Below are 72,089 nucleotides of genomic sequence, written 5' to 3' on the forward strand. Positions count from 1 at the left end.
TCATTTGCCTTTTTGTTATTCAAGGTTCGCCAATTATTTAGACATTCAACCAATTTCAGATACACACAACACATCTTATATTGAAAATTTATAGTGCCATATTTTGGTGAAAGAATTTTTTTCGTGATGAAATGACGGAATGATGTGATTGTTGAGGCTAAATATGCAACTTTTTAGTTGGGACAAATTGGATTTTTAATAAAAGTTTAACGATTATTTACGGTGTTAAGTGTTAACTGTTAACTGATGAAGAGTTAAAGATCACGGGACCATCATAAAACTCATAAATAAATGACCAACAGAAAGTTTGAATTGTAAAGAGGGCCCTGCTCTGAATACACGGCTGAGATTTGCTCTCTGTGATCACTTTATTGGTGGTGGAGCTAACCAACAGTTCTATACTTATTTTAGTCATATTTGCATGGATTATGGTGGAGCTGGGCATAATTATTTATAGAAATAATTCTTCATATTTAAATAATTAAATAATTATAAATAACAATGAAGAAGTGATGGTCATGCGTAGGTATGTGACGGATCGGGTATCCGTACAATTTTAAGATATCCGGATCACAATTTTTATCCGGCGGATCCATAATTTTACTATCCTTATCCGGATTTGGGGTTCGCGGATATCTTTCTAAAAATTATAATATCCGGCGGATATCCGGATCCGGATTTGGATCCTTAAAATAAATAAAAAATAATATTACTATATATAAAATATTAACAATAATTTAAAAATAAAAATATATATAATATTTTTAATTATTTCTATGTATAATATTACAAAATTTACATAAAATTTATATATATTATTATAAAAATGAAAATATATTAAATAAAATTAGTTTTTATATATAGATATTACTATTTTTGTTATAGTTATTAATAAAATTTACGGATCCGGATATCCGGACTAAAAAATCAAGATATTCGGATCTGAATTCGGCTTTGACGGATCCAACATTTTACTATCCGGATCCGAATTCGACCTCTCCGGATATCCGGATTTTCGGATCGGATCCGGATCGGATTACGGATCGAATCCGGATCTCGGATAAAAATTCCAGGCCTAGTCATGCATCTATTTTTCCTTACTATTAAATCAAATGAAAATATGAAAAATAACAAAATTGAAATAAAACAGAAAATCGTTCCACCTCAAAATTAAAATTAAGTAATAGAATAATTTTTTAATGTAAAAAAAAACAGAAAAGACCAGGTAGAATTTTTTTTTTTTACAAATATCTTAGGAAGGTTCTCCACGTGTATCCTACGCTGCACCTATGACGATTGACGAGTCACAACACATATGCTGACGCCATTATGACGCAACTAAAGTGACATGATTCATGAATTCCGACGTTATAAAGAAATATACAAATATGTTTCTTTCATGTTCTAATTAAATACTTCTTCCGTTTCATAGTAGTTGATGTTTTAAAAGATTATTATTTCAAAATAGATGAAGTTATAATATATTTATATTATTTTTAACTTTACTAAAAACTGTGTAACTAATTAAATTTTGAAATCATTTTTTAATTGGTTGAATGAATTTTAAATTATATTTGTAAAGTTATTTTTTCTTGAACTGTGAAACAGAGGGAGTATCTAACAGATCGATACCTTGTCGAGTAGCCGTTTGTTTATTCTCTCTCTCCTTTTTCTGGTTAAATAATTGAATGTCGTAAGATTATAAGAGACATAGTGCGAGTGCATAACTAATACATTCGATTATTGTCTTTGCTAAAAATTCAAGATTCAATGTATCTAAGTATCTTGATGTAACATATTGTATATTGGCTGTAATTCTACTCAGATCCTTCCATTCTCTGGCATTGCAATGTAAACCGACGACAAACCAGTGTAAACATACAGTTGAAAAAGACAAAAGACAGTCATTTTTCTTCTAGGTTTTAGTCTTTGCAATATTATTTTTTATTATTGTACAGAGGAAAACAGGCTGTAGTAACCTTTATTCTTTTGTTGGTATCGATGGTACTTGGTTTGGCAAATCATAATATAATAATAACACAAAGAAATTGTTGATTAAGAAATCATGCGTGCCGACCGCTAAATATAAGCTCATTTTGTCAAAGTCCACATGTTATCAGATTGATAATGATAAGAAGACACTATATGATAACATATAATGTGGGTTATAAGTCACCTGCATATGTGTCTCCACGCATCTCAATTCATAAATTTACATTCGAGTATATATCGTGTATGTTCCAACATTTTTTGTTTCTTTTCGTTATGAGATCTTGCATTGCATGAACCGACTACTAAAATACGCGAATAATGTTGCAAGTTGTAACAGAATCTAAGAAAACTAATCCATCATAAATCATTTGGTAAATATGCTAGTAAAAATGATACATTCTTGTTATTGTACTTAAAGAATGGCTACGACTTACATGTGTAATGGCAATTTCATGGTAACTTCCTTAAGAATTATGCATATCTACCATAACGTATGCATTCCTGTGTATATATTCCTAATAGTTTTTCTTTTTCAAGTATGTTTATGGCGTTTTTATCCACCATAGTTAAGATACTCAGAAACCACTTCATTATAACAAACTAATTCGATTGGTGGATCAGGAACTTTACCAAAATATCTTATATCCACCAATTATGATCCACTAACGATAGAAACAATTCATATAGCACATGCTACATGACCTTTTTATTGAGTTTTTTATTTCTTCAAATGGTCAACAGTCATAGAAAAAGGATTAGTATTAGGCCATCGAATACATAATATTATTTCATGTGAACAACATTTCTAATATTATATTGGAGCTGAACAAAGATAAATGACCAATGATCATAATTTATATTACACATGCGCAACATACTAGCTAACAAGTGGAAGCATATTGCTCGTTAAAGAAATGGGAAGAAATAAGCACTAGTAGGTTAACTTTTCTGGCTTTATCTATGGATCCTCTTGTTATACTTATTGAATTGTAAATAGTCATTTAATTCAAAAATTATGTTTCCAAATTTCATAATCCAAATTGATAATTAATTAGAGTCTTTGGATACAAATTACGAGAATCTATAATCTTCCTTGAATTTTTTGTTCAACAAATCTTGGAGAATAAGTCGAGTATCTTGTAATATATGACCAGTTTAGGCCAGGCCATATGTATATTATTAGTAAATGCATGAGCATCTGATTATTATAAAACGGTTGAAATCTCTTAATCACTCTATGTATAATATATAACACCCAATTAAATAAGTCCCTCGTTTATTTTTAGGGAGGTTACTTAGTTGGTCGACGCCTACCCGATGTTGTCGAATCTTATGTTTATTAAAATACATACATAGTCGTTGAAGATTTTGAGCTGCCTTAATTTTTAGCTTTGGAAACCGTGTAGACGTCAAATTAGTTCATAATAATCAAGCTGTTTCAGTGAGTTATTAAAATATACAAAGCAATAGACCTAACTTTAGTAATTTTTATTTGTACGACACGTTTATAAGATGATTATTCAAATCAACTTCCAGGTTCAAGCTATGATGTTTAACGCTTACATTATTACTTTCTAATGTTTTAAAAATTCTCTTACGCTGGCGGGCCTAAATATGTTTCTAACCAATTGGACATAAACAGTGAGATGAAATTCTATCAGAGTTCTAGGTTTACGGGCTTGGTAATGTTTCTCGGCTAAAGTTATTTATGGGCCCACTGATCGGCAGCCGCAGTTAGAGGCAAAATCTTTTTTTTTTTTTAAACAATGATAGTTCTATTAAAACATGTAACAGATTACAATAGCCCGGCGATGAGCAATCCCGGGAATGAACGTCAACATCCATAACTAGTACAACCTAAAAACAGATCAAATGAAATCCAGAAACATCAAAGAAATAAACATGCAAGAGACATCAACAAAACACCTTTGAACGAAGACAAATCGTAGAAGCAATTTAAGAACAAAGCTTCAAACACCAGCAAGACATAATCACTTCATAATCGGAAGTCTTCAACCGGAGACGGCTATGACGGTAAGAAAAGCGACTTGAGAAACCAGAAGGAAGCTTGAATAGAGGAAGATCTCGATCAGATCCATTGATTAATGACAAGGAGCGAAACAGAACATCTCCAGATTCAAACAGTCTCGAAGGACCGAGAAAGAAGAAGATCGATACTGAGATGAACCAAAGGGCTTTGGAATCAATCATGCATGTTCTTCAATCAGTTACTGGATTCGAAACAAAAGCGGATCTGAGTGAAGAGAAAGTGAAAGCAAGGTTGACTAGTTAATGCATGCATCAGATGCTCAACAAACTCTCTTATTCTCTCCGGAAATGACAAAACACTAGATTGAGATCTAGAAGGAAGTCAAACCCGTTGAGAGAAATAAGATCCAAAAAGAGAGCATGGAAGACAAAGAGAGACAGATTCCGACTCCGGCTCTAAGTGAGCAGCCGGAGTCGGCTAAACGGAGAAGCGACGAAAGCAACCAGAAGAACTAGAGAGAAGGCAGGTTTTAGAGGTAAAATCTATAAAATCGAATTTGAACCAAAACTAACATACAACATTCATTAAAAATAGACTCCACAGTTCACACTCTTTTGAGTATCAATCAAAAGTAGCGATAAGAAGAAACGGAACTTAGAGATTTTTAATTTTTGTCATTTGGAGATGCTTCCTACTTAAACAAGTAACACTCCATGTCTCTATAAAGTGATGAAAACCATATATAATCTGTTCTAATCACACCATTTACACCCTTGACCGTATGATAACCGGCTCTGAACGTGATTGTGTTTACTTATAAATATAAGATTCTCAGAACATATGAACAAATCAAGTGCCAGGAAAGGATATAGAAAGTCGTTGAGACTCGGTTGTGTACCAAAACAATATAACTACATGATATAATCAAACTATTAGATTTAAGACTATATGATAATGTACTTTTGAGGAGTCAAAGTACATACAAAAAAGGAAAGCTAGATAATAGTACTAGTCAATTCAAGAAAATAAATTAAACCTTGTTTTTTGCCGGCGCTAGATAACCGTCATGGCTTACACTGTTAAAGTTCCATCAGCGGCTGCCGTTCCGTTGCAATAGCTGCCCATATGACTATTACTCTTTCTAGTGGTTATGAGCGCTCCTCAATGGATAGAAGCGAAAAAACAAAAAACGATAGAAAAGGTGGATCCAGTGAGCGATTCCTGAAATCTTCAAACATTGCTATGCATGGATTAGTTTAGTGCCATCAGAAGAATGCTGCAAGGATCTCAAAACGGCGAACAAGACGAAAGTGACTTGTCTCTGCTAAATGTTCATTGCAAATCCTTCTAACGGAAACTTAACTCTAGGCATGGGCACGGGTCAAGTACCCGACATTCTTTAGGTACTTGTTACCCAACTTGGTTTGTTCAAGTAGTTGTATTTGTTACTTGTATTTGACTTGTTCCGAACGAGTATTCGCTGTATCAAGTACTTGCAAATTTTTTTAATACTTGTAAATTACTTGATTTGGTTTATTACTTGATTTTATCTTTTACTTGACTTGGTTTGATACTTGATCTTTTCAATTACTTAACCTATTTTCCTTGACTATTTGAAGTTAAAACACAAAGTTTTACCTTTACAGCTCTGTAAATAAATGTCAGATTTCCGTTGGGCTAAATCAGTTAGTACTAACCCAATAGTTTAGCAATGTTGGGTATTGATATTTAAAGGGTTTTCTGCAAAAAAAAACCTCAATGTAGTTTTGTTTTGCAAATTAATCCGTGAATTCAAAAACCTACAGGTCAACCCTCCAAGTGTCAGTCAAACCACAATATAACCCTCGGCCGTATATATGTGTATTTGACTGTGTATAATTTTAATTTTTTTCAATACTACGTCGTTTTGACACTAATTTTTTAATGAAAAAAAAATTGTTGAACACAGGGTTCGAACCTTGAACCATATAACCATCTCAGCCAACAGATATATTTGTTTACTTAACAAACGCAATTATATAGATTTCTAAATTCATTCTGAAATGACCTTGTTTCTTCTTCTTCTTCCCTTGGACATGGGAGCTTGCGTAATGAAGGTGGGGTGATCCTTTTGATACTCAAGCATTTATTTTTTCGATTTTCTTTACTTATAGGGATTATCTCACATGTTTTGAACAACAATCGGAATGAGATTCGCGTTTCCGCCTCATCTCCGCATTCTTCTTCGAGTGTTATCGTGGCCAGAGCAAAGAACAAAGATATGATTCGCTCCCATGACGATAGAAAAAAAGAAATATATGCTGCGATTTTATGGATCACCCCACATTCATTACGCAAGCTCTCATATCCAAGGGAAGAAGAAGAAGAAGAAACAAGGTCATTTCGGAATGAATTTAGAAATCTATATAATTGCGTTTGTTAAGTAAACAAATATATATGTTGGCCTAGATGGTTATATAGCATGCATATAGTGTTTATAGTTCAAGGTTCGAACCCTGTGTTTAACAATTTTTTTTTTCATTAAAAAATTAGTGCCAAAACGACGTAGTATTGAAAAATGTTAAAATCATACACAGTCAAATACACATATATACGGCTGAGGGTTATATTGCGGTTTGACTGGCACTTGAAGAGTTGACTCGTGGGTTTTTGAGTTTGTGGATTAATTTGCAAAAAAAAACACATTGAGGATTTTTTTGCAGAAAACCGATATTTAAACACACAATTCTTTTAGTTTTGATAGACATATAATACATCAAATTTTAATTAACTAATAAACTAGATACCAAATATTTAATACACTAAATAATATATAACAAGTAAATGAACAAGTAGAGGATACTAAGTAACAAGTCAAGTAACAAGCCAAGTAGCTAAAAATAAAAATATACTTGTTACTTGACTTGTACTTATGACTAATAGAATTCGTTTAATTGTTACTCGACTTGATTGTAGCAAGTATTTGTTTTTTCAAATTGAGCCGAGTCAAGTAGCAAGTAATAGTATAAGCCGGATATCAAGTAATAGTGCCCAGGCCTACTTAACTCGACCTCTCTACGACCAAGTCAACAACGCTTGTGGCGTTCTCGACAAATTTGCCTATAATGGTACTTACTTTAACTTTCCCCTTTATTTTGTTGTTGTGGTTACATGAACTTTATAGTTTTCATCTTATTGGGACAAAATTGATGGGTTCAAGCGTTTACAAGGCAATATTTATTTGGGAAACATTCCAAAATTCCAAAATTGAGTTAAGGCGTTTTGAGTTGGGGGGTTTTGGAATTTTGTCACCAAAGAACATACAAACATTTATTTAGAAACCCCTATGTTTTGAAGATTCTTAGTGCATTTTGGAACACGAGTTGTAGCGTTTTTTTTTGTTAACTGTTAGTGTTATTTTATGGTAATTAATCAACTTTGGTTATGTGTGGCAAAGGCGGAGACGCCAACGGAGGAGCAAAGAAAAAGATGGCTGCATCAATTTGGTTGTAAGTCTGATTTCCATATTCTATGATATATGGTCCTAATAATGTAATTATTATTATTTGAAGTCGTACAACCTCGAAACTAATTTTAATACATTTTCAATTAGTTGATTTCAAGATTGTTTTAGAGAGTATATAGATTAGACAGATGAGCGTGTAGTAGTATTGCAATTTGCAATCCCTACAAGATAGGAACTAAACTAAGTGATAGACACATTTACACGAAAACTAAGTAATTCTTAGTACACATTCCCGACCAAAAAATACATGTAAAGAACATATTAGATGACAGAGGTAGCTGGTATTCTAGATAAACCAGTATTATACCAATTATCCAGCAATTTAAGTGTTTCTTTGTGTTGAGTCTAGTTTTAGTTTTCCATATTGTAAAAATACTTTATACACATTTTTAAGGGATAAAAATCCTACACATGTGGGTTATGTACTGTTTAAACTCATCTCATATATATTTGAAATCATCTACTGGTAATGTAGTCAATCCATGAAAAACTTTTTAAATTTTATATTTCACTCTCATTGTTGTTTAATTGGTAAAAGAAATATAATCATTTTTTCATCTCCTGAAATCAAGTAATTAAATGGATAGTTCCCCGAAACTATTTAATTATTAGGAATCTGATCATACCAACAGTAATTGATGAATGATGTATAAATACAACTAGTTTTGTGTTGGTGATATCTTGCATATTTCCATTATCTTATCCATTCGTCCATGTGCATTTTGATCATATAGACTAGGATTTAGCCATGTTTAGGTTACATTTTGCATACATGAGTCTTTATCAGATGTTGGAGTGCCACATGGAGTTCTTGGGGACATTTGGATGCATTTGGAGCTCAAAGGAGGTGAAATAGGTGATCATTGGACGAGCAGAGGATGGGAGCGAGGTTCCGCAGCGACGTCATGAGGTCGCTCCAAAGCACCTCTCAGAGCGACCTAGCTGGAGCGACCCCGTGAAGTCGCTCGCCATATTCATCCCGTTGGAAGCCCAGAGCGACTTGCCCAGAGCGACGCACCGAGGTCGCTCGCATCTCACACCCCTCTCGGAGCGACCTCCCAAAGCGACACCCCGAGGTCGCTCGCGTCTCTATGGCGAGACGACACGAAGCGAAGCCCGGAGCGACCTCTCAGAGCGACCCATTGAGGTCGCTCCCGAAGGCCGGAGCGACTTGTCGGAGCGACATACCGAGGTCGCTCCGTGTCTATTGTTGGGTCGATTTCTATTTTACTTAAGGCCCTTTTGGTCATTTCATTATGCACGTTTTACATTTCTAAAACCTATGTTTTAAACATCTTTGGTAGCCACCAGGCAGAGGATCTTTGGATCTATTGAGAAATACACAAAAACTCTCTTGAGAAGTTCATCTCTTGGATTTTGATTGTTATGTTCTTGTGTTATTGTTGATTTCTTATCTATTTCTCTACATGATTAATCTGAAATCCAATATGGGTTTAAGAGAATCATGGAGATTAGTGAGTAATCACTTTTTGAATTCATGGGTTAGGGAGATTAAGGGTGATTAGGTTAGTTCTAGGATGTTTTAGTGTAGATCATTCTTGTTCCTTACTAGTAGAGTATTCATAATGCATCTTCTGAGTTGGCCACTCAAAAGTTGATCAATAGACATTTCTCACCCAAAAGGTGTTTGATGAAATGCCTGAGACAATTCTCCTAGACTTTTAGTATACTTTGCCAAAGACATTTGTTGTTAAAGGTGCTAACATAGCTAATAGACTTGTTAGTAATGATTGCTTTCATATTATTCAACCAAAGACATTTGATGTTTGAGATATGTTAGCAAATGAGCATTCATCTAGACATAGAGCTTGCTTAGAATTGTGTCTAGGCTTAAGGTTGATAGTTTGATTGATTATTTGTCATCCTTAGTTCGATACTTGATCACCCAAGGTCTAATCCCTATGCCCATGAGTTCTCTTTTCCCTTAGTCAAGAAAATATCATTCTGTTATTGTTTTCTAGTATTAGTAGTAGTTTAAAACTCATCTAAATCATTGGTTGCACTTAGATTAAGTGAGTACTTGCATTCTCGGTGCTTTGATATCCCTCAGAACTGGTTCGACAATCTTTTATACTACAACATTTGACTTAGGAGCCTTGAAAACTCTTAACATCAAATTGGCACCGTTGCCAAATTCTGAGTAGATTTGAACATTGAGATTTAGTCACTTGCTTGAGACTAAGTCATTTTAATTTTGTTTTGTTACTGATTCTTCTTCTTCACCTACCTTTCACTTTCAGGTGTATGAACTTGAGGAGCAGGGGTCCATCAAACCTAGTTCCAATAGTAGCAGACATCAGAGCTTTTGAGAGGGAGTGTGCTAGAGCTAGAAGAGAAGAAGAACAACAAGCCCACTTGCAGAGACTCGATATTGATATGGAAGATCAACCGCAGGGGGCAGAACACCAACCGCGGGCAGCTCGACTCATTGGTACTTATGACCGGCCCAACATTCATGGTCATAGACTGGGAATCCGAGCACCGGCTGTGGCAGCCAACAACTTTGAGGTCAAGTCAGGACTCCTCAACGTGATCGAGAACAACAAGTATCATGGCTTGGCTCTAGAGGACCCATTTGATCACTTGGACAAGTTCGACAGCTACTGTGGGTTGTCAAAAACCAATGGTGTGTCCGATGATGCCTTAAAGCTCAAGCTATTCCCTTTCTCTTTGGAGGATAAGGCACGTCAGTGGGAGAAGTCTCTACCCAGTGACTCTATCACCACTTGGGATGATTGCAAGAGAGCATTCTTGGAGAAGTTCTTCTCTACTTCAAGAACTGCTAAGCTGAGAAATGAGATTTCCAGCTTTCAACAGAAGAACTTGGAAGGCTTCAGCGAAGCGTGGGAGAGATTCAAGGGCTACCAAGCTCAATGCCCACACCATGGTTTCTCTAAGGAAAGCTTGCTGAGCACATTCTACCGAGGTCTCTTCCTAAGTACAGGGCCAGACTGGATACAGCTAGCAATGGGTTCTTCTTGGGGAGAACTGAGGAAGATGCAGAGGAGCTGGTTGACAACATGGTAAAGAGTGATGCAATCTACAGTGGAGACCACGACAGAGGCAGTCGAACAGATGATAAGCAGACGAGGAAAGTTGAAAGCTCTACAGGATAAGATAGACATCCTCCTTGCTGATAAAGCCACACAAGAGCAGCTGCACTTTGTTGGTAACCCAAGCCAAGAGACACCACCTGTTGTCCATGAGGTTGAGGGTTTGGAAGGTCAGGAAGAGCTGTGTTTCATCAACAACAATGGTAGCTGGTACAAAAAAGAGCCCAACTTTCAGTACAACAACTACCAACAGAAATCCTATCCCAACAACCAACAGAGTGGTTATCCGCCTCGAAACAACCAGCAAGGCAGCTATCAACCTCAGCAAAACCCCTCATCTGGTTCCTCTGCTCCTCAAGAGAGCAGCACTGACACCCTGCTGAAACAAATCTTGGAGTCTCAGACTAGAAGTGAGAAGCATGTTGGTTATGAGTTGAAGAACCTTCATTCCAAGATTGATGGGAGCTACAATGAGCTCAACAACAAGTTCTCACATCTTGCTTCTACAGTCAAGAATTTAGAGAATCAGTTTGCTTCCATGAACACTCACCAGACTCGCCAGCAAGGATCTCTACCTGGAAAATCTGACCAAAACCCCAAGGAGGCCAAAGCTATCACCCTTAGGAGTGGTAAGCAGTTACCTCATACAACCCTCACCAGGGATGCTGAGAAACTAGGTGAAGAGGTGGCCATCAACTTAGATGATGAAGTGGTGATTGTTGATGAGAAAATCAATGATGAAATCTTGGAGAAGATTGTGGAAGCCAAGGGTAAAAGAAAGGTTGGGGAAGCGAAGAAAATAGTGAAAGATGGTGAAGTTCTAGCTCCAGCAAGTGAGAATTCTTTTGTTCCTCCTCCCTATGAACCCAAACTACCATTCCCTGGTAGATTCAAGAGGCAGCTGCTAGAGAAGTACAAGGCTTTGTTTGAGAAGCAAATGAGTGAAGCTCAGGTTGCAATGCCCATCATCGATGCTTTCATGTTGATTCCTCAATACAACAAGTTCCTGAAAGATGTTGTAGCTGCAAAGAAGAAGGAAATGGAAAGCATGATGATTCTTACCCATGAGTGCAGTGCCATCATCCAAAGGCTTGATGTTCCAGAGAAGTTAGAGGATCCAGGATGCTTTACACTACCTTGTGCTCTTGGACCTATGGTATTTGAGAAATGTCTCTGCGATTTGGGAGCTAGTGTCAGCGTGATGCCTTTGTCTGTTGCAAAGAAGCTTGGATTCACTCAGTACAAGAAGTGTAAACTCTCTCTGGTGTTAGCTGATCGTTCAGTGAAGTACCCTGTGGGCATCTTAGAGGACCTACCTGTGAAGATTGGAAGGTATGAGATACCTACAGATTTTGTGGTGCTTGAGATGGGTGAGGAGGCTCAGGACCCATTGATTCTTGGAAGGCCATTCTTAGCTACAGCAGGAGCAATTGTTAAGGTGAAAGAGGGCACGATTGATCTCCATTTTGGTAAAGGGCATGTTCTCCACTTTGACATCAAGGAGAAAATGAAGAAACCAACTGTGTTCGGGCAAGCCTTCTACATTGAAGAGATGGGCACTCTTACTGATGAGCACCTTGAAGAGTTACCACCTGAGGACGAGGAGGAGGGAGCATCTCCCTCTACTCATTCTCCATAGAAGGTAACCCACTACTTTTCCTTGTATATACCATTTCGTTTTTGCATATTAGTTTTCTCTTTTTGGGTATCTCTCTCTCCTTGACAACACAGAGACTGTGTCATTTAAGTTTGGGGGAGGTACCAAGTATTTGATCACGTTTGCTTTGATGATTTTGAGTCTCATGCATTGCATTATACATATATATTTGCATAAAAAAAAAATTCATTTAGTTTGCATCATTGACATTTCTAGGAGAGTCTAGAGCATATAGGTTGCATTTACTTGCATTGGGAGCAATGATTTGAAATGTCTTGTAAAGAACATTACTTTGCGCCTGAATAGCTTATGCACCTCTCAAAAACACTTGTATGCTTCGAGCCTTGAAGACTCTTCCTGAAACTTGTTGATTGCTGAAACTCTTGAAGCCAACTACAACCTTATTTGAACTGAACGAACTTAATGCTTCTTGCTCATGGTCCCTTGTGTACTGAGTCATGGCTATACACACTTGAGTTGTCACATCCTTTATGCCAATCTTATTTTGACAAACTCTAGTGGTAGACCACTCCCAAAACCTTTCCCTTCTTTTAAGCTTTCATTGTTTGATGAGTGAGGCCTTCTTCGGAAAGTCTTACATGTGCATAATGTTGAGAGTATCGGGAACGACAATGCTTGATCTTCATTCTTGCTAGATTGGGCACTCTATTGTCTAGCTATAGGTGGGGGGTGAGAGTTGTGATTATGATTTGGGAGCAATGAAAAAGGAAAAGAAATGACTCTTTGTGTTTAAGTGAATTGTCTTATTGGGATAAGTAGAAAAACCTCTAACTCAAGTTATGAAAAGTCTTGGCCCCCATCTAAAAAAAAAAAAAAAAAAAAAAAATATAAAAAAAAAGAAAAAGAAAGAAAAATGGGGTTAGCAAAGTTGTTATGAGCTAAGTAATGTTTTGAGGTTGTGGAAAATCTCTTGTAGATTTCAAAGAGAAGGAGTTAAAGTTCTTAGGATCTTTTGGTGAGAGATGTGAGTTGGGTTTGACATTTGGGAATGATTGTGTAATTGTATGATTGGTAAAAGGGTAGAACAATGGAGATTGAGCATTGTATGCATGAGTTGATCCCTTTCTTAGATATATTATGTGCAATGTCAAGGCTACTTGTTTTGAGAGTAAACCACTTTAAAAGATCATGGATTTTGAACCTCTTGACCCACTTGAATAAAAGCTTTCCCTTACTCAACCAAATGATTTGGACCAATTGACCATTTGCAAGAATTCACTTGATGCTATGCTTAATGAACTTGAGAGTTGGCTGATTTGCATGTGTGAATGCATGATGATGAGTGTAAGGATGAAAAGAGTTGAATAGGCCTAGAGAAGCTAGAGTAAAATAAGAGAGGGTGTACTAATGCTGAATTTAGATGTTGATTTGAGTGCTTTGTGTGTTTCTTTTGGCTATGAGCTCTCACCTTCAAACCTCTCTCCCTATGAGTTCTAGAAAGTTCACTTGTGGACAAGTAAAAGAACAAGTTTGGGAGAGTTGATATCTTGCACATTTCCATTATCTTATCCATTCGTCCATGTGCATTTTGATCATATAGACTAGGATTTAGCCATGTTTAGGTTACATTTTGCATACATGAGTCTTTATCAGGTGTTGGAGTGCCACATGGAGTTCTTGGGGACATTTGGATGCATTTGGAGCTCAAAGGAGGTGAAATAGGTGATCATTGGACGAGCAGAGGATGGGAACGAGGTTCCGCAGCGACGTCATGAGGTCGCTCCAAAGCACCTCTCAGAGCGACCTAGCTGGAGCGACCCCGTGAAGTCGCTCGCCATATTCATCCCGTTGGAAGCCCAGAGCGACTTGCCCAGAGCGACGCACCGAGGTCGCTCGCATCTCACACCCCTCTCGGAGCGACCTCCCAAAGCGACACCCCGAGGTCGCTCGCGTCTCTATGGCGAGACGACACGAAGCGAAGCCCGGAGCGACCTCTCAGAGCGACCCACTGAGGTCGCTCCCGAAGGCCGGAGCGACTTGTCGGAGCGACATGCCGAGGTTGCTTCGCGTCTATTGTTGGGTCGATTTCTATTTTACTTAAGGCCCTTTTGGTCATTTCATTATGCACGTTTTACATTTCTAAAACCTATATTTTAAACATCTTTGGTAGCCACCAGGCAGAGGATCTTTGGATCTATTGAGAAATACACAAAAACTCTCTTAAGAAGTTCATCTCTTGGATTTTGATTGTTATGTTCTTGTGTTATTGTTGATTTCTTATCTATTTCTCTACATGATTAATCTGAAATCCAATATGAGTTTAAGAGGAATCATGGAGATTAGTGAGTAATCACTTTTTGAATTCATTCGTTACGGAGATTAAGGGTGATTAGGTTAGTTCTAGGATGTTTTAGTGTAGATTATTCTTGTTCCTTGCTAGTAGAGTATTCATAATGCATCTTCTGAGTTGGCCACTCAAAAGTTGATCAATAGACATTTCCCACCCAAAAGGTGTTTGATGAAATTCCTGGGACAACTCTCCTAGGCTTTTAGTATACTTTGCCAAAGACATTTGTTGTTAAAGGTGCTAAAATAGTTAATAGACTTGTTAGTAATGATTGTTTTCATATTATTCAACCAAAGACATTTGATGTTTGAGATATGTTAGCAATTGAGCATTCATCTAGACATAGAGATTGCTTAGAATTGTGTCTAGGCTTAAGGTTGATAGTTTGATTGATCATTTGTCATCCTTAGTTCGATACTTGATCACCCAAGGTCTAATCCCTATGCCCATGAGTTCTCTTTTCCCTTAGTCAAGAAAATATCATTCTGTTATTGCTTTCTAGTATTAGTAGTAGTTTAAAACTCATCTAAATCATTGGTTGCACTTAGATTAAGTGAGTACTTGCATTCTCGGTGCTTTGATATCCCTCAGAACTGGTTCGACAATCTTTTATACTACAACATTTGACTTAGGAGCCTTGAAAACTCCCAACATCAGTTGGATTCTAGTGATTGTATAATTCAAGTCAGAAAATGTCAAAAGGATAAGGAACATGATTATAGCAAAACATTGAGATCCGTGATTGGTGGATTAACAACAAGTTAACAAATTTAGAAAATCGCATTATCTTCTTGTCCCCAAACATATCTGACGTTTTACTTGCCTTCTTGCTATTTTGCTGTTCGGATTTTTTGTCTTTCAATAGTTACAGTGTCGATTCTGATATTATGATATTGAAGAGAAAAAAGAAAGGAAGCACTTTCTGTGAACTGAAGCATATTACGCAGATCGCACGGGCCGTGCCGACTGCCGACCAAACCCCCACTCAATGTCTCTCCTACACTACACATGCTTGGCTTTTTTCTTCTTCATTCTCTGCCCTTTTTTTTGTTATTTTAGAATATAATAAATTTGACATGAAGTAGTTAAACATCTCTAAAAGTTTTTTGTTTGATCTCCACTCTGAGATATATCTTTAAACATGGCCGTTTATGTTATTCATTATTATTTTTACATAGATAGATCGAGTTCTCTTATCAAAACCCATATAATCTAAATTGGACTAAGACTTAATTAGTGCATGTACGTAGACTGATAAACACACCCATATGTGCATGTACACTAAACGACATATTGAACATTTAGATGATAAAATAAATGAGTTTGTGATACAGAAAAAAAGAGAAATTTCATATGATAGCCATTTTTAGTTTATTTTCACAAAATAGCCCTCAATGAATAAAATGACTAAAATTTTATTAAAAGGTAAAATTCATTTTTATCCTAAGGTTAACTAATCTAAACTTATGGTTTAGAGTTACAGGATGAGTTTTGGAATCGGGTTTCAATTTTTTTTTTTAAATAATATTAAAATTTTCAAAATAAAAAGGGGTTATTTTAGCCATTTTTTTAGAACTATTTTGTGATAAAAACTTAAAATGGGTTATTTGAAAGAATTGACCAAAAAAAAAGAATATATTAACAATAAACTCAAACGGGTCCTCTAGATGCAATTTACAACGGCATAGTTTTCACTCACTTGCGTAAGCCAGCATAAAAAATTTGACCAACTAGTGTTGTATCATGGTGTTAAAGAACAAGTGAACCTATACGACAGGTTATTTACTTTCGAATTCAAAAATATAGTTTGATATTTCAAATGGGAGAAATACGAAGAAAAACTTGACCTCTCTGATGTCACCATGCTGATGATTGCATCACTGCCACCATGCTGATGTTTGTATAAACATTCTAGACTTTATTATACAACGAACTTGCGACAAAATAATACAGAAACTTCTTGGTCAGCGCCTAAATTGCATATTACCGTTCAATAGTTTAGATTTGACTTTGAAAAGCCTTTGTACATTTTCTAAGACTGACCTTCAATAAGTTAACGGTATGACTTTTCAGCAGTGATAGACACCATACAAAAAGTTCTGGTCGCCAAAAACATAAGCGTAACCTAATTTGTTATGCTACTTGAGTACTAACCAGCACCGGTCTCTAGGAACGGTTCTTAGCCTCTCAATACGTAATGTTTTTGTTTTTGTTTTTGTTTTTACAGTGCCATACAATCGTGATAGCATGTAATTTTTTATTCAACCATTTGACAAATATTCTTGCGCTAAGAGTTTGTTCTTAAATCTAATGTTACTTATATGACATTCGTTACAATGAAGCTTTCAAAAAATGACAATGGCCTAAAATATTCTATAATTTTACTAGAAAAAAATCAAAATAATATCAGTATTTGGTATTAGTGACATGTTAAATTTGGAAAACTATACATCAAATTAATATGTAACACGTGTACACATGCGAGCACGCAGAAATTACAGTACAACGGTCACACCCCAGAGGCTATATAAAGAGGCTCTGTTCCCACAACCTTATACTCGGTCTTCTTCTTCATTTTGAACTGTAACACAATACAGAGAGTGAGAGAGACATATAGCAAACCAAAGTTTCAAACCCATTTCTGAAATCGCAGTTCTAGTAATAATTTCTCCAAAAGGTTTCATTTTTGTTTTTTGGGTCTCAGTTTTCTCAACCATGAAGAGGCTCCAAGGTTTCAAGATCTTTAAATGGATAATCCGAAGTAGAAGAATCCAAACCGGGAAACGCCAATGCCTAACCGGAATTCTCAACCCGGTTTCAAGAATCTGCTCTTTAGCACGGTGTCTACGTCGTGGAGCCAGTAGACTGTGCGGAGGAAAGAAAACGGTTCAGACCCGGTTGGGTAACGACCCGAAGTCGCTGGGTATTCCCAAAGGTCATTTAGTGGTTCACGTAGGAGAATCAGGTGATGATACACGGCGCGTGGTGGTTCCGGTGTTTTACTTTAACCATCCTCTATTCGGAGAGTTGCTGGAACAGGCGGAGCGGGTTTACGGGTTTGACCAACCGGGTCGGATTACGATACCTTGTAGGGTATCGGATTTTGAGCAGGTTCAGATGAAGATCGCTGCATGGGATCATTGCCGACGTAAGTGGAGTTTCAAGATTCTATAGGGTTGACTTACTAAAAATTAAATATTTTTAGTTTTTTTATATTTCCTGAGAATAAAGTCAAATGTCAAACAGAGAGATGGGGAACTTTTCCTTACAAGGGAGTTCGTATGATTAGTCCAAGTGTCCAATAGATATACAGATTTATAATATAATGAGACAGTTTTCTCTTTACTGAACAACATTTATATCACTAAACTAAAGAATACTTTGTACATTGATGACCGAAACTAATATATATTTATGAAGGTCAGAAACCTTTGTTTCTTCGATTTTCTCTGTGGGTCGGACCTACAAGTGTATTATGAAGTTCATTTTTAAATGAGGTTCATCACGTTATATGAAAAAAACAACAATTATAGTTTTTTCATATTGTAAACTGTCTTCGTTTAACATGAGTTAGGGTTCTTTTCATCATTGTCTTAGACAAGTCTGAGTTACAGAGTTGCGCTGTGTGTCTGTTCGTAATCTATTTTTTCACCGGTGAATTCTTCATCTCTCCATCTTAAATCGCTTGATCTTAAATGTTTCTGATTCGTAGCCTTTCTGTAAACCCTATATATATGATTCTCATCTTTGATGAACCCAATTTGCATCTCCACAAAACTTATTGATTCCTCTTAGCTTTAACGATCTTCTAGAAGATATCTCTCTGCCTCTCCAGTTCCTCAAACCGGCGTTCCCGGCATCCGTCACTCAACCTTCGAGTCTCTCAGTGTTGGTCGTAGTAGTCAGAGCATAGCCTCTAACCTCCTCGCTTATGGGATTCCCTGAACTTCAAGAAAGATAGTGAGTTTATGGGAATCACGGTTCTCTTCCTTGATGAAAAGGTAAGTTAATCTTCGATTTATCACACTTATTAATATAATTGTTTTTAATTGATTTCATGATTCTTTGTTAAATAATATTATTTGCAGATTCCGTGATTCATGGGTTTATTCCCGCCGGACGTGCTAATCATTACATGCCATCTTTGAAAGTCGGTTCCATTGTGAATGTCGATCGTATTGAGGTTGCTAGGTGCTCAAGCATGTACAAGATAATTGATCATACATTCCTCATTCGTTTCATCTCACTAACTATTATTTATGAAGTCATCACGGGTGCTCCTGAAATCAATCTCCAATCATAATTAGACTGTTTGACAATTTCCAAGTGATTGTGAACACAAACCTAGAACTCTCAAGTATATTATCATATTGCATCTGGGTTTATAATATGTTTTGATATCATAACTGATATTTAAACTCGCATATGTGGTTGGGCAAATCCAATCTGTCCAAGGCTCTGACCTTAGTAAAGAAACAACTCGAGTCGTTATTTGTCTCCTCATTGATCCGTAAGAAATAATCAACACACAATTCTCTTTATATTATTATTTATATTATGCTAATATCAATAATCAAAAACATTTCCTACCCAAATTCTGTGGTCATCTATTTATCTCCCTCACTTATCAAATTAATTTTACACAAACTTTTATTTTACAGCTTAAAAGAAACCACAACAACCCAAACAATCAAAACACCAAAAATTAGAATTCTAAAAAAGACGAATCATTAATGATCACCTCTTTTTTTTTTGTTTAATCTTAGAAATAAACTTCAAAACAAATATACCAAACCAATCACCTCAACTAAAACTCAACGACACATACATCGAGTCAACTAAATAAATACAAACTACACGGCCAGCTATTTAACAATTTACAAACTTACTTTTGCAACGAAGAAGACGAAGACGACAATCAAGATCAGTGAAATTATCTAAACAAAAAAAACAGAGTAAGTTATGAACTCTGATAAATACAACTAACAATGATTTTTGTTTACATATTACCCATAAAATAAAAGATAAACAAACACAGCCACAACAGGAGATACAAGAGACAATCCCGACATACACAAAGACGGCAACAACAGCTCCACCTGCTCACTCCTCTTGACTTATAAAAATAGCTTACATGCCCAATGTCAACAGGCCAATGTTATTGTCTTCTTATGAGAAATACATAAATTCGTTTAAAACTCATTAAAGTCCAAATACTCGGAACTGTCACTCATTTTATAGTTATTTCTACAAGTCTTCATGTATTTGGTTTAGAGGACCGGTAAGAGCAACAAGTTTAAAAATAAAATAAAAACATATAACAAACATAATAAGGATAATAAAAATTATTACTTAATACACACAACTTACACAACTAAGATGGAGAAAAAATATTCAGAAACAAAATGTACTCTCAACAACTTTAATATAATTTATGTACTCTCAACAGTACAAGAAACAAATTAAAAAGACAAACAAACAATAAGTCTCAGTGACACAACAAACAACAACATGAACTATATCAATCACATTACTAACACAGTTTAGTCCTTCATAAGTGGAGAACAATGCATACACAGTTCATCATCACAATTCTTACCCTATAACAATAAAAAAAATTGAAAAACAACTCAAAACGTAAAATTCACAACTACAATAACCCTAGCAAATATTGAGATGAAACAAGAATTCTGTCCACAACTCCGCGCTTGCGCGGAAGCAATGCCCCTAGTATTAAGAAAAGTGTCGTTCGGATCTGGATTATGTTCCATATTTAGTAGAATGAACAAAGAATAAAATTTCTAAAGTTATTTTATTCAAAAATGGAGAAAACCGATTGTTGCCAAATGGATAAAATGTGATATATTAATTTGAATTTTTTGGCATCTGCTGGAGTAGCTCAGTTGGTTAGAGCGTGTGGCAGTTAACCACAAGGTCGGAGGTTCGATATCTCCCTCTAGCGAAATCTAGTTTTGTTCCTTAACTAACCTTTTTGGCTTTTTTCCCAACATCTAAACCAGAGATAGTATACCCAACAACTACCAAGAATGATTCTGAAACGAACACTCCCTCAAATTGTCACAATCATTTTATTTGTTTTGAACCTGCGCGTTTCTTCAAACGCAAAGAACTTTACTTTTATCTGATCTAGGTTAGTAAATTTTTTTTTTTTGGGTGTGACATTGTCATGGGGAATCAATTTATTGATTACGATTTCAATATAATTAAGACTTTTTATATTTTTCGAGACAATTGTCGAAGAAACGCAAACTTATCAAACAAACTCCAACTTTCAATTAAACAATTAAACTTTAATTTCAGCAATAATTTATTTTAATTTTTCTATTATGTTAATTGGATGCACAAAAATTCAATCGTTTAACTATGTTAATTTTTTTGTGTGTATTCTAAACGGTTTAACCAATAGAAAATGTCAAATGAGAGTAAAATAGAAAAAAAATTCTGATCTATTAATTTAGAATTTTATTTTAGACCTAACGACTTGTTAGCCATATGTGATATTTAATTTTTAGGCCTATTCAAAACAAACATTTCATTGGATTTAGCCTAAATATTTGCTTATGATTGATGTAAACCAATTTGCTATGTGATCAAAATGGTGGAATATTAGTTAACAATATATATGCTATTTTTATTGATGTCAAAAAGTTATGAATGATCGAAAGATCCGGTGACCCATAGAGCAATCCGGTTCCTGTTTGGATCGGGTTAAAATCATTGAGAAATTGTAAAAAAGAACATCAACAAAATAAATATCAGAATCATTTAGGAAGAAAACCGTAACTGTTAAACAATAGAAAAATTGTTGTCCATTAAATTTGTAGAACTTACAAACATTTTAATTTAAAGGGCTAAATGTGGTTGGTAAAAGCCATAATTTGAACGACGATATTTGATCTACAACTATGTGGCCACTGAATATATTTCGAAACAATATGAATTCCAAACTGTGTTTTGGCAAAGTATACCTGCCCCATTGGTCCTTTTACCAAAAACAATTTACAATTTACTGGTGTGACAACTGGTTCAACCCAAGAAAGGATTGTGATGTGGATGCACATTAGGAAACTCCTCCACATCCTTAATTTAATCGATGAAAATCATGTCGTCTTTGAAAATAATAGTTGCTCAGTTTCTTAAAAATTGTTATATTAACATATTTTCTGCTTGTTTGGTAAAAAAAAACATTTTCTATTTATTATACAAAATAAGTATTTTAAAATTTCAATTTAAATTATATTTATTTTCAATTTAAAATTAACTGCAAACGCATTGATCTTATAATTAATTTTATGTATCTTAAATACTACTCTCTCGGTTTTCTTTTATTTTTCGTTTTAGGTTTATGCACACATATTAAGAAAATATTTAATTTTGCATATTTCTAAAATAAAAACATCATTACCTATACACCTAACCATATTTCAACCAATTAAAAATTAAAATGGAGAATATTGTTATTAAATTTTGAATTGAAAATATAAAACGACACTTAAAATGAAATAAATTTTTAACTTTAAAACGATAAATAATATGAAACGGAGGGAGTAATAGTCACATAGATATAATTGATAAAAACATAAATGTATTTCAATCATTTTTAATATGTATCAAAAAATGTCAAAATAACAATTTAAAAAAAAAACAAAAAGAGTATAAAAGATGAAATATATTACATGTGGTTGGAAAACCCAAACTAAAATAGGAGCCACAGCTCTAAGTTAAGATAATTTAACCCTGAAACCCTGATAGCGAATCTTAACTTCGTAATCGTCCAAATTAATTCAGAAGTGACTTGGTTGGGTGTTTTTTTCTCTAACAACATAAATACTATTAAAAGTAAAACGTTTGGGTCTTACAATTTGAGTTAACAATTTTTTTGATCTGGCTAAACTGATTCCAAGATAAAAGTAAATAAAAAAACATCAAAGAAATTTAAACGGATCAAGTACTCTCAACAAATTCAACTCAAGAAGTAAGTCCAGTCCACACATATATTATAGGTTGGGTGTAGAAGAGAGAACTAAGCTGAAATCCTCCCATGGATCCGGTGGGGTCTATAGAACGCTCGAAATATCCTGATCTTTGAGAACAGGGCAGTTTCGGCATCTACTGTATTACATATCGCCTTGTCTGGAGCAAGGGAATGGCAGATGGTTCATGATACTATACCGGTCAAACCGCACACCTCCACTATTACTGGAAACCAACCGATCTTTCCACCTAATCTTACTCTTGTTAACTCTGATGCGTCTTGGTTTCAAGAATCCTCCGCTGCAGGGTTCGGTTGGGGACTAGAAGAATCACAGCGAGGTATACTCATCGAGGGATCTACCCATTCCGACTTTGTCTCCTCCCCCTTTGTGGCTGAATCACTGCAGTACAGCACTCTCCTAACGTCCGAATGCGATCCGACAATCTCGAGCTTATTAAAGCTATCAACTCGAAGTCTTTTCCTATGGAACTTTACGGAATTCTCAAGGATATCAAGTATCTATCTTTATCTTTCGATTTCATCTTTTTTCTCTCATGTTCAGAGATCTTGTAATGTTCTAGCAGACTCGTTGGCGAGAAACGGTCTCCTCTTTGCCACCCCACTCTGTATTAAACTTTATGAATGAAGTGTTTGTTGTCCAAAAAACCAAGAGCATCAGTTTTAATTGAAGATATATTTCAGTGAGTTTTTTTATCAGTAAAAAAAAGTTTTAGCAAAAGGATAGTGGACGAGATGAGATTTTAAATGAAAATTTATATACAAAATTTGAAAGACTCTTGAGACGCTTAACTTTGTATAAAATAATTATATATTTTCATACTGTCAAATTTAACTACATATTAAATTATATTAAATTATTATTGTATTAATTAATTATTCAATGCTCTAAAACCAGCAAGTTATATATTGATACATCGTTGTTTCTGCTTGAGGTTATAACCAAATTGGTTTAAAAAACTAACTTTTCGGGGGAGTAATCTTTTTAAAAAAGCACGCAAAATGATGAATATGATTAATTTTTATTAAATTGTACACTAATATTAGTTCTCTTAAGGTTACAAAGTACGCATACTGAAATCTATACAGTAAAGAGAAGATAAAATTTACAAACATAAGCAGGAGAGGACATAGTGTCTCAAACTCTTGGAAGTTTGATTCTAACCTTAAGTTTGGACCCTAGTAGGAAAAAGTAAAAACGTACATTCATTACGGCTTCTTGGTCTTTGGGGTTGGAAATTATCAAATATGAGAATAATTATACGTTATACAAACCAGATCTAGTTATTTTTTTTTTTGGGTCAAAACAAACCAGATATAGTTTAAATTATATTTTATTGACATTGACAAACCCTATGTACACCCTACCCTACCCTACCCTAATTATAATTATAATACTTGAAACCATGGTGCCCCTTGCTGCTTTACATGAATTTCTTCGCGCTACTATTTGTATACGTGTATATATACGTCTAATGTACATATATTTATATGACTGTTCTCATCCGTAAGAGTTTCAATATGTCATGGTGAAGAGTCAAAACCCAAAATCATGAACACCAAAGTCTTGGCAGTAATCCAGAAACATCAAATCCTTGCCGCCGACTCTTTCCGGTGACCAAATCGGAAAGTCTGCTCCGGCGCCGGGAATATTATCTTCATTATATAATGTTCCACCAACACCATAATAATTACTACAACTCCTCGAAGCATCAGCTTTAGCAGTGTCGTCCGACCATAAGTAACTAAACAATTCTTCATCGTTAGTAATGTTACTAAGTAGTTGATTTTCATTGTTAATGGAACTGTTTTGACCAGTAGCAGTGCTGCTGCTTTCCTCTTCTGTAGTCGTGCTATTAGTCTGTACGTTTTTGCTGCTTCTGCTCTTTGGTTCCATTAAGATATTATCTGAAGTTGAAGAACTACTTTTGGGATTATCAGTGTTATTAGGTTCTTGGTTGAGAGGTTGATGAGTCACAGGGTCGATTCCCATCTTAACAAGTTTTTTCTTGATGTGAGTATTCCAATGATTTTTTATTTCGTTATCTGTTCTTCCGGGTAACCTTGAAGCTATCTTAGACCACCTATAATACACCAATGGTTTAAAATAAATATTAATCACAAGAATCATATATATATATATTAGGAAGTGTTGGTGGAGAGGTCCAAATCTTGGAATATAAAAACAAGAAATTGATGAAATAAGTTAACTATCTTCCGAAGAGAAAGACGTTACTTTGTCTTGAAGTTTATTTCATAGAAATATAAATGCAAATGGAAAATTTAGTTCTCTATATGATTCTACTATTTGGCAATCTTATTTGGAACTGTCTAAATTTTTATTTGGCAAAATATACACAACCCACAACATGTTGGATAATTTAAATATACATGCAAATTTACTTCATAAATTTTCTCTACTATACACTATCCCAACCAATGTTTATCTTAGGTCTCTTGTTTTTGTTTTAAAACATAAGATTTTAAATTTAACACAGATGTAAACCTGTAAAGCTTCGCGTAAGAATTATGTGGAACTAGCATATAATTAGTATTTAGGTTTACTTGTTGCCGAGATGAGCATGAAGATCGATGACAAGTTGTTCCTCATCGTGAGAGAGAAGGCCTCTCTTCAAGTCAGGCCGGAGGTAGTTGGTCCACCGGAGGCGGCAGCTTTTCCCACAGCGGCGGAGACCGGCCAGCTTTGGCAAAGCACGCCAGCAACAATGGCCGTTGGTGAGTATGAAGTTTATGAGCTTCTTGTCTTCCTCCGTTGTCCATGGCCCTTTCTTCACCTCTAACTTGTCACAGCATGGCTGCCTCCCCATTAAATATTATTGCGTATAAATATGTTTGATTGCATATATGTTCGAAGGGATTGTGAAGTAATAGAGAGTAGAGAGAGGGAAGAGAAGTGCGAAGATTAAAGGTATTGAGGATGGAAAATCTCTTGCAAGATATGTCAAAAGCTTACCAAAGCTCACCCACCTATATATAACCTTATAACCACACCTTTTCCGAAAATTGTTAATAAATAAATTAATAACTTTGCATTTGCATATATAAGAGTTTTCATTATAACCCTATTAATTCTAGCACATAACAAAAAATTTAGTGTCATCATGGCAAAAAAACTTTAGAAAATATAAAAGGTGTGGTTAGAAACGTTAAAATGATGGTAAAAATATGGTGCGGTAGCCAGGTTCACATTGGAAGTTTTTGGGGTGCGTGATTTATATACCCTAGCATGCAAAATAACGTATAATTTGTTAAAAAGAATTATACTATGTTAAAACACGTAAAAATGAATGATTTAATTTATTTTTGATTGCATATACAGTATATATACTATGTCGATAGACTATATTTGCAAAGTGATTTTGCCACATGTCCTTTCTACCATCAATTTCACAAAACAAATATGACATGGCTACTGAAATTGATGACATGTCTTATAGTTTAATATGATATGAACAATTTTATTTAATGTTAATTTATATTTTTGGTAAACTTTTTAAAATATGGTAATAACTCATATATTACATTTCATGTCAATTTATATTTTTGGAATTTTTTTTTGTATATGAGAATAACTCATAAATCATCATTAAAATAAATATATTCAAATATAGCATTATAAATTTTGAAATATAATTTAATCATATATTTTAAAATTATATAATTTTATTACTAAAATTTTCAAAAATGTATACATTTTTTTTAGAAATTATAAAAATTTAATCGTAAAATTATTATTTTCTTATATATCTACAAATTTTATAAATATTGTTTAGTTTTCATTTTTGGTAATTATGCAACTTTTAAAAATTTATTTAATATATTTAATTAAAATAAATAGATAGAAAAATCTATCTAAGATTATAATTTCAAATATATACATGCATATTCTTAAATATAATTTTTATGTTTAATTAAATCAAATTTATATTAAAATTTTGATACAAAAAAGAAAATTTACAATATTAATAAAATTTTATTTTAAAATATAATTTATATTTATCTATTAAAAATATTTTAATTTTTTTTTACTGCACATGGTGCTGCAGGAAGACACCTAGTTGATATATATATTAGTGGTTTGAAAATCACACGTGATAGTTGAAAATCAATAAATTAACATATCAATATATATAATATATGCATGTTAAAAATGGAAAATAAGCAAAGTTTTCTTTATACAAGCGACAATATTGTCTTGATATTTCTTTATAGTCACTAAAAAGAACCACCAAAATATTTATTACCGTCTCTTTTTCAGAAAAAAAGAAAGAAAAAGAATTGGAATCTGTCTAGAATTTGTGATGTAACGTATCGTATATATACCGTCCTTCACTTCTTCATAGTTAATAATAGAACAAATAAAGTCTAAATAAGTATCATGCATGTGCTTCGTATGTATATACGACGGTATGCAGTTATTCAAGAAGACTACGAAATCTTTTTTTTTTTTGTAAACTGATTTCTTAATTTAAATAAGAGACCTAAAATGTTTTACAAAAGGCCAAAGACTTTAGTTTACTAACAAGCCCATAGAATCACGATTAGTTAAGCCTTAGTAGTAGAAAGTCCAAAAGGGATGGTGAAGGGACAAAGCGTTGAGACAGAAAGCGGAGTAGTCAATGGCGATCATCCAAGCCGGAACCAACTCTGTATCATGGTTGATGCTCGATTCGGATTGCTCTCCTTGAAGCTTTGCATTTTGTTTCTCAGCTGGCGGTCAATCAGTTTGAAGATCTGGTCCGTTGTTCGGAAAGTATTTGTGTGGAGTCTGCTGTTCCTCTCGTTCCAAATCCAATACACCGTTGCCTGCCAAGCAAGGAGGATTAGTAATCTCTGTGCTGTCGGAGTTGATAGGGTAGTCATCTGCGCTAGTGAGTCCTGCCATGTTCGAATAGGCAAAATCTGAAGGCGCCTCGCCACCATGTTCCACATATCATAACTGAAGGGGCAAGCAAAGAACAGATGATCTCTGCTTTTATGATTCTGGCTGCAAAGCAGACATCGGTCATCTACTTGTAATCCCCATTGAATGAGTCTGTCTCTTGTTGGGATTCTGTTCTGGATCACTAGCCACATGTGGAAGCTATGTCGCCGGATGGCCCTTGAAATCCAGACAGCAGCAAACCAATGGACATCAGGGTGCGGTTGAGCAAGGTAATCATAAAGAATACCTGTTTTGAAAGTAGGATGCACTTGCCCATTTATTTCCCACTCATAGTAGTCTTGATTCTCAGTTAGTTTCACAGTTGTCAGGTAGGAGTAGAGCTCAATTTGCGCTTCAGTTCGAGCTGGGGGAAGGGTCCAGGAGCCATTGGGACACAAAGAGGCAACTGTAGCCTTTTGCGGAATGCCCAATCTTGAGTTTCTACCTGAGAGATGAGTGTATAGGTCCCCAAACGAAGTCCAATTATCCGACCAAAACCGAGCTGTTTCTCCATTTTGGAGCCTGAGCTTTATCAAGGGAAATACCACACTTTTCAGCTTGAGCAGTTTGTTTACTAGCCAGGAGTAGGCTTGCTTGGGGGTTGTTGTCCAGTAGTTATGTACCGAGCCTTTAAGAATCACCTCCTTGAACCAAGTTACCCATACTGACTCAAGTCTGAAGAAGAGCATCCAAACGAGTCTGAACATACACGCCTTATTCCAGGTACACAAGTCTTTAACACCTAAGCCTCCCTGTCTTTTTGTTAGCACAACTGTTTCCCATGAAACTCTTGCCGTGTTATGACCCTCCAAGCTACCTTTCCACAGGAATTGATTACGGAGAGAGTTTATCCTCGCAATGCATGCTTTTGGCAATAGAAAAGCAGAGCACCAGAAAGTATTGATTCCAGCGATCACCATTTTTATAAGCAGCAGTCTTCCCGAGAAGGAGAGTGATTTTACTGACCATGGGGAGAACTTGGTCTTGATTTGGTGAATGAGAGGCTCAGCACTCACAAGAGACAGCTTCTTAGAGTTTAACGGTACCCCCAAGTAGCGGAATGGAAGCGAGCCTAGCACCATACCCGTCGAAGTTTGAATCAGGTCAGTTTCAATTTGCGATAACCCTGAAGCATAGAAGCTAGTTTTTTGCATACTAACTGCCAGACCTGATCGCTGCTCATATTCTTTCAAAACTTGCAGAACTTGCTGAACGGAGCCAATGGAACCATCAATGAAGATCAGTAGATCATCAGCAAAGGAGAGATGGGTAAGTTTGATAGAGGAACATCGTGAATGGTACTGAAAATTTCCTTGCGCCGCCGCTCTGTTTAGCATATAGGATAAGCAGTTCATTGCAATCACAAATAAATAGGGCGAGAGAGGATCCCCTTGTCTTAATCCTCTCTTTCCTTTGAAGAAACCGTGAACTGACCCATTGTAGCCAACCATATAACTTAAAGTACAGACACAAGCCTTTAACTGCCTGATGTAACGTGCAGGAAAGTGAAGTCCCTCAAGGCAGGAGAACATGAACTCCCAAGATAGTGTATCAAACGCCTTCGCAATGTCCACCTTAATGGTAATCCTCTTGGACCCTTTGTTCTTGTGATAGCCATTTACCAGTTCACCTGCTAGGGTAGTATTCTCGACAAGTAGTCTCCCTTTTACAAAAGCTGTTTGACTTGGTAGAATTAAGTTAGATAGAACTTGCTTCAGGCGCTTGAGTAAGAGCCGCGAGATGACTTTATAGATAGTGTTTAGACAAGAAATATGCCGGAACTCTCTTATCTTTGTCGCGCCTGGGAATTTTGGGACTAAAGCAAGAATTGTTGAATTGGCTGTTGCAGGCAGGAAGTTTGTTGCAAAGAAAATCTTGATCGAGGCCAATACTTCAACACCAATGAAATCCCAAGAGGCTTTGAAGAACGCAGAAGTGAGTCCGTCTGGGCACGAAGCCTTGTTAGGGTTCTGTTTGAAGAAAGTAGACTTGATCTCTTCTTCCGTGGGGGTGGTCAACATCAGTTGGAGTATATGTTCAGGGAAAGAGAAGCCTGTGAGATCTGCAAACCAATCAGGGTGAGAGCGAAGCTGAGGCGGTTGATAGTTATGCGGTCCAAGTACTGACCGGAAATGATTTACAGCATGATCACTCATCGCCTGCGGGTCCGTAATCCATGTATCTCCAGTCATAAAAGCTCTGATAGCAGTATAACACGCTCGTGTTTGGCAGATTCTGTGAAAATAAGTAGTGTTCATGTCTCCTTCTCTGAGCCAGTTAATGCGTGACTTTTGCCTGAAGAAGATCTCCTCAATCTCACGCAGGAAGTTCCATTTTTGGTGCAGCTCGCGTTCTACTTGGAAGGTGATTGGTGTTGGATCTTGCAAAGCTTGTACCTGCGTAAGTTGTAACAAACCGTTAGTCTCATTAATTCTCTCTTGAATCTTTGAATAGTTTTCTTTGTTTAGGAGTTTTAAGTCTCGCTTAATGAGTTTGAGCTTCCAGCACAGCTGCACTAGTGTTTGACACTCGTTTCCTGCAAGAATCCATGCGTCTTTTAGTAGCTTAGTGAACCCCGGATGTTTGATAAGGTAGTTTTGGAATTTAAATGGTTTTTTTCCGGCTGTAGGGAGGTTAAAGGCTAGGTCTAGGACACATGGGGCGTGGTCTGAGAAAAGGGGAGGGAGATAGGTGGCTAGGGCGTTCGGAAAGACAGACACAGAGGTACTGTTGACCAACAATCTATAGAGTTTCTTTGAGATTGGGCCATAGGGCTGAGAGTTGGTCCAGGTATGAGTAGCACCAATGTATCGGAGATCAAAGAGACCAAGTTGCATCATACAATCCCGAAGCTGGCACATGAGATAATCAGGCCCATTGATGTTAGGATCAGAATGTTCCGAGGGGTGCATTATCTGATTCAGGTCACCTCCTAAAAACTAGCAGCTACTATCTACGTCGTAGGTTGATTGAAGTTGAAGGAGTTCAGTCCAAAGATCAACCCTTTCCGAGCTTAGATTAGAAGCATAGATAGTAGATTAGTAGACTGGAGGCTTATTGGGAAAGAATAACTTGCAAGTTATGCATTGGCGACTCTGAGCTAGGACTTGAACTCTTAGGGTGTCCCTCCAGATAAGAATGATTCTACCATCCGGATCAGAGGAGTGATTGGAGGTAAAGTTCCAGTTCGGGCAGAGGGAGAAGAGAATAGGGCTAAGGGAAGGCTGTTTAATATGTGATTCTATTATAACTCCAAAAAGAGGCTTGTTAGAACTAAGCCAAGTACAAAAAGATCTATGCTTGGTCGGGTCATTTAGGCCTCGAACATTCTAAAAAAAAGAGTTTGACACTCATCAGGCGGTAGGTTGAGGATCCTACGAGGGAATGGAGGGACCTCGAGAAAAAGAGCTAGAAGAGTTAAGCAAAAGAGTAGAAGGCGAAACAGTCAAGGAAATGGTTTGAGAAGGGTTGGGAGGGTGAAAAAGTGAGGGGTCAGGGAGGGCGATGGACGCAGAGAAGGGGTTTGAGTTTGTGGTTAAGGGAGGAGAGAGGGTTGGTGATGAACGGGATCTTTTTAGAGAAGGTCTTTTGATAGGTTCAGGTGTAAGAAAAAGGTTTGATGGTTTAAGAGGCGGGATGAAAGAGGGGTTTAGAGAGCGAGATGAGGTTTTGTGATGAGATGGGTGAGACAGTGAGAGTTGGTTTTCAGAGGGTGGAGGAAGTGTTGTATTTTCAGGCTCAGAGATAGGTGAAGGAGGGGGAGCGGGAGCAGAAGCTACCACTTCAGAAGAAACCATCTGAAAGGCAGCAGCTGCAGAGTTCTGAGGTACATGGCGATATCTTTTACTCTGCTAAGGAGACACTTTTGCAGGCACTGATTTTTTCTTTGCAGCATCAGATTCATTTGGTGGAGGCGCATAAGAGAGGCAGTTGCGAACTATATGGCCAAGCTCGTGGCAGTGCGAGCAAGTTGGAGGAACCCACAGATAATGAATTGAGACTTCAACAACCTCGCCATCTTCCCTTTCAAATTCAACAACACTAGGAAGCGGCTGCGTAAGATCTACCTCCACTTTGACATGCGATAAGGTTAGACTGATAAGATTTTTGGTAAAATCATCAGTCTCTTTTGGTTCACCAACTAAACCAGCCACTAAGCTCATTCCTTCATCATGTCTTAGGTCTAGAGGTACTCCAGTGAGATGAGCCCAGATCTTTATAACCTTGAGAGGTGGAGTAGATTTTGAGTGAGCCGATGACCATTGCGCCGTGTGGAACATTGAGTCCCCAACATACTAGATACTCTTCTCAAGAATCTTCTCTCTAAGGTAGTCACTTTGAATCCTTACAATTGTTGAGTGATTTACTGGATTGTAATGAATCTCCAAACGCTTTCTTTTACCCCACATGTGGTTAAGGACACTTTGAATCTGGTTGAAAGGAAGAGCTTTCCCATTAAAGTAACAGATTATAAAGTCTTTGTGTAACTCTGCTCCTTTTTGAAAAACAGAGTCAGGGATCAAAATTCGTGGGTGATCATTTGCTCCAATGGTAACTGGAGCAATCCTTCTTAGAGTCTTATCTTTAGACCTCCGGATTCTCTCGACCAGGGTGGGGACGTTTACATCTTTTGGAGGTGGAAATGTGGAGTTACAGTCTAGGGTTTCGTTCTGAGTTATTGGGTTAGGGTTATGATTTCGGAAGGGGAGCAAAGGGTTTGAGGAGGAGGCTTTATTGGTTTGAAGAGGAGAAGTAGTTTTGGGTGGGAGAGTTTTTAAAGTTTGGCTACGGTTGAGCTCAGATTGAAGCTCATGAACAGTGACGTTACCAGATCCATGAGCAGGAGCAGTGGGGGGCATGACTACATCAACTACTTGTGAAGCAGCTTCAATACTCTCAGTTTTAGCTGAGGCCATGACGATATAGCAGTTGGGGGGCTGGCTCCTTTACATACTGTAGAGGAAGTTACAGATCTATAAAAAGTTTTTACAGATTTTTGGACAGTCTTTGCTTCAGAAAGGGAAGGGAAGTTGTTTGGAGAGAGAGGGGAGGAGGGATCAGGAGGGTCAGGGAGGGCGGGCAGAGGGTCAGGGGATTCACCAGCAGCTTCAGACGGAGGATTCCGGCCAGAAACGTGGCCATGGACACGCCATACACTGTGCATCGAAGTTTGTGTCTGAGAGTTTTTGACAATTTTTTTTTTATTAAAACAATTTTTGTCGACTACTACAAAATCTTTGTTATTCGATTTCTTATGGTCTATTGTTATGATGTGTATCGTCAATTTATCTTTTGTTTAGCAATGTTTCAGTCTAGTGGTTTTGATGTATTATCTGTGGAGTTGAACTATTTTAAATTTCTAATGAAAGTTTGGTTAGAAGAAAAAAAAAGGGGGTCTAAATAAGAGTATCATGCATGTGCTTCATATGTACATATAGATAATATTTTAAGGTACACATATATAACATATGTATCATGATGGGGAAAGTTCAACAGTTAGAGAGGAACTTTTGTATCTTATTTTATCTAGCTATGATTTTATATAATATCATACATATGTATGCAATTGTTCATTTAAATTTTATATCGTAGTGTTCATTTTAAAATACACAATTGATCAACTGCTTAATTATCTAAAATGAGTTTCCTATATTAACAAGATTAATCTAGTAAATAATGATTAAGGTAAAGAAATATATTTGGTCTTACTTTGTCAAATCTGTCGCAAAGAGGCTCAGAGAAAGGAGTCCTGGGGATGTTGCGTTTGGTTGGTGAAAATGACTTCTGAACAAATACGAAAGGATAGGGTGCGTGCCTATGTACGCAAACACACGTGCGACTCATACATTTGGACACGAATACTTGTTCAATATCAAATAAATTAAATGTAGTTTGTATTTACCATAAATTTTAATAGCTAAAACTAGTAACCACATTTGTCCAAAAAAAAAACTAGTATCCATGAAGTTTATACTAGTTGACAAAATTATGCATAGTCAAGTGAATTTTTAGTAGCTATTAGTGGCATTTGTAATTTTATATAAGTTTTATTTCTCAAAATTACCATAAGATATTAATAAATTAAAACCAAATTTAATATTTTATGTTTTTATAAAAGTTATGTTTAGTTAAAATATTTGTAGTTGATCATTCGACTATTTATTGTTCCAAAATTCATTTGCAATACCTATTGATCATATAAGAATTTGTCCATGGTTTAGTTTTTAGGATATCATATAATTCGTTTGATCCAGTTTTGATATGGTAAATTAGAACAGATCTAGAGATACGGAAAAATACTGTAAAATATCAGATAATCTTCTACAAAAGGGATATGCTAGTATACAATATTTGGAATACTTTTATAAAATGATGAAACATATGTAGTATCACTAGTATACCAAAATAAGAGTTGTGACCAACTTTTAAATGAATATAACATTTCTAGGTTTCTGGACGTAATACACTGTATTTTAAAAATTAATTTGAGGCATTGAACTGCAATGCCAAAATATTAATTTATTTTCTTAAACCTGAAATGAGTTTTGCAAACAGAGTTTGTTGACTATGCTTCTAATGGATTCATATAACCATTTCCATAATTTCCATAATTTACATTGTTAGTTTATTTAAAACCTGTTTATGTTCATATGGTATAAAACCAGAAGAGTGTATTTTTCTGTTCTTTGTCAAGTTCAATTCAACCAAAAAGTTAGTAATTAATGCTTTACAGTCCTTTTCTTTGGTTCAGATTTTTCTGATTTGTGTTTAGAACTACGGCTCAAAATAATATTTAAATACAATAATTTTCCTAATTAGATTTGTCCACACCAAATACATATATATGTTCATCTTCGTTGCCCTGTGAGTGTGAGTCAGTAAAAACTAGACTCACGAAAGTATAATTCACTAAGTAATGCACATATTAGTGAATTACTGTCGTATCAAATTAATAAAAATAAAATTAAAACGTCGGTTAAAGCATATGTCGAAATTAATATATTTTTTTTCTTCAGGGAAATAAATTCTTGCATATCACAATTGCTTCGTACACCTTGTGTGTCTCTTGCCTTCTTTGTAATCATGGCCCTAGAAAAAATGTAGCATCCTTGTATTTGTTTCCGTGTGATCAAGTCCCAGGTGTTTGTTCCCTGTAATTAAGACTACCCTAATCGTTTTTTTTTCTTAAGAGACTACCCTAATGCATCAAAAAAATACCAAAAAAAACTGAAGTACTTCCTTTTCTGTTAATCTAGAGAAGTAAATTTGTATAAAAAAAAGTAGGGCTGGGCAAAAAACCCGGATCCGAAAAATCGAACCGAACCCGATCCGAAAAAGTAGTATCGAACCCGAACCGAAATTGATTAAATATCCGAATGGATTCAAAATTTTGGTATTTAGAGAACCGAAACCGAATCCGATCCGAACCGAAGTATTTCGGGTACCCGATTATATCCGAAATTGATTTGTATACCTATATATATTAATTATTTTTAGATTTAATATATATTAAGAACATCAAAATATATAAGATACTTTTAACTTATCCAAAATACTTATAAATATATACAAATAGTAAAAAGTAACATGTCTAAAATAGCTAAAGTATACTCAAAACACCAACAATACTTATTGATTCTCAATCCAAATATTCAAACCAAACTAATTTATATGTTAAAAGATTTTGTCACAAAAGAGCATTAAAAAAAGAAAATGACCAAAAGAAGTTTCATTAAAAATGTAAAAGACTATTTTACCTCTTACGGTATAGATGTATAAGTAGTAAGAAAATAAAAAAAATAAAAAGTTGCTTTTATATTTTTTTCAAATTCGAAGATTTTTATAATTTTTCTATTTAAAAAATAATATTTTTTTGAAATTTTTCTTTTTGAAATTCGAAAATGTTTTTGAAACTATTTAAAAAAATATTTTACAATTATTAAGATTTTTAAATGTAATTATTATTATTTATGTTAAAAATATAATATTTTTAAATATAATTATATATTCAAAAATGTAAAAATATATAAATGTAATGAATTATAGTTTTGAACATATAATTTAGATTTAAGGTGCAATAGATATTTGGTAAGAATAATTTTTTTTTTCTAGTAATTTTATCACAAGGATATTTTTGAGTAAAAATGAATAGAATTCATCTCTCAATAACACTAGATTTAGTTAGAATCAGAGAATCAATAATAACTAAACGTTTTGAATAACAAGAGATTTGAATGGATTTTGAAAATTTTTGAACCAATAATAATGGATTCTACTAAGATTTTTGAAATTCAAGAATCAATAACAATAGATTCTTAAAATTCACAGACTCTACACAAGTTGTTTTTATATTTTTTTTCAAATTCAAACATTTTTATAATTTTTCTATTTAAAAAAATAATATTTTTTTTGAAATTTTTCTTTTTGAAATTCGAAAATGTTTTTTGAAACTATTTAAAAAAATATTTTACAATTATTAAGATTTGTAAATGTAATTATTATTATTTATATTAAAAATATAATATTTTTAAAAATAATTTTATATTCAAAAATGTAAAAGTATATAAATGTAATGAATTATAGTTTTGAACATATAATTTAGATTTAAGGTGCAATAGATATTTGGTAAGAATAATTATTTTTTTTCTAGTATTTTTATCACAGATATTTTTGAGTAAAAATGAATAGAATTCATCTCCCAATAACACTAGATTTAGTTAGAATTAGAAAATCAATAATAACTAAACTTTTTGAATAACAAGATTCAATAACAATAAGTTTAGAAATCCAAGATTCAATAACAATAAATTGTTAAAATTCACAGACTCTACACAAATTCATCTCACAATAACCCCTCTCTCCCCCTCCTTAGGTTTTGATGCATTCAAGAAAGCTTGAACATTACCAAACAAAAAAACATTCAAAATAAATCCTTCAACCATTTGATCATCCACCACCATTTTGGTTAAGAAAGGTACAAATATTTAATTTATAATCTCTATCAACAGTATATATATATATACATATAACTGTACGTATATGTTAATATACCATCAACAAAAAGAAAACATATATATTTATATTATATATACGTATCAATTTGATAAAAAAATACATATCAGTATTACTATTTAGTGTAATAACAAAATTAAAGAATAAAAGCAAACCAACTTGATTTTTTCCTTTTCTCGCCAATCATTGTTATTTATAAAACGAATCATTGTTATTTATAAAAAAAATGCTCTGGGATAGTATGTTAATTCTTTTTTTTGGTCAAACAAGTATTAATTCCTTTTTTTTTTTTGATCAAACAAGTATTAATTCCTTTTTAAACTCAATACATCAACACAAAACAAAAAGTGACATTTCAACACCTTAGGTATCGAGACTTCAGAGATAGAAGTTTGGTGCACAAAAAAAAAAGGTATCGAGGCTTCCGCTCCACCACTTTCCTCTATTTTCTCTACAACTCTCATGTCTAATTATTAATTAAAATATAAGACTCTTAATCATCGCTTCTTTCCTTAATCAAAAGTTTTAAGTCACCCTCTTGCTTTACTCCCATTTTCAAGTTACCACTTGCGTAACGTACGAGTAATGCCATCGTCATTCATAATATATTAACTAGATCTTGACGGTGTGTCCACACGGATGTTTGTTTTAATTTGTAAGAATATTATAAATTTATAACTTATTATTAATTGTGAGATTTTAAAAATTATGGTCCCGTTATATATTATTTTTTGACTATTATTGTATTTGTAATACAAATAAAAAAATACTAATACATTCATATATCAATTTTTTTGTTTCATTGTTTATTTGATATTGTAACCCAAATATTATAACTATTTCTAGTATTGTATATCTAATTCTATTTCGGTGGTCTATAAAAAAATTAGGAAAATGTTTACTCAATCTATTAGTTCATTTGTATTGTATTTTTTATATATATTGAAAGCAATTTTATAATCGTTATTGGAAAATACATTAGTAAAAATCAATTTTTGAATACATGTATATTTTTGAATCAATTTTTGTTTTGAATTTTGTTTAATGATTAATTTAGACAAAATATATTTTTAGTTAATTAGATTGGACCAGTTGCACAAAAAAGTAATTAGATTGAGTAATTTCGTATATTTTAAATCTGGTCCAAACAGATAATTTGTAAAAATATAATGGACTTCCAGTTTTTTAATAACATAAGCCTATTATTTTTTTAATATACTGCTATTCATATTTTCAAAAAACATTATATTTCTTTTTAATTATGTTATTCTTGTTTCCAAACATTCCCAAAGGTACTTCTACTTTAATAAAATAGAAGATATAATATTGCAAAAATATGTTGTTATTTATTTTTTCATGTCACTATTAAATATCATATTTGTGTCATCATATAATTAATTGTGTTTTATCCCTACCATCATATAAGTAATCATATAATTAATAGTATTTTATATGTATCATCATATAAATAATCATATATATTATATTTTTAAAACTTAATATGAAATATAAAAATCATAATTTACGTTGGTGTTTGAAATTGCTTTGTATTGTATTTTTTAAATATATTTTAAGAAAATTATAATGGTTATAAAAAAATATTTTAGTAAAATCAATTTTTGAATATATACATACATATATATTTGATATAAATCAATTTTAAATTAATATTTGATTTGAAATATGTATATAATATTTAAATTTTATTTTATGATTATTTTAGACAAAGATGTTTTTAGGTAATTAGATTGAGCCAGCCATTTTCGTATATTTTAAAGCTGACCCATATATATAATTTTCAAAATAAATGAATTTCTAATTTTTCTTGATAACATAAGCCCATTACTTTTTTCTTTAATATATTGCTATCCATGTTTCCAAACAACGCTATATTTTTTTTTAACTGATATCTATGTTACCAAACAAAAGTTTAAAGTACTTCTACTTTAATAAAATAGATACATTATGCATATATATATGTGTAAAATGTTAAATATTGTTGGACCCAATTTTGGTCATATTGTTAATGGGCCACGATCGACCAAATGGGCCGCGAAGATTTGAAGCCTAGTGCGAGTATTCGAGCTCCAAACGAAGACTTCGAAGATCTGGAGATTGCGGAAAGACTGCTGAGATCGCGGAGCGGTTGCGAGCACCGCGAGAGCAGCATGCTATAAAGTAAGAGGAACGGACTCGAAGAATGACACGTTGAAAACCCTAGAGAGAGCGACACCCACATTTCGACCTTGTTTTCATCAACCTTTAGATCTTTTCTTTGCACGATCTGATTGTAACATTCGATCTTATTTTACTCATTGTATTCAATCTCATTCATCAATAAAAGTCCATTTTTGCCTAGCGAAAACTGATTATATCGTTGTGTTCTAAAGATATCGTTGCCTACATCATTTATCTTCTCCTGATTAAACTCCCGATCACTATCAAATTGTTAGTGTAGATCTTAGGATCTACAAATATTATTACCAATTTTTTAATTTTTGGACAGACATTATAGAGAATAATTAGGAGTGGAAAAAATCATCAACAGAACACAAAAACAATTACAGACAACAACAAAAAACCCGAGCATGAGCAGCACAGTGCAAGCATTTAACAAGATTAATAACGGGACGGGCTCGGACCAAGCAACCCGGGAGCTAGATGAGTATTCGAGTGGTTGCCGCCAGCTACCGAGAGAAGGGCGTCCACAAACCCTGAATGCTACAGTTTTTACAGCTTTCAACCGGTACATAGAGCGCTTGGAAGCGAAGAATCCAAACACGAACTTAAAGCACGAGATGTAAAAAAGACCACCAGCGGTACGAGGAGAAGCCGAAAACTGACGATGCCGTTGTTCAGCGATTTACACCAAAGATTACCGTCTCTTTTGCATTCTACCGTGACCGTATACATCCATCTAACCGTGACCCGTATAGAGAAGACGGATCGAACAACCCTCCGGAGGGTACAAAACCATAACCGGAGCTGGCATTTTTTTTAAACGAAAACAACACTTTACATGTTTCAAAGCATTATTAGAACAGAAGCCACTTTGGTAAAACCAGTTATTAAAAAGGGAAGAATTGAGCAAATAATATCCTTTCTCACTGCATAGTTCGCGTGACATATTTGCATACTCGAATTAATATTTCTATCTTTTCACCAATTGTTATTTGGACTAAAAATCACCAAAGACGAAACCTTTTTTTTTTTAACGAAAAAAAAAATACAAAATTGGGTGATATATGGGTTAAATCTTCCGTGGGCTGTTGGATCTTGCACCGCGACGATCAAATATCTGTAAGGCCAAAAATGTTTATGTAGTAAAATTGAGGCCAGGACAGATTTCATTCTCTACAATTAAGCCCAGACCCGTCACTTTGATTGAACGATAAACGTAGCTGCTTCTGTCTCACACTTCAACAACAAACGAACAAAGTATACGACGAATTCGTTGCCGGAGAAGATACGTCGTTCAGTTTTGTTTCTGTCTTATGTTTGTTGGATTGTTTGAGGCTTTGTGTAAGATCTATCTTAAGGTTTTGTTTTCCTAGTCATGTTGATGATAGCATCAGGTAATACAGTGGTTTCGTTAGGAGTTTCTTGGATTGGGCATGTAATGTACTTGTTTGATCTTATTTTTGAATGTAATACGAACTAGCTTTAACCATTACATATTTAGTTTGGACTCTATTTACAAAATACACAGTTATATCGAACTTTTTTTTTTTTGAGAAAGGGCTTAGTTATATCGAACTTGATTGGTTGCATTCTTTGTTTTGACGTTTTCTCTGTATTTTTACATTTAACTTTGTTATCAACAGCTGTTATTTAACTGATTTTTTATATTCAAACGTTGAACGAAAATAGAACATTTTCAATATATACATATATTTTAATGTAAAATATTTAGAAACAATCAGTCTTACATTGAATTTAAAATGGTGATACCATAGCAAATGCTGTTTAAGGTTCTTACAAGACATTGGTCGCATATTAGTTCTTTGAAGAAGTGCACTTAAAAATTGAATGTTTTGGACCTTTGAAAAATTATAAAGGAAGTTACTGATTTGATCTTTTTAATTAATTTATAATAAAAATGTTAGAATTAGCGAAGGTCTTGTACCGTTTTGGATTTAATATAGTTCTTATGTTGAACTAATATTGAGCTAGATGCAGTGGACTAGCCAGTTTAAAAGTATTTCTAACCCGAATCTAATTTTTTCTTAAAAACAGAGTAATTTATTATAAAAAAAATTTTGTTCTAATATTATAATTATATAACGGAATTACTCTATATTGTATAGAAGAATATAGATGGATATTATTTTTTTACTCTATATTTATAGTAAACATATTTATTTTTTATAATAAAGTAATCTTTTAGAAGAAAAAAAATAAAATGGGACTGACGATGATTTAACAAGTAACCGATGCAGAAAATATTGATAAAAATGCTGAAAAAGTAGTTCATAATATTGAAAAGTCTTCTCATTTTCCTTTTAACGCATTTAAATATTAAAAGTAAACAACTAAATCAGCGCACGCACAATAAAATAAGTCAGAGTCAACCTATTACTACTACTATTGATTAATGTATACTTGATAAGGTTTTGGAATATTTCATTCACAAGCGGAGTAATGTGTTGGTACACTATTTTCGCGGCTGCGTATTTGATTCATACCATTAAATTACTTCGTTCTTTTTGTCTCATTCGTCTCTTATCTTAAAATTATTGAACGGGACTTCAACACTGGGGGCGACTGAGTCAAGATTGGCGTTGAGGTTCCTTCTGTAATTTATTTTACAATATTCATAATAATACATCATTATAGTATTATTCATCCTTAACTTAAGTTGTCTTATTTACTGTTGACAAAAAAACTTTTGTTGTATTATTATTGTTGCTATTAATATTCACCATCTCCTTCATACTTCCGAATATAATTTTCAAGAGTTCTTATGAATTTAGTGGTATTACGAGATACTATAATTTTCCAGTTGCTTTTACTAAAATATCTAATTTGTGTAAATAGGATACGTTTCTCTAGTGTGACTTTCGTGAATCTTTTAGATAATATACACCTAATACCAATTCGCCGCCGTCTCAAATCTTCCACTTTTGAGTTTTGAATATGAAGGAACCTAAGAAATTTCATAAAAGTTGATTTTATAATATTATAAATAATAATTTAAATAATACATCATCTCTAAGCCTACAATATAAATCCCCACACTCTCTTCTTCTATTTTCACCACCATACAACACAAAACCTCCAAAACTAAATAATCAAAGTCTCCTCCTCTCTTTTCCTAAAGAAGAAACTAAACACAGAGATTGTGAAGACAAACATGGAAGCTACTTCTTCTAACTTCACACTCTCTACAATCTTCAACAAAGAGGATCCATACAGCTCCCTCATGCTGGCCGCCGCTCTCCTCGTCGCCGTCCTCTGCTACTTCTGGCTTCAAGGAAAATCCAAGTCCAAGAACGGTCAACCACCGTTGCCTCCGGGACCATGGCCACTTCCCATCGTCGGAAACCTCCCGTTCCTAAACTCCGACATCCTCCACACGCAGTTCCAAGCCCTAACTCAAAAACACGGCCCTCTCATGAAAATCCACCTCGGCTCCAAACTCGCTATCGTCATCTCTTCTCCCGACATGGCTCGCGAGGTTCTCAAAACGCACGACGTCACTTTCGCCAACCACGACCTCCCCGAGGTCGGGAAGATCAACACGTACGGTGGGGAAGACATACTCTGGTCTCCTTACGGCACACACTGGAGGAGACTACGTAAGCTTTGCGTCATGAAGATGTTCACCACGCCGACTCTCGAAGCTTCTTACTCCACTCGCAGGGAAGAAACACGACAAACTATCGTTCACATGTCCGAAATGGCACGTGACGGATCGCCCGTGAATCTTGGAGAGCAAATATTTCTTTCAATATTCAACGTCGTGACGAGAATGATGTGGGGAGCGACGGTTGAAGGAGAAGAGAGAACAAGCTTAGGAAACGAGCTCAAAACCCTAATCTCCGATATCTCCGACATAGAAGGGATTCAAAACTACTCAGACTTCTTCCCTTTGTTCGCAAGATTTGATTTCCAGGGACTTGTTAAGAAGATGAAGGTCCACGTTAAGAAGCTAGATATTTTATTCGACCGTGTTATGGAGAGTCATGTCAAAATGGTTGGTAAGAAAAGCGAAGAGGAAGAAGATTTTTTACAATACTTGATTAGGGTTAAAGACGACGATGAGAAAGCTCCTCTCTCGTTGACTCACGTCAAGTCGTTGCTTATGGATATGGTTCTTGGTGGTGTTGACACATCCGTTAACGCATCGGAGTTCGCTATGGCAGAGATCGTAAGCAGACCAGAGGTTTTCAAGAAGATACGTCAAGAACTGGATCAAGTTGTTGGTAAAGACAGCGTCGTTGAAGAATCACATCTACCAAAGCTCACTTACTTGCAAGCGGTTATGAAAGAGACTCTTAGGCTTCACCCTACGCTTCCACTTCTTGTACCTCACAGGAACAGCGAAACCTCGGTGGTTGCGGGATACACTGTGCCTAAAGACTCCAAGATTTTCATCAATGTTTGGGCGATTCATAGAGATCCTAAGCATTGGGACGAGCCTAATGAGTTTAAACCTGAGAGGTTTTTGGAGAACTCGCTAGATTTCAACGGTGGTGATTTCAAGTATTTGCCATTTGGTTCCGGGAGGAGGATTTGCGCGGCGATTAACATGGCTGAGAGGCTTGTTCTGTTCAACATTGCGTCGCTTCTTCACTCTTTTGACTGGAAAGCTCCTAAAGGACACAAGTTTGAGGTTGAAGAGAAGTTTGGGCTTGTTCTTAAGTTGAAGAGTCCACTTGTGGCTATTCCTGTACCGAGGTTGTCTGATCCCAAACTCTACACAGCTTAAGTAACTATGTAAGAAGAAAAGTTTGGTTCGGGGGGAGTTGATTGTAATTTATCCTTTTTTCTTATTTTGTTGTGGGAGTTTTAATATTATAATGTGTCTTATTATGCATCTTTCATTATATATATAATAAAAGATAAATATTATTTTTTCAATGAAAAACTCTGGGCCAATATATCATCATGTCATCTAAATAATAGTAGCCGATCCCACAGATGATAGAGTAGTAGGTAAGAAACGAAAATAAATTTATAGACTGGCAATTGGTAATATATAATGCAATTATGACAATATAATTCATATTCATGGACCTGTAATCATACATGTATCATGTATGTGCTCATATTCAATACTTAAACATCAGTCAAAAGACCAAGTATTAAATAGAAAGTAACTTACATATATACATGACAAATCGGTGATAGTATTATCTCGCCAAAACAGTAAATGATAATAGTTAAATCTCTTGTTGAGAAAAGTAGTCAAATCTCTCTTTTTAGTAAAACCACAATCATATTCAGGAAATTTTAGTTCATTATTTTCTTACTTAAATCATATTTTAAGACATGCCTATAAATTCGAAACGTTTTTGTCATTATAAACCACAATCATATTCAGGAAATTTTAGTTTCTTTTGCATAATCATAATTTTCAATTCTCCAGGTATCATGAATTGATTGATCTGTTTGCAATGTTTTTCTAAAATGCCCTAACTTCTTTCTTTTACCTTTCTCATTTTGATAATAATTTACATTTAAATTTTGTTGTTTCTCAAAACGAATTGTTGCTTTTTAAAAAGATACTTATAAACTATTCAATAATTTGCATTTTTGTATACTTCATTCCAGTCGTTTTACAGGAAAACTCTTTAATTTGTTTGCCTTCATAATTCAATTGTGTAGCTTTAATTATATATTCATATTATTTTTTTCTTATTATGTTAATATATATATATATATATATATAATGTGCATATCTTAATCTTAATTAAATAATTTTTTTTATAATGTCATCTTTAAGAATTAAAAGAAAACCAAAAAAAAAAAAGAAAAATGGATTTGGCAATTTGTGCTGCATGCAAATTCACGACCGGCCCTTGTACACTTGGGAATGGGAATGCATGCATATACACTTATAGCACCATATTTCCCATCGACAGAGCCTGAAAAATTTGATCGTGTTAATAAAGTTTTGGAGTCGTAAATGTCTACAAGATTCTGAGTCGTCTTGAAGAACCTTGGCAACGTGAATATGCTGTGAACGCTCTCTGCTACGAGGCAGAGGCTCGCATACAAGACCACATACATGGTTATCTTGGTCCGCAAATGATTTACAATAATATTCTGAATAATTTAAAGAGGAAAACAGATTCATCAAAAAATGAACTGCCAGTCACCATGGCTAAGGTACCGCAATATTCTAATCTTCCTATACCTAGTGATTTACAGAACCCTCTTTATTTGTCCTTATTAATGAAATGTTGGAATTAAATGAGGAACAAAAGAATCAACTTACGGGACTCTTCGACGTGGATGCACGAAGGAACGTAGATGAAATCGTTGGGATGAGAGAAAAATGATCAAGGTGATGTTCATAGAGCTGATGGTGCATCAACGTCTTCCGGACCATCATCCGGACCTCCAAACCAAAACCAACCATAGTTTTGGTGAAATTAATTAAAGTCTTTCTGTTTTGTGTTTGTCTGCATCTGAATTCCGAGAATAATTTGGTGTCCTTTCTTTTATTTCAGTTCCATCAAAAAGTTTATATAGTTGTTTCTTTTTAATAATGGATACTCATGTTGTTTTATTTATTTGATTTGTACAAACAAAAAAGAAGAATCTCCTCACACATATCTCCCGAAAGGTAAAAATTCAGCTATATATGACCCTTATATTTATGAGTATGATGTTGTCTTCTAGCTAAATATCCAAATTCTATCTCAAATTGAATAATTTAAAGTATCAACATAAATTATATTGATATTTAATCAAAATCTCGTAAATATTTTGAATATCATGTCAAATAGGAGATTGAAAAATTATAGAAGAGATTTAGCATGAGTTTCTTAAACTTTTGAAAATTTCTAACTAAATAATAATAAAATTTGTGAGAGATTCATGTTAATAAACCTTCAATAATGAAATCAATATAATTTATGAGTACTTCAGGTTAAAAATTCTTCGAGAATAAATATTTTGGTCATAGAGATAAGGAACGTTGTTGTTAACTGATTGTGTTTTCATGTGTTCTTTGTTCTTTCTCTCTCGTGTTTCTTCTCACAAACTTCTTTTCATACCCCTGATTAACCTTGTTTTCCAATTTTTCTCGATTTCTCCACATTCTATTGATATCGGTTACATATTCTTGATTGTACTGTGTGGGTACTCAAAAGGATTTTTTTTAATTCATCAGCTTGTTACTGTGGTTAAGTTTCAAAAACAAATTGTATAAAATTTAAAATGAATGAACATCAAAAACGATTAATTAGGTTCCCCACTTCCATTTAGAGTTTAGTTTTTTGGTTATATGTTGTGTATGATTGTCAATCGTGTATTAGTAAATATATTTTGTATTAATAGGAAAGTTAATGAATATCAACAAAGGGTTAGGTTTTGTATTAACAAATGATAAATATTAATTAGGTTCAACATAAATAAAATTAACGAATACTTTGTATTGATAAATGGTAACTTTTAACCATTCAAAAACAAAAACAAGAAAACTGTACAAAAAGTCATCCCTTTTGTCTAACATTTGTGATATAACTGTTCCTAAAAGAAAAAAATTGGGAGAAAAGAATATAGAATTTCCAGACGACATCCTACACTCGAGTTTTTTGACATACATGTAGGCCGTGGATGCCTGAGCGTTTAGCATAATCTTTAGTATTAAAATCTTACTAGGCTAAAACTCAATGGGTATAAAATTTTCAAAAGTTCTTAAAAGACTCTTTAACTTTCGTTGAAAGTTCATTCCTTTACCTCATTTTCAAGGCAAGAAAGAGAGAGAGAAGAAAAACTCTCTTTTAACACCACCATTTTTGTAGCTAATGCCGAGCTGAAAGCTTTAATGGAGCTCAAATGTTGATCAGGTCTTTACTTACATTACAATAGTCTCTATCTGGAGAAATACTAAAGAGATCACAAATCTCAGTGAACTAGGCTTGATCTAAGCTTCAACATTCTTTTAGGAGTACTACCAAAAACCCTAGCCAACATTTCTCAGCTTGACACTCTTGACTTGCGCAACAATTCTCTCTCTGGATTTGTTCCTCCTGGTGAGTAATGATTCATAGAATGTCTTTTGTAAAGCTTCCCTCTCTCTCTCTGTTTTCTAGACTCAATTTTCGTCTACGTTTTTGTTGAAGTTGTGAAAGGTCTCAAGAAGTTGAATGAGAGACTCCACTTTGAGAACAATACTGGTTTATGTGGCCTTGACTTTCCTTGTCTGAGAGCTTGTTCTGCTTTCGATGATGCGAATATCGAAGTCAAGCAGCCTCAGGGTGAAACAAACACCGATAAATCAACTCTTCATAACATGTCTGATTCTGCATATCTCAAACAACATTGCAACAAAGTTGCTTTGATCTCACAAGTTGCTTTGATCTCAAGCATGGCATAGCACACTTCACTAAGCTCTGTGACTCAAGAAATGTCAAGCTTCAAAGAAGATACAGTTACCAAAGTCGTTATAACAAAATGGAGACGTTGAGCTTATCTGTTCAACTCAAACACTCTGTCTAACATATTCCATCTTCTTTCACTCGAGTTAACCATCCACTAATAATATCGGTTAACCAAATGCTGAACCATATGATCTCAGTTTTGAGTCAACATTCTCAAAATAGTATTATCTTGCCAAAACAGTAAATCATAATAGTCAATCTTTTGTAGAACAAGTGGTCAAATATCTGGTTTATAGTACAATAATAAAGTATTATAGTCAACCTTTACGTACATATTTATTAGATTCTTTAATTCCTTACTTGAATCATATTTTAAGATATGCCTATAAATTCGAGATATTTTTTCAATGTAAACCACAATCATTATTCATGAATTTAATTTCTTTTGCAGTTCTAAGTTTCAAGATTCTCCAGGTATAATCATATGAGTTGATTGATATGTTTGTAAGATTCTTCTAAATACCCTAACTTTTAAGTTACTTTTCTTTTACCTTTTTCATAATTGAAGAAAATAATTTAAATTTAATTTTTTTCATCGAAACTGATTCTTGCTTTTTCTTTTCTACGTACGTATAAACCATTCAATATTTTGCAGTTTTGTATACTACCGGTCGTTTATGATGAAACTCTTTTATGGTCTTCCCTCCATAATTCAATTGTGTAGCTTCATTTATATATTAAAATCATATTTTATTAATATATATCGAATGCACATACGTTAATCATAACTATATAAATTTCTTTATAATGTCATCTTAAAAAAATTAAAGGAAAACCAAAAGAGAAGAAAAATGGATTTACCAAATTGTGTTGCATGCAACTTCACGAACAACGGCCCTTGTACACTTGGGAATGGGAATGCATGCGTTATGGCACCATATTTTTCATCCACAGAGCCTGATAAATTTGATCGTGTTCATATAGTTTTTGGAGTCGAAAATGTCTGCAAGATTCTAAGTCGTCTTGAAGAACCTTGGCAACGTGAATATGCTGCGAACGCTCTCTGCTACGAGGCAGAGGTTCGCATACACGACCCCATACATGGTTATCTCGTTCCACAAATGGTTTACAATAATATTCTCAATAATTTAAAGCGGGAAATAGATTCAGCAATAAATGAACTGTCAATCACCATGGCTAATGTACCACAATATTCTAATCTTCCTATACCTAGTGATTTTACAGAACCCTCTTTATTTGCCCTTATTAATGAAATGTTGGAATTAAATGAGGATCAGAAGAATCAACTTAGGGGACTCCCAGATGTGGATGCACGAAGGAACGTGGATGAAATCGTTGGGATGAGAGAAAATGATCAAGGTGATGTTCATGGAGCTGATGGTGCATCAACATCTTCCGGGCCATCATCTGGACCTCCAAACCAAAACCAACCATAGTTTTGGTGAAATTAATTAAAGTCTTTTTTTTGTATTTGTCTGCATCTGAATTCCCATAATAATTTGGTGTCCTTTCTTTTATTTCAATTCTATCAAAAGTTTATGTAGTTGTTTCTTTTTAATAATGGATACTCATGTTGTTTTATTTATTTGATTTGTACAAACAAAAAGGAAAAATCTCCTCACACATATCTCCTGAAAGGTAAAATTTCGCTATGTATGCCCCTTATATTTATGGGTATGATGTTGCCTTCCAGCTAAATATCCAAATTCTATCTCAAATTGAATAATTCAAAGTAACAACATGATTTATATTGATATTTAATCAAAATCTCGTAAATATTTTCAAAATCATGACAAATAAGAGATTGAAAAATTCTTGAAGAGATTTTAGCATGAGTTTCTTAAGCTTTTGAAATTTTATAACTAAATAATAGTAACATTTGTGAGAGATTCATGTTAATAAACCTTTAATAATAAAATCAATGTAATTTGTGAGAGATTCATGTTAAGAACCCCTCGAGAAAAAAAATATTTGGTCATAGACGTTGTTGTTAACTGATTGTGTACTCATTTGTTCTTTGTTCTTTCTCTCTCGTGTTTCTTCCCACAAACTTCTTTTCATTCCCCTGATTAACCTTGTATTTCCACATTCTATTGATATCGGTTACATATTCTTGATTGTACTGTGTGGGTTACTCAAAAGGATCTTTTTTTAACTCATCAGCTTGTTACTTTGGTGAAGTTTCAAAAACAAATTGTATAAAATTTAAAATTAATGAACATCAAAAACGATTAATTAGGTTCACCACTTTTCATTTAGAGTTTAGTTTTTTGGTTATATGTTTCTTATGACTGTCAATCGCGTATTAGTAAATATATTTTGTATTGATAGAAAAGTTAATTAATATCAACAAAGGGTTTAGTTTTTGTATTAACAGATGGAAAAAATTAATAAGGTTGAACATAAACAAAAATTAATGAAAAGATACAGTTATCTAAGTCGTTATAACAGAAAAGAGACGTTGATTTTATCTGTACAACTCAAACACTCTATCGACATAGAGTCTTTCCATCTTCCTCCAGTCAAGTTAACCATCCATCCAATAATATCGGTTAACCAAATGCTTAACCATATGATCTCAGTTTTGAGTCAACATTCTCAAAATAGTATTATCTTGCAAAAACAGTAAATCATAATAGTCAAATCTTTTTTTTTTTAAAGTCAAATCTTTTGCTGAACAAGTGGTCAAATAATAAAGCATAGTAGTCAAACTTTACATATTTATTAGATTCTTTATTTTCTTACTTAAATCATATTTTAAGATATGCCTATAAATTCAAGACATTTTCTCAATATAAACCACAATCATATTCAGGAATTTTTAATTTCTTTTGCTGCTCATAAGTTTCAAGATTCTCCAGGTATAATCATATGAGTTGATTGATATGTTTGTAAATCTTTTCTAAAAACCTTAACTTCTAAGTTACTTTTCTTTTACCTTTTTCATATTTGAAGAAAATAATTTAAAATTAATTTTTTTATCAAAACTGATTCTTGCTTTTTCTTTTCTAAGTACGCATAAACCATTCAATATTTTTCAGTTTTGTATACTACCGATCGTTTCAGATGAAACTCTTTTATGGTCTTCCCTCCATAATTTAATTGTGTAGCTTTATTTGTATATAAAACCTTATTTTATTAATATATATATATATATATAATGTACAAATGTTAATCTTCACTAAATAAATTTCTTTATAATGTCATCTTTAAAAATTAAAGGAAAACCTAAAAAGAAGAAAAATGAATTTTGCAATTTGCGCTGCATGCGAATTCATGACCGGCCCTTGTACACTTGGGAATGGGAATGCATGCGTTATGGCACCATATTTCCCATCGACAGAGCCTGAAAAATTTGATCGTGTTAATAAAGTTTTTGGAGTCGTAAATGTCTACAAGATTCTGAGTCATCTTGAGGAACCTTGGCAACGTCAATATGCTGTGAACGCTCTCTGCTACGAGGCAGAGGCTCGCATACATGATCCCATACATGGTTATCTTGGTCCGCAAATGGTTTACAATAATATTCTTAATAATTTAAAGAGGGAAATAGATTCAGCAAAAAATGAACTGTCAATCACCATGGCTAAGGTACCAAAATATTCTAATCTTCATATACCTAGTGATTTTACAGAACCCACTTTATTTGCCCTTATTAATGAAATGTTGGAATTAAATGAGGATCAGAAGAATCAACTTATGGGACTCCCAGATGTGGATGCACGAAGGAACGTGGATGAAATCGTTGGGATGAGAGAAAATGATCAAGGTGATGTTCATAGAGCTGATGGTGCATCAACATCTTCCGGACCATCATCTGGACCTCCAAACCAAAACCAACCATAGTTTTGGTGAAATTAATTAAAGTCTTTCTGTTTTGTATTTGTCTGCATCTGAATTCCGAGAATAATTTGGTGTTCTTTCTTTTATTTCAATTATATCAAAAGTTTATGTAGTTGTTTCTTTTTAATAATGGATACTTATGTTGTTTTATTTATTTGGTTTGTACAAACAAAACGGAAAAATCTCCTCACACATATCTCCTGAAAGGTAAAATTTAGCTATATATGCCCCTTATATTTATGGGTGTGATGTTGTCTTCCAGCTAAATATCCAAATTCTATCTCAAATTGAATAATTCAAAGTATCAACATGATTTATATTGATATTTAATCAAAATCTCGTAAATGTTTTGAAAATCATGTCAAATAAGAGATTGAAAAATTCTTGAAGAGATTTTAGCATGAATTTCTTAAGCTTTTGAAAATTTCTAACTAAATAATAGTAACATTTGTGAGAGATTCATGTTAATAAACCTTTTATAATAAAATCAGTGTAATTTGTGAGAGATTCATGTTAAGAACCCTCGAGAAAAAAATATTTGGTCATAGACGTTGTTGTTAACTGATTGTGTACTCATTTGTTCTTTGTTCTTTGTTCTTTCTCTCTCGTGTTTCTTTCCACAAACTTCTTTTCATTCCTCTGATTAACCTTGTATTTCGACATTCTATTGAGATCAGTTACATATTCTTGATTGTACTGTGTGGGTATTCAAAAGGATTTTTTTTAATTCATCAGCTTGTTACTTGGTGAAGTTTTCAAAAACAAATTGTATAAAATTTAAAATTAATGAACATCAAAAACGATTAATTAGGTTCACCACTTTTCATTTAGAGTTTAGTTTTTTGGTTATATGTTTCTTATGATTGTCAATCGCGTATTAGTAAATATATTTTTGTATTAATAGGAATGTTAATGAATATCAAAAAAGGGTTTATTTTTTGTATTAACATATGGTAAAGATTAATTAGGTTCAACATAAACAAAAATTAACGAATATTTTTTGCATTGATAAATGGTAACTCTTAACCATTCAAAAACAAAAACAAGAAAATGGTACAAAAAGTCATCCCTTTTGTCTAACATTTGTGATATAACTGTTCGTAAAAGAAAAAAATTGGGAGAAAAGAATATAAAATTTCCAGATGACATCCTACACTCGAGTATTTTTACATACAAGTAGGCTGTGGATGCCAGAGCGTTTAGCATAGCCTTTAGTATTAAAATCTTACTAGGCTAAAACTCCACGGGTATAAAATTTTCAAAAGTTCTTAAAAAAACTCTTTAATTTTCGTTGAAAATTTCATTCTTTTACCTCATTTTCAGGTCGAGAGAGAGAGAGAGAGAGAGAGAGAGAGAGAGAGGAAAAATATCTCTTTCAACCCCACCATTTTTGTAGCTAATGCCGAGCTGAAAGCTTTAATGGAGCTCAAATGTTGATCAGGTCTTTACTTACATTACAATAGTCTCTATCTGGAGAAATATTAAATAGATCACAAATCTCATTGAACTAGGCTTGATCTAAGCTTCAACAATCTTTTAGGAGTACTACCAAAAACCCTAGACAACATTTCTCAGCTTGACACTCTTGACTTGCGCAACAATTCTCTCTCTGGCTTTGTTCCTCCTGGTGAGTAATGATTCGTAGAATTGTCTTTTGTAAAGTTTCTCTCTCTCTCTCTCTGTTTTCTTGACTCGATTTTCGTCTATGTTTCTATTGAACTTGTGAAAGGTCTCAAGAAGTTGAATGAGAGATTCCAGTTTGAGAACAATACTGATTTATGGGGCCTTGATTTTCCTTCTCTGAGAGCTTGTTATGCTTTTGATGATATGAATATTGAACTCAAGCAGCCTCGGGGTGAAACAGACACCGATAAATCAACTCTTCATAACATGTCTGATTCTGGATATCTCAAACAGCATTGCAGCCAAGTGGCTTTGACATCAAGCATGGCATAGCACACTTCACTAACCTCTGTGACTCAAGAAATGTCAAGCTTCAAAGAAGATACAGTTACCTAAGTCGTTATAACAGAAAAGAGACATTGAGCTTATCTGTACAACTCAAACACTCTATCTGACATAGAGTCTTTCCATCTTCCTTCACTCAAGAGACGTTGAGCTTATCTGTACAACTCAAACACTCTATCTGACATAGAGTCTTTCCATCTTCCTTCACTCAAGTTAACCATCCATCCAATAATATCGGTTAACCAAATGCTTAACCATATGATCTCAGTTTTGAGTCAACATTCTCAAAATAGTATTATCTTGCCAAAACAGTAAATCATAATAGTCAAATCTTTTTTTTAATAGTCAAATCTTTTGCTGAACAAGTGGTCAAATAATAAAGCATAGTAGTCAAACTTTACGTATTTATTAGATTCTTCATTTTCTTACTTAAATCATATTTTAAGATATGCCTATAAATTCAAGACATTTTCTCAATATAAACCACAATCATATTCAAGAATTTTTAATTTCTTTTGCTGTTCATAAGTTTCAAGATTCTCCAGGTATAATCATATAAGTTGATTAATATGTTTGTAAATCTTTTCTAAAAACCTTAACTTCTAAGTTACTTTTCTTTTACCTTTTCATATTTGAAGAAAATAATTTAAAATAAATTTTTTTTTATCAAAACTGATTCTTGCTTTTTCTTTTCTATGTAAGCATAAACCATTCATTATTTTTCAGTTTTGTATACTACCGATCGTTTCAGATGAAACTCTTTTATGGTCTTCCCTCCATAATTTAATTGTGTACCTTTATTTATATATAAAATCTTATTTTATTAATATATATATAGAATGTGCATATGTTAATCTTCACTAAATAAATTTATTTATAATGTCATCTTTAAAAATTAAAGGAAAACCTAAAAAGAAGAAAAATGGATTTACCAATTTGTGCTGCATGCAACTTCACGAACAACACAACGGCCCTTGTACACTTGGGAGTGGGAATTCATGCGTTATGGCACCATATTTACCATCGAAAGAGCCTGATAAATTTGACCGTGTTCATAAAGTTTTTGGAGTCGAAAATGTCTACAAGATTCTGAGTCGTCTTGAAGAATCTTGGCAAAGTGAATATGCTGTGAACGCTCTCTGCTACGAGGCAGAGGCTCGCATACACGACCCCATACATGGTTATGTTGGTCCGCAAATGATTTACAATAATATTCTCAATAATTTAAAGAGGGAAATAGATTCAGCAATAAATGAACTGGCAATCAGCTAAGGTACCGCAATATTCTAATTTTCCTATACCTTGTGATTTTGCAGAACCCTTTTTATTTGCCCTTACTAATGAAATGTTTGAATTAAATGAGGAACAAAAGAATCAACTTACGGGACTCCCAGATGTGGATGCAAGAAGAAACGTGGATGAAATCCTTGGGATGAGAGAAAATGATCAAGGTGATGTTCATAGAGCTGATGGTGCATCAAAATCTTCCGGACCATCATCCGGACCTCCAAACCAAAACCAACCATAGTTTTGGTGAAATTAATTAAAGTCTTTCTGTTTTGTATTTGTCTGCATCTGAATTCCCAGAATAATTTGGTGTCCTTTCTTTTATTTCAGTTCCATCAAAAGTTTATGTAGTTGTTTCTTTTTAATAATGGATACTCATGTTGTTTTATTTATTTGATTCGTACAAACAAAAAGGAAATATCTCCTCACACACATCTCCCGAAAGATAAAATTCAGCTATATATGCCCCTTATATGTATGGGTGTGATGTTGTCGTCCATATAAATATCTAAATTCTATCTCAATTTGAATAATTCAAAGTGTCAACATAAATTATATTGATATTTAATCAAAATCTCGTAAATGTTTTGAAAATCATGTCAAATAAGAGATTAAACAAAAATTCTTGAAGACATTTATCATGAGTTTCTTAAGCTTTTGAAATGTTATAACTAAATAATAGTAAATTTTGTGAGAGATTCATGTTAATAAACCTTCCATAATGAAATCAATGTAATTTGTGAGAACTTCATCTTAAAAAAATCCTTGGATAATAAATATCTGGTACATAAAAGTACTGAATGTTTGTTGGAATTGAACTTTTGATTAAACACACAAAGAAAATGTGATGAGAATACACAAGTATTGAAATAGAAATATTGAGAATGGAAACATAGGCTGAACAAAACAGTCTTTAAGTGAGAACAAGAGAAAGAGAGGCTGGCCGTAAGTGAGTGGAGGTCAAGCCAAGAAGGAGAAAAAGTTCAATATGGTATCAGAGCTGTACATGGTCGTGAAGAAGAGGTTTATAACGCTCCAACCGCCCACGGCTAATGGGTCACCCACGTCCACTCACTTGGTTTGTGGGCCCCATTCCATTCGTTAATTTTCCAAGGTCCGAAAGTCTTGTTTACTGACCATGCAATCATCATCTGGCCTTTCTTCGTGTTTTAGCCTCACTCGCACGGTGTCGCGAATCATTTCTTGATAGGTCACCATCCTTTCACTACTCTAGCCCAAGCACACTTAACTCTGGAGTTTTAAACGGATGTGTGACGGAAAAGTTAAGTCAACTTTAATGATATAGGTAGCCAAATAAATTTTCTTAAGTCTTTTTACATATACCAGAAACCGAAATGTTACAAGGTCAGTCTAAGAGAGACCGAAGAAGAAAAGAAGAAGGTCGGCGGAGAAGATCCCACGAATACGGCAACGTGACAGTACCTACAATCAAACAAGAAATTGATGTTAGCTGAGTTTGTTGCCGAAGAGAAGAAATAAGAGGCTGAAGCAAAGAACAACAAAGAGTTATTTCCAAGAGGGAGACATGAATGAAGAAGGAAGAAAACCATGGTGGAGATCAAAGAAGATCAAGGAAGCTGTGGGAGTTGCTGGATATTCTCAACCATTACAGAGATGGAAGGGATAAACCGCAAATGAAGAATCAGAGATGTTCAAAGCTGAAGATGGAAGAACCTTGGTTATAAATCAAGGTGAAAGTTTAAAGAATCAAAGAGTCCAAGGGTAAAGAAAGCTGAGGTGATGGTTTGGAGAATTAAAGGCACAAGTTGGTAAAGAAGAAGCTTCAGTGACAGTGATGAAGAAGAAGATGGAGCTAAAGGCTCGACAAAAACAGGAACAATAGGAGATGGTTCAGAACAAGAGACATGTGAAGCACAAGAGGCTCACATGAACAAGATTGGTTATGGTAAGAAGGCAAAGAATTTGGTGATGAAAGAGATGCTCAAGGAGTTGGAAACATACTAAGGCAAAGAAAACTGAGGTGAAGGTTAAGAGAAACCAAGAAGACCAAAGTTGAACAAGACAATGATCGTTCTTAGAAACAAATAGCACAAGTTGGTGATCAAAGAAGACAACAAACCAATGAAGGAGCAAATCTCGGATGAAGCAATTATAAAAGCTCAAGCAAAACCGAGAACAAGACTTGCTTACCTAAGAAACGGAGGAAGCAAGGTGAACAGGAAGAATCTCACCAAAGAGGGAGCAGGAGCTGGTTGCACACGCAGCTGGTGGAGACGTGAGGAAAGCTCACGGGAACAGAGAAGATTGCGAAGAAAATGTGTCAAGGAGGTGACAAAGAAAATTCGCAAAAGAAGAAGAAGCTCTTGGAGATTCATATCAAGAGGGAGAATCACAAGAAGAACAAGAAGAGTTTAAACAAAGGATTCAAGAGAGAGTGTTGGAAATTAAACCTTTGATTAAACACACAAAGAGAAGGTGAAATCAAGAGAGAAGAAGAAGTGGAAGAAAAGAAGCTTGCCAAACAAGAGAAGAACAAACAAGAGTAGCTTAGAAGAAGCTACAAAGGAATGGAAAAAGAAGAAGAAGCTTGGAGGGCAAGAAACGGAGGAAGAAGTAGGAGCAACCAACGTGGACAACATGGATAACAGGAAGTCAAAGATGAATGGGTTATGTAACTAGAAGTTACACAACAAGAAAAATAAGAGTAACTAGTTAGTTGGTAAGGTAACTAAGTTAAGTTGAAGTAAGTGGAAGAATGAGTAGGAGTTGTTGAATGTGTAAGGTTAGTTAGTTAACCTTACTTGTAAGACTAAGTCTAAGTATGAGTAATGTGACTTCTGTAAGAGAGTCTAGGACCTAAAATAATAGGTTAGATGTGGATGCAAGTAAGTGGAGTTAGTAGAGAAATCTGCTATAAGTATGTATTTTTGTGTTTGAAGAAAGGTAATGAAAAAAGGTTAACAATGCAGACAACTAAAGCTTACTCTCTTCTCTCTACAAGAACAACAACAAACTTAAAAGAGAGAGAGGGAGAGAGAGAGTAAAGAGAGTGTGTGTGTGCTTATGTTCAGTTGTAACACAAGTATGAAACATAAGTAACAAGCATGAGTGAGGTAAGAACAAAAACAGAGTGAAAAACAGAGAGTGAAACAGAGCAAGTTGGAGCTGGCCGAGAGTAGAAGTGAGAGTAAGGCCAAGCCAAAGAAGAATGTCAACAATGTTGCTGTTAACTCACTGAATATAACCAAGGGGTTTGATTTTGAATTAATAGATGGTAAATGTAAATTGTGTTCAACATCATCAAAAATCAATGAATATATTTTGCATTAAACTATTAATAGATCGTAAAATCGAAAGATTAATTAGGTTCAATACTATACATTATTTTACACCAAAAAAATAAATACTACACATTATTCTATTTAGATTCACTATTTCCCTCACCTCGTTTAGATTTCTATTGTGTATATATTTTATAATTAGGTATATTCCTCCACCATGTGCGGTAATAAAAATTTTAAATTTAAATTATTATTTTAAATTATATATTATTATTATAGATTTTATTATTTTACTAATATTTTAATATAATTTTGATTTAATTGAACATAAAATTAAGATAAATAAACAAAATATATTTAAGAATAGATACATATATTTAAAATTATAATCTTAGATAGATTTTTTATCTATTTCTTTTGGATAAAATATATTAAATAACCTTGTATAAAATTAATAAAAAAAAGTTTGATATAAAGTTGTATAATTATCAGAAAGTAAAACTAAACAATATTTCTAAAATTTGTAGATATATAAAAGAAATTAATAATATTAAGATTAAAGTTTTAAATTTTTTAAAAAACTGCAAAAAATGAAAATATTTTTTAGTAATAAAATTGTATAATTACGAAAATAAAAATAAATAATATTTTAAAATTTGTAAATATTAGTATATTTCTATTATTATATTATTTAATGTCATATTTGAATAGATTTACTTTACTGATAGTGTATAATTTTACTACCTTATTCTAAAAGGTTTACCAAAAATATAATTAAGCATTAAATGTAATTGTTCATGTCATATTTAACCATAAGCTATGTCATCATTTCTAGCATGTCATGTCATATTTATTTAGTGAAAGTGATTGTAGTGAATACATGTGTCAAAATCACTTTGCAAATAATGTCTACTAAATAACAAATAAGTTATGATATTACCATCTAGTAATAGCAAATAAGTTATTGTATATTGGATAGTTAATTAGTATTCTTAGTTTAATACTATTATTTTAAAAACATTTCACTACTTATGAAATAGCCAAGTCAAGTACATGTCTAAAGACAAGCAGTATTTCCAAAAAAAATTGCAAAAATAAAACTTACAATAATTTCTCTTACAATCATGAAATTACTCTTTTTTTTTGGGTAAAAAAAACATAGTTTGATTGTAATGCTTTATTGCTTTACCAACAACACAGTATGTTGTAAGTTTTGGCAAGATAATAATACTATCACTTATATGTCATAATCATTCTAATGTTAAACTCATTTAGAGTCTGATTGTTGTTTGGGCTGTTGAGGTTTTGTGGTTGTGTAAATACTTGAAAACCGAAAATTGTCAATCAATTATTTTGGACTTTAGAAATCTAAAGAGCCTTGAAAGCCCATTCTAAAAAGAAAACTGTTTTTTTTTCTGTTTTATTTTCAACATCCACATTTAAAGCTTTAAAAGACCCTGAATCGATTCTTATCGTACGTATTAGATTTATTCGGATCCATATCTATTTGGATCCATATCTATCCAGATCATTTTTTTTGTTTCGTTTTGGATAAAAATATTTTAGAGCTAACAAAATATTTGTAATTTTTTTTTTATTCGGTTTGGCATAAGAGTATTTTCAAATCAGTTCTTGTTCGAATTTTTGGATTCCAATAAAATGGCCATGTCTAGTAGACTTAAAGCCATCATCTCAAAAACTGAATCGCACTAAGATAATCGAGCATATGTCTATGGCTCAAGAAAAGCCTTGATCTGATTACTTGATTACAAGCAGCTAAGAACAGGTTAATGTAATAAAAACAGGCATATATCATTATCATAAGCGCCTCAAATACAGGCTACATTATCGATGCACCCTGAGTAAAGTAAATGATATAGTCTTCGGTTACATTCACTAACAGGACATGATAGTCCTAAGATTTAGTTTCTGCCATGTCCTCTAAAATTCATTGCAGCCTTTGGTCTTCTGGATGACTCTGCTCTTGCACGTGAAGAAGAGCTTGGATCAGTTGAAGGAAGCGACATTGGTTGCTCTCTGTTTGCAATACCACCTGTAACCATGTCAAAAAAGACAGGTTTTCTTATTGTAAGAAGCAACCAAAAAAAGAAAGAAAGATGTGCGGTGTAATTTGAACTACTTACTGCCAAAGAAACCAGACGAACCGGGTAAGTGCATTCTAGCATTTCCACTCCAAGACTGCTCAAAATCAGCCAACTCATCTGCAGAATTTTGCAATTTGAAAGCAAGAAAAAAGAAACGGTTACATAATTATCTTAATTTGAAGGTTCTCTCATCAACAAAGTGTTATTCTACCTTCATTTAAATTGTGCAAGGTCTGCGTTGTATCAACCCGACCATTGGAGTTAAGTTTACGCGCAACTGTGTGGCCCTGCAAGCATAAGAAGGAACACCACTTGTATTGAGCTCAATCATTGATCAACAACAAACAAAGGAGAAAGAGCATTCATCATCCTCAGGCTACCTTGTTATGTAAGCCTCTTGAAATCCTGTGCGCTGCTTCGCGTGTTGCAGTATTGGCTTCTTTGCTTTCTTCAAGAGTTAACTGCTTCCACAATCAGACAAGGTTTAGTAGTTAAAACATAAACTAAAATGCGTTTTAACTGTTACAACTCACCCCATCACTTCCTGTCCTTCTGGTCTTGGATGAAGTATAGTATTTTCCGTCATGACCACCGTATGTAACAGTGGAGCTCTCGAAGCTATAACTACGAGTTTGTGGTTGCCACTGTCCATTGTTCACCATAGCATTTGCATTCATGTTTTGCATTTGTCTGTTCCTTCTCTCTGCAGATATATATATATAAACACACAGTCAGTTAAAAAGAAACAAAACAATCTCCAGAAGAAAAAAATGATAAAATGGTATCTTCACCTTCAGCTCTAGCATCTTCAGTTTCAGTCTCATTGCTTGACCTGCCATGTTTCCCTAGCCTTACTTTCTTCTCTTTATCTCCTCCTCCTTCACCCTCATCGTCTGAATCAATCTCTTCAATAATCGGTCCATGAGACCTTCTCGGTTGCGGTGGCTGCTGATGATTCTCAATAAAACCTGATGAAGGAGGACGCATTCCGGCGAAAGGATCCATGGTAGGACCAAAGAAGCTGGACTGAAACATGCCACCACCAAAAGGCTGAGTGAAGAAAGGGTCATCGAACGGATCTCTTCCTCCGAAGAAGTTAGACATGAGATTCGGTGGACCATTGTTAGGGCCACCGAAACCACCTCCAAAAGGGCTTCCAAAAGGGCCACCAAAAGGACCACCAGAGTTGAAAGGATCTCTACCACCTCCTTGCATCTTCCCTATTTTATTACACAATTCATATGTAAAGTGCCAATCTTCAGACACAACACACAAGATGGAATTTTTCCCAAAAAAAAACCGAAACTGCATAACATAAAAACACTAACAAGACAACTTGAGAACGAAATAAAGTCTAAGACATAAGCAGTAAACCAATCCAACCAAACTACTGAACAGAGTGATATATCAAACGAATCATATCAAAATCGGAAAAAAAAAAAAGAGCATAACGCTAAACAGAAAACTCTTACGATCATAAAGCAATTGCAATCAAGCAGTACAGATCGGTTGGTTTGACGAAATAACGATTAAAACCAAATCAAACAGCAAATTTCAAGTTAGAGAGATTAAAGTTCATACCTTTAAATAACAACGATCGGCACAAGGCGATCTGCAATATTAAAACTTGAAAAGTCGATAAATTTTTCGAGTTGAGAATTTTCTTTGAACCCTTTATGCAGATGGGAAGACGATGAAAGAATCTTCTCGAGAGGAGGTTTGTCACAAGCCGCGATATGATTGGCTGATGTTTACACGCTTCCCCCCCTCCCCGAACACCATTTCTGTAATTAAACATGTCATTCTTAGATTTTCTATTTAATTCTGAAACAAAAAATGCCTGTTTTGGATATTTATTACTTTTTCATTTGTTCACAAGGATTTTTATTACTTTATATGCTCTGTTTAATTATAGAAACAATCATTTTGCCATATTGCATCTAATGTTTTTTTGGATCAAATTTCATCTAAGGTAGACATAATTATTTGCTATAATAATTGTTTCAGGATTTTTTTTTTTTTTTTTGGTTCTTATTTTTAATAGAAATTTTATGGGATAGTTATTTTTAAGCTTTTATCACAAAAAAAATATTTCAGTGGAGAAAATGATCAAAATAAATTTTATTAAAGAATAAAATGTATTTTTACCATACGGTAAACGAAGGGTTTTGGAGATAGAGTTTAAAATTTTTAAAAATAAAAAATAAATATTAAAAAAATTAAAATAAAAAAACAGCTATTTTAGTTTTTCTTTTTTCTTGAAGTCTATTTTTATGACAAAAATTTAAAAATGGTTATATAAAAAAATTGCCATATTTTTAATGGTCAACTCTTTTAAAAAAAATTAAAATAAAAAATGAATTCTAAAAATATAAATAAAACATGAATTCTAAAAATATAAGAATACAAAAAATAGTAAAATACATGTTGGCTCTGCTAAAAAAACTTATGAAATTTATTTTCACCAAAAAAATCAAATTCCATTAAAAACGCTAATCTTTAATACAGACGAGACACAACGCAGACCCATTCCCAAAAGTTTTGTAGTTTCAAGGTCATAGAGACTGAAGCGGCTCCGACTCCTCCAACCTGCTCCTAAAGTCTAACCCTCCAAGTGCCGGCAACCTCTTCATATCTTCTTCCGTGTACAATGGCACGAACCAATACATTTTATCCCTTCCAAAAACCTGATTCACACAAAAGAAAGCAAACAAACTTTTAAAATTGTGCTCATGTCCAAGATTTCATCTTCAGTAGCTCGGAAACTTCATCTAACACCAAGAAAGGATGAGTTTTGAGATGGGAAAGAGGACCTGTTCAAAGTTTGCCTTACGACCAAGGTCATAAGGAGAGTTAGGAGTTGTATACTTCTCATATGCCTGCCAAAAACAAATGCGTTACTCTGGTTTAGTAAGTTTAATTTCATTACCTTAATAGCAAATGAGTTGTGTTTACCTCAATAGTTGTGGTGTTACGAGCGACTAGCATTATGTGCATGATTAGGAAGCCTAGGACACTTAGCGCAAATGCTATGTTCAATACTGAATAACCAGAAAAAGGGAAGATTCTAAATCAGATAACAATATTGGTAACACATTAAGGTGTGTTCACAAACAAACAAACGAAAAGATTTATGTATCCATGGACTCACTGAACGCAATAAAGGTGGCTGCTAGGCTTCCTAGTGATACGGTAATCTCATCATCTCCATCGGTGAAGAATACGAGGAAAGCTGGAAACAGTGATACTGCAACCACCGTTGTCTCAAGAAATGTGTAAAACTGCATTAAGATCATGTCAACATTATTCAGGTTACAATTACTGTAAGGCCCACCACAAACAACGAATTCATTAGCAGAGATGTGACTAGACATACCAAGAAGAGGAGAAAAGACTTGTAATTCCTTGCCCCAACACAGTTCACAACCCAAACACAGTGATGGTCCATCTTTAGTATGCATCTTCCACCTCAAAAACCCCCAAGAAGAAACCATTTTTCACTAACTAAAAGAAACAAATAGATTCAAATTACTGAAGAATCAGGCATTGAGGAGACACTTACAGACTGAACAGTGGTGAGAACGAGGCGGTTTATATTGATTGCACTTTCGGCAATGTCTTACGATATGAGAGGAGGAATCTCCAACCGAAAGTGGGCTTGCTTCTGCAATCGCTGCTTCGTTTCCATCGCCTTTCTCTATGTCTAACTCCGGCCTCCAACCAGGTGGCACACCACCAGGGTCCGTCACAACGACAGAGAAATAACTCCACAGTAGCATTACAAGCTTCACACAACAACAATCATCACCATTGAGTTCAAATGTAGATAGTCTATTAATATATACCAAAACAGTTTCAAAAGTAGAGGAAACACATACACTCTCTACACTAAACCAACGCTACATTGAGCCTATGACCACACAAACACTACAAAGTAAGGGCCAATCTAAGATTAATCTAGTGTTGGCCATGCCAAGTTACAACAACAACATGCCCATCCATTTGTAAGCACAAGACTTTAAAGTCGTCTTGTAACCAAAAATCAAATTGGTAATAAGGCATAACCCGAACCCAGCTTCATCATTAGCTAAAACAGAACAAGAAACAGAGCTAAACGCAAAGATCTCAGAAGGTCCCATAAAAAAGAACAAGACTTTTGACTTACCAGGAAGTGAAACAGAGCTAAAACGAGAAGAGCTATAAACGAATCGAGACCGCCGAGTAATAGAGACGGTCCGTAATTCACGAGTACAAGGGCGTAGTATGTGAATCCGATGATCCCGATTACGAATAGGATCATGATCGAACCCAAGGCGCGAAGTGCTGTGCAGAACTTAAACACGTTCCACGCCATGGTTGAAAGACCCGAGCTTTCTTGGTCGAATGAGAAATTGAAGCAAACCCTTTTTGAATTGAGGAACAAGATCGTGAAATTTGGGAGGAACACGACCTGAAATTTCCTTTCAGACAACAATTTCCTGTCTCCGCCGTGTTTGCCTTCTTTATTTCTTATAATAAGTCATAAATTTATTTTTATTTTTATTTTTTTTATTATAATTGGTATTGTACTGATCCAACAAAATAGGAAAAAGATTTACAGTTGCTATCTTCAGACACAAAGGGTTTGGTAAATCCAGCAAATGCATAAAGTCAACAACCAAACTAATAAAACACTATATCATTCAAACTTGCACACATAGAATATAATCTTCAACGTGGCTCTAATTCAGTAATCGTCACGTCATTAACAGATCTTCTTGTAGATTGACTTGATTTGAATCCATCTGATGCCCAGTCCCGCCGGAAATAAACTTGGTAGGCGAGGCTTTGGTAAAGTGATCGTCTTACTAGTGAGCATCAAAATGATGGTTGATAACAGTGGACGGTCTTCTGGTTTGTCTTGAACACACAAGAGTGCAATGTGGATGCATCTAGTGACTTCATTTCTCTGATAGTTCCTTCCAATAGCTGGATCCACCAAAACCTTCAAGCCTAATAGATTGAGACAATCAATGACCATTTGTCCATATATTTAAAGACTGTAAATTATTGACATATTTTTAATGCTTACATTTGTGACCAAGTTTCCAGCAGTGCTAGTTTCATCCATCTGGTAGACGGCACTGTTTTTCTTGCCGCTTATGATCTCAAGAACTAAGACCCCAAAGCTGTAAACGTCTGATTTCATGGAGTATTGTCCATGCATTGCATACTCTGGTGACATGTAAGCACTGAAAGATATTTACAACTCGAGTTAGTATTAATATGCCATAGTAACATGTTTCAACGAACTTAGTGTGATTTCAGAGCAGAAAATTACAAGGTTCCAGCAATTCTGTTGGTATCTCCTCGAGTTTCCTCTGTTCCAAAGATGGTCGACAATCCAAAATCTGAAATTTTGGGGGTTCATATTAGCATCTAAGAGAACGTTGCTGGGTTTGAGGTCACGGTGTATGATTGTGAGCTGTGAATCTTGATGAAGATAAAGAATTCCTCGAGCAATCCCTTCGATGATCTTGTATCGGTGAGTCCAATCTAACTGGCTCTCATTTTCAGTGCCTGCTCATCACCATGATCGATCAATCAGTTTAAAAGTTGAAAAATAATATTTGGAATAAGAAAAAAATATTGAAGGGAACAACCCATACCAAATATGAAATGGTTAAGGCTTTTGTTTGGGACAAACTCATAGATGAGAATCTTTTCCTCTCCTTCCACACAGAATCCATGAAGCCTGACCAGATTCTTGTGTTGCAGTTTTGACACAAGAACAGCCTCGTTCTTGAACTCTCTTATCCCTTGTCCCGAATCTTTCGACAGCCACTTCAGTTCCATTTGAAAGCTTACCCTACAAATACCAGTAAATGAAAAGAAACATAGCTGCTTAGTTCATAACCTATAGTAACTTAGAAAAGATGGAAAACAAAGATATCATTACCTTGTAAACCTCCCCAAATCCACCTTCACCGAGCTTATTACTACTCGAAAACTTGTTTGTTGCAGCTTCAATTGTCTTAAAATCATATTGCGATGAATGTGCAGCTGAAATATCAGTATCACCTGCAAAGAAAGGGTGTATAAGTTATGGTTCATGTTACCTCTTCTTGGCTAAGGACATTATATACTTATAATGAAAGGAAACAACAAGAGTTAAAACACTAGAAACCAACATTCATTTTCAGTTCTGTTGAATAATTTTCTCCTCCGCCAAAGAAAAGTTCCTACAACAAGCATGAGTATCAAGACAGTAACATTTGGAATGGTGATAGACGCAACAATTCCAACTGAGATTCCTTTGCTATCTTCTCATAACACAAAAGAAAAACAATGTCATTTATATTTCATTTGTTCTAACAATCATAATCTTTGCAATTGGAAAACTCACCATTGTGGATAGTACTGGCCTGATCAACAGCGGGTGGTCGCGGGCAGCCAAAGGAGGTGGAGGAGGAGAAGCCACCGAAATATTATCAAAAGCCTTAAAGAATGGATACAATTCCCACCGGAAAAGGCAGCTTGGCCTCATATCAAGGACTCCTTGCTTCAGACCACAGCATGACTGGTAGTCCTTAATTACGCTTTCTCGTAGACAGTAATCACAGTCACCAGGGGAAAGATCCGGCGTGCATTGCACCAAAGCGTATATCTTACTGAAAGATGTCCAGTTTGCTACATCAGCTATGTAATGGTTATTACTAGAAGATGTTGTGCTTTTTTCTGTGGAGGCTGCATCAATCATACGACCGATCAATCCTTCCCATATTGATTTGAACTCTGTTGGATTTGAATTGACATCTCTAGTGTTTACTTGAAAAATAGACGGCAAAGTATGGGATCACCTGGCCATGAATACGCTTCTGTCTGGTTAGCACAACTCTGTATCAAACCATCAGAACGGGTCTTGATACAAGCAGAACAGTCCTCTGAAGTTGATCCTGGGAGGCACATCCCTATTGCGTAGACCCGGTTAGGTTCTTGGCCGATGGAACCGTTGAAAAAGAAACCCTCTTGAGCTGTGACGTTGGAAGGAAGAGAAGAGAGGATGAGACGGCGGTTTACGTCGTACGTACTATTGGGAGTGAGGTACCCTCTGTTCATACATTGTGCTGAAACAGAATCAACACCAAAGCTTATGAGGACAAAACAGAGGATTGATATCAAACTCCTCAGCTTCCTTTTTTTTTTTCTTGAAGAATGATAATAGCAAAAGCAAAATCTTTGTCTTTAAGTATTCACGCATCTTCTGTCCGTTTCTTACAAGCTTAAACATAAAAATCAAGCTGTCCGTGTCTCTCCATAATTTCTAGTGTTGAACTCGTCAAACTGATAACAGCGATTCTCCCAAACCTTCAAGTGGGGTCACAAACACGCTAAGTCAATAAGTCAAAGTCATTAATAATGTTGAATTTTGTAAATGTAATTATTGTTCGTTCTTTCTGATCATAAGAAGAAAAAAAACACTTATAATCTCCAAAACAATGAGTCTCAACGATAGTTCCAAAACAATGAGTCTTAACGATAGTTTCTACTTTTTTTCGCTCGACCATCCTCTGTTTTTTTCCTTACACTCATAATAGTTGTTGTTCTCGTCTCTGGACAACAGTGCTCGGACAAAGGATCTTCGGACCAAACAGCAATTTCAACAAGAGCCGTCTTTTTAGGCTGTGACACAAATTTTCCACATGATTTTTAGTAATAAGTGTTTGGAAGTTTGCTGAGTCTAGTTTTAGTGAAATGTATGCTTCGCTAGTTTCGGCATTTTTAATCTCTTATATATTAAAATAGAAGCATTACAACGTATTTTTGTAGCCACGTGTCATCACCACAATCATTCCAAGAATCTTTAGAAAAATATATTGGTCCATATAAATATATAATAGATTTTTTAGTAAACTAACCATAAATTAATCTATAATGTTCTTCATTGTTTCCTTAAATAAAAATCACAGAATTACCTAACGTGGCTAAAGTATATATGACAATTAATGATTTTGAATAATAAAAATTTGATAAAAATTAGTTTATTTTCTATCATTTTAAAAAAATTTAACTTAATAAAATAAATTAAACAACCACATTAACTATATAATAAAATTTAGATTTTTTTCTATTATATTTTGAATTTTTAAAAACGACTATAAATGACTAAAGTTGTTAAGAACTCACATTTAAATTTTTGTGATCCATGTTTAAAATTTCTGTTATAACAAGATTCAAATGATTACGAAATTACATAAGTAGGAAGTCTCATTTAATAAATATTATATGGGAGAATTGCCAAGTGTGACTCAAAACTTGGAGTAAAACCCAAAACAATACCCCAACTTGGGTCAAAGGCAAAAGTAACCTAAAAGGCTATTGAAATTACAACTATCCCCTTGTGACCAAACAAAAAAACGGAATTCTTTTTACGTTTCTACCCCTCGCAAGTCGTCTGTTTAGACGACTTGAAAATAAGTCGTCCAGACGACTTAACTTAAAGTCGTCTGGACAGTTAGTCTTAAACATAATTTAAAAATTTTGTAAAAAATATTTTGATAAGTGAAAAATGGGAATTATGTAATTAACATATGTCTTAGGAGGTATAAATTAAGATATAACAAATTTCAATTGTTTTCAGCATAGATGAGTGAAAGTAGTGAGTCATGATATTCTTAAGTTTATGTTTCATCAACATATGTTGTAGTATTGTATGTGTTCTTAGGGTTAGATTTTGGAAAGCATTAAAACCGTTTTTGAAAATTTTTAAAATTACTTATGCGTGTTCATTTCTGTGTATAGTAAACACTATTTAAGTATAATTTGATTTTATAACGTGGTTAGTTAGTTAATCTAGTCATTTTAGTTTAGGGGTTCATTTTAGGGTCTAGGACGACTTAATATTTTGTCGTCTGAAAACAGACGACTAAATATTAAGTCGTCTGTTGTACATTATCAGCCAGAATAAGTCGTCTAAACCGGACCAAACCTTAAAGTTTACCAATGTAATTTTAAAGCTAACCGGATTATTTACCCAATATATAAGGTGATTTTTTTTTTTTTTTTTCATTTTTCGCGATATTCAGAAACCCTAACAGTTCTCTCTCAAAGGCGATTTCGAATTCCCACGATTTCCGAACAAACCATCGTTCTCAACATCGGCTATCTATCTCACTTCATTCTCACCGTTGTCGCCGCAGCTTCTTCTAACCCTAGCGCCGCCGATTCCTCTAAACCCTAGCGCCGCCGATTCCTCTAAACCCTAGCGCCGCCGCTTCCACTATTTCCGAACAAACCGTCGCCCTCGCCACCGTGGTCACCAACGTTCTAAACACTAGCGCCGCCGCTTCTTCTAAACCCTAGCGCCGCCGCTTCTTCTCTGTAAACCTTAGCGCCGTTTCTCTGTAAACCCTAACGCCGCTAAGTCATCAATCTCGAGGAAAAGATGAACATAAAACGTTGTCTCTATCAATTTACTCATTCTCACCGTTTCACGTTTATTTTTTCAGATCTATAACCGCAATGACGAGTACTCCAACTCCTTCTGCGACTGGAAGACTTGTAAGTAATTTAAGTCGTCTGGAAAGTCTTCCAACTGGACGACTTAGTAGATGACTTAAATATAAGTCGTCCATTTGGAAGACTTTCCAGACGACTTAATTATAAGTCGTCTACTAAGTCGTCTGGACTTATATCGTTGTCTTTGATTATTTTGCAGACAAAAAGGATGGATATTCCAGAACTCCCCCGTAGGTTATACACATCAGGGGAAGAACCAGAAGCCCACAATAGCATTTCGTATCATACGGATAACAGCAAGTTGCATACTGCTCTTAGGAAAGCTCTTACTGATGACGAATTTGAAGAGCTCAAGGAGTCGAGTTTGGGAGTTTTCATCAAGTTCAAGGAGCAGGGATTTGGTTGGGCTTCAAGGCTGGTTCACTACATGCTCAGTTTCAAGCTGGACATTAAGAAGAAGTATGAGATGTGGTCTCTCGTTGGTCCAGAACCTTTGAGGTTTTCACTGTTAGAGTTTGAAAACCTCACTGGTCTAAACTGCGAGTACATCGAGGACCTTGAGACACCAAAATGTGATGTTACCCCAGAGATGGTTTCTTTCTGGGGGATGCTGGGAGTTCATCTGGAAGCTGGGCCAACTACTGATCAGATAATAGCAGCACTGCAGAGATGCGGGGATTGGTCCAGGGAAGATCGCAAGCGGCTCGCGTACCTCTCCATCTTCACTGGATTCATTGAAGGGAGAAAGTTTTCAACCGCTACACGATCTACTCTGGCAAGGCTAGTGATGGATTTAGAACGGTTTGAGAATTATCCATGGGGGAGAGTCGCATTTAAGGTGCTGATGGACTCTTTGTGGAACAAAGAAATTGCTGGCTGTTACACCGTGGATGGGTTTATACAAGTTCTTCAGGTCTGGACGTACACAGCTATGCCGGAATTGGGTGCTAGTATTGGTGGTCCCAGAGCAGACAGTCCGTCTCCACCGATACTGGCTTACGAGGGCAGCAGAGGCCGCAGATCAATGAAAGCTGCTATCTTGAGTCAGGTATTTACTTCAATCCAAAAGTCTGCGCAGACGACTTATTATAAGTCGTCTGGAAGGTCGTCCAGCTGGACGACTTATCGGACGACTTAATTAAGTCGTCTGGAAAGTCTTCCATCTGGACGACTTATTAGACGACTTATTATAAGTCGTCTGGAAAGTCTTCCATCTGGACGACTTATTAGACGACTTATTATAAGTCGTCTGGAAGGTCTTCCAGCTGGACGACATAGTAGACGACTTATAATTAAGTCGTCTATTTAGTATTTTTTTTCAAATATCTAACTCGATTCTTCTATTTACTGCAGACCCGCGTGATCAACTTTGTTGAGAAGGACATTAGTGAAATGTGGCCAAAATGGGACTCTGAGGTTGAGGACCTGCCCGCGGAGAACATCATTAAAGTCATGTATGAGCGGAGACCGTGGAAGTGGACCATGGATTGCTGGGAAGTCACTGGTACTAAGGTCAATACAAAACCTAAGGTTGTGACTCCATCAAAGAAGGCCAAAGAGATGGTTGTGTTGGAGGAGGAGGAGGAGGAGGAGGAAGACAATCCAAGACCTCGGAAGAAAGCTCGTAAAGAGGCTCCTAAAGTGGCTAGTGAAGAGGCTAGAGAAGAGGCTAGAGGGGTGACCAGAGAGGAGTTGGAAATTATGTTCAAGGGCGTAGCTGACTGCATGAAAAAAGGGTTTAATAAGTGCATGAGGGAGTTTAGGAAGTTGTCCGATAGATTGGAAGCTGTGGAGAAGAAGGTTGGTGTCACCAATCAGGCTACCCCTCAAGATAAACAGCCTACCCCTCTTGCCAAAGAAACCGGGGGTAGAAACAAACAGGCTACCCCTCAAGATAAACAACCTACCCCTCATGCCAAAGAAACCGTGGTTAGTAACCAGCCTCCTCCTCATCAAACCAAACAGCAGCCTCCTCCTCCTCAAAAGAAACAGCCTCCTCCTCAAAAGAAACAGCCTCCTCCTCAAAAGAAACAGCCTCCTCAAATCAAAGAGGTTAGTATCAAATCCAGGGTTAACTAGTTGTCCAGACGACTGTAAAAGTTGTCTGGACGACTAGTTGACCCTGGACGACTTAAACGTAAGTTGTCTGGACGACTAGTTGACCACGGAAGACTTAATTTTAAGTCGTCCAGGTCCAACTAGTCGTCCAGACAACTTTTGTTTAAGTCGTCCAGAGTTAACTTGTGTGCAACTTTTATTGCAGAGATGGTTGCCGGAGGATACAGCAACCGAGGCATTCTCGGTAAATAAGACCTCCAAAGAGATTGTTGCTGTCACTTCCACCGATCACCAACCGAGCCTCGCTTCCACCGATCAACAACTGAGCCTCGCTTCCACCGAGCCAAGCGATCCAGTTTCAGAACCGAGCCTGGTTGTATTGGACAAGCGTGCAAAGAGTAAAAGAGCGAAGAAACCTGCTCCCACTGTGAGATCTCCTTATACGGCAGAGAAAAAAAAAGATAAAGTGGGAGCCTATAATCCATTTCCGCCAGTAAACAAAGATCGGTTGAAGGAACTCGCTGATTGGTTGAAAACTGATCCGTAAGTGATTGCTTTACCCATAATAGCTTGATTTAGTCGTCCAAAACTGATTGCTTTTTTGTTTGCAGTCATTATTTAACTAAGACCGAGGACAAACCACGTACATCACCAACAAGGTGGTACCACTTCCTCCGGACAGCCAGAGGATGGCTGGAAGACTGCGTAAGTCTTCTGCACACGATTTAAGTCGTCTACAAAGTCGTCCAAGTAGACTACTTTCCAGACGACTTATTATAAGTCGTCTGGAAAGTCGTCTACTTGGACGACCACGTAGACGACTTATATTTAAGTCGTCTGGTAACTTCTAACTTGTTATATTTAATATGCAGCATATAGATGCTTGGATTAATGTGCTAAGGCAGAGGTATCAGGAGAACCCACAAGCTTTCAGGAGCGAGCGAATGTGCTTCCTGGATCACAACTTTTCCCAGTCTTGGAGAGAGCAGTATC

General features: G+C 34.8%; 5 protein-coding genes, 2 non-coding genes and 1 pseudogene across 7 annotated transcripts; 3 read left to right on the forward strand and 5 right to left on the reverse strand.

Annotated features, from left to right (window-relative positions):
* Nucleotides 1-10,292: 10,292 nt before the first annotated feature.
* On the reverse strand, nt 10,293-10,399 carry LOC125590764. Its single transcript, XR_007326767.1, has one exon. It is a non-coding gene; the product is annotated as a small nucleolar RNA R71 (small nucleolar RNA).
* Nucleotides 10,400-16,795: 6,396 nt separating this feature from the next.
* Nucleotides 16,796-18,337, forward strand: LOC125590073 (auxin-responsive protein SAUR32-like). The gene has a single exon (XM_048763029.1). The coding sequence runs from the start codon at nt 17,242-17,244 to the stop codon at nt 17,698-17,700; it is 459 nt and encodes a 152-aa protein (XP_048618986.1). The 5' UTR covers nt 16,796-17,241; the 3' UTR covers nt 17,701-18,337.
* A 2,077-nt stretch (nt 18,338-20,414) lies between these two features.
* TRNAN-GUU lies at nt 20,415-20,488 on the forward strand. Its single transcript has one exon. It is a non-coding gene; the product is annotated as a tRNA-Asn (tRNA).
* A 3,370-nt stretch (nt 20,489-23,858) lies between these two features.
* LOC106444501 (MYB-like transcription factor ODO1) lies at nt 23,859-25,590 on the reverse strand. The gene is made up of 2 exons (XM_013885974.3): nt 25,106-25,590; nt 23,859-24,624 (listed from the first exon to the last, which is right to left on the reverse strand). The coding sequence occupies exons 1-2, from the start codon at nt 25,366-25,368 to the stop codon at nt 24,078-24,080; spliced, it is 810 nt and encodes a 269-aa protein (XP_013741428.2). The 5' UTR covers nt 25,369-25,590; the 3' UTR covers nt 23,859-24,077.
* A 16,125-nt stretch (nt 25,591-41,715) lies between these two features.
* On the forward strand, nt 41,716-43,580 carry LOC106437150 (flavonoid 3'-monooxygenase CYP75B137-like). The gene has a single exon (XM_048763030.1). It carries the CDS (start codon nt 41,851-41,853, stop codon nt 43,426-43,428), a length of 1,578 nt encoding a protein of 525 aa, XP_048618987.1. The 5' UTR covers nt 41,716-41,850; the 3' UTR covers nt 43,429-43,580.
* Nucleotides 43,581-59,162: 15,582 nt separating this feature from the next.
* LOC106411550 lies at nt 59,163-61,374 on the reverse strand. The gene is made up of 7 exons (XM_013852338.3): nt 61,122-61,374; nt 60,332-60,760; nt 60,074-60,243; nt 59,921-60,001; nt 59,752-59,827; nt 59,580-59,657; nt 59,163-59,488 (listed from the first exon to the last, which is right to left on the reverse strand). The coding sequence occupies exons 1-7, from the start codon at nt 61,336-61,338 to the stop codon at nt 59,358-59,360; spliced, it is 1,182 nt and encodes a 393-aa protein (XP_013707792.2). The 5' UTR covers nt 61,339-61,374; the 3' UTR covers nt 59,163-59,357.
* A 510-nt stretch (nt 61,375-61,884) lies between these two features.
* On the reverse strand, nt 61,885-64,048 carry LOC111208127 (probable protein S-acyltransferase 13). The gene is made up of 7 exons (XM_022706874.2): nt 63,706-64,048; nt 63,103-63,325; nt 62,917-63,008; nt 62,692-62,821; nt 62,496-62,581; nt 62,354-62,419; nt 61,885-62,227 (listed from the first exon to the last, which is right to left on the reverse strand). Exons 1-7 carry the CDS (start codon nt 63,892-63,894, stop codon nt 62,096-62,098), a joined length of 918 nt encoding a protein of 305 aa, XP_022562595.2. The 5' UTR covers nt 63,895-64,048; the 3' UTR covers nt 61,885-62,095.
* Nucleotides 64,049-64,122: 74 nt separating this feature from the next.
* Nucleotides 64,123-67,369, reverse strand: LOC111208326 (annotated as a pseudogene).
* Nucleotides 67,370-72,089: the final 4,720 nt, after the last annotated feature.

Source organism: Brassica napus, chromosome C7 (genome assembly GCF_020379485.1).
Source record: "Brassica napus cultivar Da-Ae chromosome C7, Da-Ae, whole genome shotgun sequence".
Lineage (NCBI taxonomy): Eukaryota > Viridiplantae > Streptophyta > Magnoliopsida > Brassicales > Brassicaceae > Brassica > Brassica napus.

Coding starts and splice junctions, on each gene's coding strand:
- LOC106437150 (XM_048763030.1), top strand. CDS start 41,851: ATGGAAGCTACTTCTTCTAACTTCACACTCTCTACAATCTTCAACAAA.
- LOC125590073 (XM_048763029.1), top strand. CDS start 17,242: ATGAAGAGGCTCCAAGGTTTCAAGATCTTTAAATGGATAATCCGAAGT.
- LOC106411550 (XM_013852338.3), bottom strand. CDS start 61,338: ATGTTTAATTACAGAAATGGTGTTCGGGGAGGGGGGGAAGCGTGTAAA. Junction 59,658..59,751: donor CTTGCACAATTTAAATGAAG/GTAGAATAACAC, acceptor AAAATTCTGCAG/ATGAGTTGGCTGATTTTGAG. Junction 59,489..59,579: donor TTCGTCTGGTTTCTTTGGCA/GTAAGTAGTTCA, acceptor ACATGGTTACAG/GTGGTATTGCAAACAGAGAG.
- LOC106444501 (XM_013885974.3), bottom strand. CDS start 25,368: ATGGGGAGGCAGCCATGCTGTGACAAGTTAGAGGTGAAGAAAGGGCCA. Junction 24,625..25,105: donor CATGCTCATCTCGGCAACAA/GTAAACCTAAAT, acceptor GGTGTATTATAG/GTGGTCTAAGATAGCTTCAA.
- LOC111208127 (XM_022706874.2), bottom strand. CDS start 63,894: ATGGCGTGGAACGTGTTTAAGTTCTGCACAGCACTTCGCGCCTTGGGT. Junction 62,420..62,495: donor GTAACACCACAACTATTGAG/GTAAACACAACT, acceptor TGTTTTTGGCAG/GCATATGAGAAGTATACAAC. Junction 62,228..62,353: donor GTAAGGCAAACTTTGAACAG/GTCCTCTTTCCC, acceptor TGTGTGAATCAG/GTTTTTGGAAGGGATAAAAT.